General features: G+C 39.7%; 3 protein-coding genes and 1 pseudogene across 3 annotated transcripts in view; 3 read left to right on the forward strand and 1 right to left on the reverse strand.

Moving 5' to 3' along the window:
• Nucleotides 1-34, forward strand: part of LOC121315434 (glycoprotein hormones alpha chain-like) — a 2,850-nt gene extending 2,816 nt beyond the window's left edge. The window contains exon 4 of the mRNA XM_041249534.1: nucleotides 1-34. This exon is cut by the window's left edge and continues 102 nt beyond it. The gene's annotated coding sequence lies outside the window, so the exon portion shown is untranslated.
• A 9,960-nt stretch (nucleotides 35-9,994) lies between these two features.
• LOC121315435 (zinc finger protein 292-like) lies at nucleotides 9,995-32,715 on the forward strand. Its single transcript, XM_041249535.1, has 7 exons — nucleotides 9,995-10,193; nucleotides 28,593-28,747; nucleotides 29,000-29,078; nucleotides 30,691-30,826; nucleotides 31,422-31,624; nucleotides 31,803-31,939; nucleotides 32,678-32,715. Coding segments are annotated over exons 1-7 (873 nt in total). The 5' UTR covers nucleotides 9,995-10,031; the 3' UTR covers nucleotides 32,679-32,715.
• Nucleotides 32,716-34,984: 2,269 nt separating this feature from the next.
• On the forward strand, nucleotides 34,985-43,984 carry LOC121315352 (zinc finger protein 292-like). Its single transcript, XM_041249379.1, is given in 3 exon segments — nucleotides 34,985-35,383; nucleotides 35,518-35,541; nucleotides 35,543-43,984. Coding segments are annotated over 3 exon segments (8,172 nt in total). The 3' UTR covers nucleotides 43,292-43,984.
• A 5,642-nt stretch (nucleotides 43,985-49,626) lies between these two features.
• Nucleotides 49,627-52,204, reverse strand: LOC121315237 (annotated as a pseudogene).
• Between the last annotated feature and the right edge of the window lie 18,034 nt (nucleotides 52,205-70,238).

Below are 70,238 nucleotides of genomic sequence, written 5' to 3' on the forward strand. Positions count from 1 at the left end.
CGAATTATCAGAATCAAAAACCATAAAGAGCAATGTATACCGTTATATATATATCTTTTGTTTATCATCTGCAATATCTATTTACAGCCTGCACTTGAAACAAATCTATCTGTTGAATGTTTCTATTTTCTGAAAATGATACCCCAGAATAAATGTTTGGAGTGGAGCAATGCAAGCCTCTGTCTAAGGTGTGTGTGTAAAAAATGTATTTGCCAGTTGGGCACTCAACATGATTGACTGGGTTATTCTATTGTAATTTCATGCTGTGCCATATTTGTATGAATTATAAAAGCTTCACCCTAATCATGTCTGACTGAGCTGGCACCTATGCTGTGATCAACAACACCGTGATCCTTTACACTGTGATGCCTGCTTTGGAACTTCTGATTGGCTGTTCATACTTCCCTGTTAAAAGTGATAGGTGTGCTGTCCCCCGCAAATATAGCTGCTCGTTAATGCCTGATGTTTCACTTGTTGGCCTAAAATAATACCATAGAGTGCAGGTTCATTGTTTAGATTTCGTAAAAAGCCTGATGGGATATACTTGACGGTAAAATGGAGCTGGTCAGCACACACAGCAGCATTGTATTGTGTAGGTCGCTTATTCATAGGTTTGTGCATCTTTTAAAAAAAAAAAAAAAAAAAAAAAAAAAAAAAAAAAAACAGGTAGTCACTGCTAACATGAGATGCATACGTTTACGTTACCTTTAATCTCTTTCTTCACTATAACCAATATGAGACCATGCATACTTCGCAACACAGTACAAACTATTTATCACCATATCTGTGGTGACACTATGGGGGTCGAGTATAGGCGCAGTGCAAATAATTACGGATCCAAAATTCAAATTGCACTGTGCCTTATGTAAGTTTAAGAGCAATGCAAATTACTCAACAAATAATGATTCACAATCATGATAATGAGGGTCTCAATGAATGCATTGGTCTATTTATTGGCTGCATTTGCAGAGTTAGGAGTACAGAGCAGTAGGCACTGTATAACCTTTGTGGAGCACAAAAATTCAAACCAAAAAAAATGTCACAGTAGATTAAGGGAAGCAAAGTTCTCTTTGCGCAGTGAAAAGAAAAGTTTTCTGAGAAGGAGCTCCTTATAGCTGAGGTCACTCGGCACGTAACTGAGTTTATTGGAAAAGCCTCAGCCAACATCAGTTATGCTAGTAACCTTAGGAAATGATATGTATTGGTCTGCCCTTTTCAGTGTGACATCTAGAAATTTGCCAAGCACTCTGGAAAAGTGGAATTGAGCTATACCTTCAGGCATTCCAACTGTGGTCTGAAAGGAGCCACAGGCTAAATAGTGCAGAGAACACTTTCACATGTGCAGGGATGGTGGTCCCTAGATTGATTATGGGGTCCAGCTCACCCCTCAGTTGAGCTATTAGGTCTAGGATGACCTGCGGAGTGAGACGATAACGCTTCAGCACCACATCCTCCGGCTTCCCAAACAAAGTGACCCTGGGATTGAATAAGCAGGGTCGTCTTCATCTTGCCCTTCTCCTCCGAACATGTTCCTCTCCTTCTCAAACTGAACGCAGTAGGGATTCAAAGAAACACACGCACATGGATTAGGGAGTGGTTAACATGTAGAAAACAAAGTACTGATTTTAGAGTAAAAAACTCAGAATAACCAGTGGAGTACCATAGGGATTACCTGTTAGGTCCTCTGCTATTCCTAATCTTCATTAATGACTTAGATTCTGATACAGTAAGCAAATTTTGCAGACGACACAAAAATAGGAGGAGTGGCAAACGCCATTGCGGCAGCAAAGGTCTTTCAAAACAAGATTCAGTACTGGGCAGACATGTGGCAAATGACATTTAATAGAGAAAAGTGTAAGGTACTTCACACAAGCAAAACAAAGGTGCATTACAAATATCATATGGGAGATATTGAAATTGAAGAATCTATGAAAAAAACCTAGGAGTTTATGTTGACTCAGAAATGTCTTCATCTAGACAATGTGGGGAAGCTATAAAAAAGGCCAACAAGGTGCTCGGATATACAATGAAAAGTGTTGAATTTAAATCAAGGGAAGTAATGTTAAAACTTTACAATGCATTAGTAAGACCTCGCCTAGAATATTGTGTTCAATTCTGGTCACCTTGCTACAAAAAGGATATTTGTGCTCTAGAAAGAGTGCAAAGAACAGCGACAATAATTATTCCAGGTTTAAAAGGCATGTCATAAGCAGACAGGCTAAAATAATTAAATTTATTCAGTCTTGAACATAAATGAGTATGCAGCAAAATGATTCAAGCATTCAAAATTCTAAAAGGTACTGACAATGTCAACCCATGGGACTTTTTTGACCCGTAAAAAGAAACAAGGACACAAATGAAGATTAGATCATTCAGAACAGAAAAAAAGGAAGCACTTTTTTTTTTTTTTTTTTTTTTTTTTTTTTTACACAGAGAATTTGGAACCAACTCCCCAGTAATGTTGTTGAAGCTGACATCGTGGGATCCTTCAAGAAGTTGAGAATCTCTTCAAGAATCTCTTCAAGAATGCCCTCCTCTCGTTTGTACACTTTCTTATGTTCTTAACAAGAGCCAAGTGTCGCCACATGAGGAAGTGCACCACAGCAGGTGTGTGCTTTTATACAGCTCTTAGTTACTCACTTCTACAATGGCTTGGAGAGAGGCTTGAATCATGTAAAGTTTTTGGAGGGTCAGTTATTGCCCAAGTGCAAGACAAAATCTTTACATCACATTATAATGTTTGTGCCCGCTTGGTATCCAGATCCCGCCCAATTCCATGCTCTTCTTCATTTGAATTCATTTCAGTATAATTTTAATGGATTAACGACGGCAAAGTGCATATCCTTGTACCTACCCCTATGCCTCAATCACACACACACACAAAAAAAAAAAAACAATCCTACTTTTAAAGTTTCTCTATGCAGTTCACTACCAGAGTAAGTAGCGGGGTTCCTACAACTGCTTAAACAATGTACCTATTTTTATTTTCATTGTTAATATCCTGACATCTTTGTACACTTCTGTTTCAAAGCTGCAGGAAGAGCGATTTAATTAAGAATTGTTATTTTGATTTTTTATATATTGCTCTTTTATATGCTATACATTTGACAATGTGACTAATAATCCTTACACTCTCAGACCACTATAGCAGATATTTAAACAAGCTTTGAAACAGACGTTAAAAGTTGTGTAAGAAGATGTCACCCTGCTACTTACACTGGCACTATAGCAATTTATATGTTTTCTTTGAAGTGCAAAAGCGAACCAAATTCGGAGACGTACAAAATTATTTGAATAGTTTTAAAAGTAGCACAAAACTACTCAGAAAAATAACTGAACTGCTCCATCGTACAACGCGGTATTTACAATACTACTGTATCCACTGAGTTACCTGGACAGTGTCATTAACCTGCAGGAGTCAGCATGTACCTGGAGCAGACGCCGGTCACATCAGAACACACAAAACTCTTTACAGTCTCAGAGCATTAGAGATGCCTCATGGTTAGTCTAGTGTACAGATACTTTCACAGCAAAACAAATTACAAATTTAAAAATGTATGTGTGATGGGGTACGTCCCGCCCCAGTGTGCATTTTTGTATTATTATTTATATGTATTGTTCAGTGCGTAAAACACGTTTTGACATTGTTGTTTTATAGCATGGATGGGGTTAAAATTCCCCATCCATGCTAAACTCGTGCAGAACGTGACCGTCTCCAGATTGATTAATGTACTACTAATCTGGAGATGATCACAGGTATAAAAACCTGCACCTGTGGCTGCACAGGATTGGCATTCAGAGTGGAGAATGAGAGACATGAAGAGCGTAAGAATAAAAACAAACTGGTTTGTTTGTTTTGGCCACCGTGCTGTTTTTTGAAAGTGTTGTTTTTTTGTGCAACCTTTTTTTATTTCATTAATAAACGTGCGCATCAGAGCCTCACCCATAGTACTTGTCCATCTCATAGTGCTTGTCATCCCATAGCAGTGTCCCTCTCTTCCTGGTCTAATGTCAACCCCAAGCCACCCGGGTCACAGCGGGTGCGTTAAGTAAGTGAGCGGCTCAGTAAAAGAATCAACTTCACGACTTGCTCAGTTCCGCTCCTGCCGAGCCGCTCAGAGCGCTCCTGAGCATTTCTCATCAGTGATCAGAGGGAGCGAACGCAATGGCCACCTGCAGGAAACAAGTGGAGATCACAGACAGGACTGACAAATACGTTTGTCAAGAAATATTAACTGGTTTCGACTTATGAAGTTATGTATTAATTGGCTTAATAAGATGGTAAAAATTGTTGTTTTCGAATTTGTATCATTTAATTTCATAAAAAAAAACGTAGAGCTGTTTTACTCTTATTAATGTATTATTAGGCTTGTAGTATTAATATTATTCATAATTTGTATTATTAATGTCAGTATTAAACACAGCCAGATATGAGGTTCAGTCCAAACAGAGTGCCGAACTCAGTGAGGTACAGCAGGGGACAGTAACTTCACACAGGGCCATTTCATCTACCATCACCTCAGAAACACAAACAAGCAAAGAATTATTATTCTCCATTTTTAAATGTCGCTCAGCGCTCTCATGGAGCAGAGCGTTAAGTCATTTAAATGAGCTCAGCGTGCTTTCTGAGCACTCGCACTCCGAGCGGCTCACTTACTTAACGCGCCCAGTGTGTCTAACCTAATTTTTTGTTCAGGGGATTACTTATAGTAGACCTCCCCTATATCACAATTACAGTTTGCTTCCCGATTGAGAACTGGTGTAAATAATTACATGAATGTTCACTGAATACAGTGAATAGGCTTTAAAAGCAGCTTGTTTTATCAATTTGTCATAAACGTGAACAGGCTTTGAATGCTGCCTGCTCTTATGGTGGCAAGTTATCAATTTGTACGCTAACTGAAATGTTCTCCACACTTAAGGAGAATAACATTTCAATCGTCCCACTGAGGGTTAGGCTCCAGGTGAATGGTGTGTGAGTAAGGTGAACAATAATTTCTGCTAGAGAAATAGATTTGGGATTATGGGTGTGGAAAGGATTTAAAATGAATTTGTGTGACACTAATTCACTGTGTCATTCTACTTTCATTTAATTTCAAAGGAAAAATGTGTCTCCCAAAACCATTAGAGATTTAGAATCACATTTCACTGGATTAACTCATTACAATAAGTGTGAGGATAGTAACATAACCAAAACATTATTTTCTAAGTAACGCAAGTAGTATAATACAATCGGGAGTTTAGGGGGCATGAGGGTGTCACTGAGTGTCTTTAGTCCAAGACAGCAACTGTCTTAGTAGCCTGGTCAGCTCCAGGATCCCAGCTGTGCTCTCTCTCACAGGTGACTCTCCACCCAGCTTTACTCCACTCTTTCTTTCTCCTCTCTGGCTGCCTGTAGTCCGTATATCCACTCCTATTCTTGACTCTGCTCCTTACTCACTCAGTGAGCCCTTTTGTATAGGGCTCGTCATTAATCCAGTGGAGTGCTGGTTAACGCAATACACCTGGGGAGGGGGGGACCCGGTATAAACCTACTGTACCATTGTAGGTGGTGTTTATAGAGAACTAGACATCTGTACACATAACTGAACAACAAGAACAAAAAAGTCACCATATTCTCTCTGTCTCCCGCTCTCCCCAGACTTAGCTAAGTCGCATGGCCACTCAAACATCGCTGAACCAATACTCCAAACATTTCCCATAACAATTCTTACATTTACTTCTCCCTTTGTTTTTAGAAACGTCCTTGTTTCTTCTATAGATATAACTGAAACCCTAAAGGTTACCATTACACACTAAGAACAAACTCACTAAATGTGCAAATACCTGACAAACTTGCAGAAATTACACATCACACAGTGGACATCCAAGGATGTCACCTTCAAAACGTTAGAGTAAATTAGAACTGTAAGACAAAATGCAGCCCTTTTTCTATCATAACAAAAACAGTCAATCATTAAACAGGGCCACGATGGTGGAGTCTACTAGGGGAAACCCCGCTAGGCCCAGCATCCATGCCTTCTAGAGAAGCATGCGGTGCGGCCTGTTTTAGCACGCTCTTCCATGAAGTCCAGAAAAGCCGGGAACGTTTGAGGGCAAACAGCCATTGCCTGCGTCCGTAAAACCAACTGCCGCGGTTCTTCTGCTGGCATCCAGGGGACCTGCAGAAAGGTTGTAGCACATCCCATCAGTGCCACAGTGAGCTAGACAACGGTGTGGAGGGGGGGGGGGTCACTGGTTTCCAAAGCTACCTCGAAGCCAGGTTCTTCCTCGGCAAGGGATTCGAGCTCCCCTATTACCTGCTTGTCAGAGGAGCAGGAGGCCCTATCCCCAGTGCCCGCTATAGAAAGCGTGTCGTCTTGCACCAGCTGGGATGCCTCTTCCCATCCACCCTGCTCTCCCCTGGGGGGGGGTGGGTATGGCAATTGGGGCTGCAATGGAGCTGGGACTGCGGCCAGGGCCTCAGGTTCCTGTTTGGCCAAGAGCTCCAGGACCTGGGCCATGGGAGCTTTGAGGTCGATAATGTCCCTCGCCTGCCTGGAACACTTCACCTGTCTCGCCTTTGGAGATGGGGAGCAACTACGGGGGGGCCTACAAATCAGGGATGTCCAGCAAGAGGTCCTGTGGCAGGTCATGAAGGAAGGGCCCTGGGGCTCCAAGAGCCACCGAGGATGCGGAACTAGCCTTTGTGGCATTCTCCAACCTATTTTTCTTCACCTGAGGGCCAAAGTGGCATGTTGGATGCCCAAGCACCGCGCACAGAGGGTATGTTTATCCTCTAGTGGGATATTTGCATTGCAGGCCGAGTAGGGGTGGAACCCCGACTTGCCTGACATGGGTTTGGTGTTCTGCATTGGCTGAGCACCAAACACTGTTTGCACTGGTTGTAAAGGAGGGCACCATATGCCCATGCCCCGTGCAGCACAGTGCGCTCCTGCACTGACACTGTCACAGTCGGCTGATCACTCTTGCATTAGCTCTATAGCAGTGGGCACCAAGCACCATGTGCACCGAGTACTGTGCAGTACCATGCATTCGTGCACTAGCGCTGTAGCACCGTGCATGCCCACTACCAAGAGCAATGTATACCATGCAGCGCTCTGGCTCTGTCCACCATGTGCCATATGCAAGGAGCACCTTGCGCATCGAGATATCAAAGTGTCAAGGGCTATGTGTACGCCGCGGTACCGGATTCGTTGATTCTGGGAAAGTGGAGAGCCAGCTTTCAGCACGAATGTAAGTGAAATACAATTGACTCGAGGAGCTCTTTTCTATCAACACGCTCAGTTCAACACAGAGTCTTACCATACCATCTTGAGAAGGAAAAAGAGAAATGGCTTCCTCAGGATGACGGTTTTAATCCCTCAGTGGGCGGGACCAAGTGCATCACCCCAGGAAGGAGCCTATCGGCATAGAGAGCTCAGTGATGCCTAACCAATGGACAGGCATATCCCATACACAATGTGGTTGGTGGTCATCTTCAAATTGAAAGGAAACCAATTCCTCACAATTGCAGTAGCAAATCAGCAGGGCAGGCACTTCAACACGTAGACTAACAGTACTTCAGCGTTGTCTTGTGTACAGCTTTCTTATTAACAGATTTATCTCGTGACATTAAAATAGCTGACTCCTACCTTTTCTTCCAACCAGATCTCTCTCAATTTGTTGTCCACGTGAAGTATTTAACACCTTGCACCTCCCAACTACCAACGTGTGCAACTAATGTGTTTTAAAAAGTGTTCTTTGAAAATAACGTGCGAAAAATAAAACCACAAAAAAATTAAAATCAAACAGTTAATATATTACAAAACACAAACAAAACAACCAACAATCATCGGACAAATAATACAAAATAATAGATACAAACACCACCCCGCCCCGTATTGACTTTTTTTTCGTTGCAGCTGGATATGATCCATAGCACCGTATTAGCTGGTGCGCAATTTATGCAGCTCGGTACTAAATCTACAGCAGGTGGTAGTGATGGGGATGAAGCCTCAGCTGGTTCGACCCCACATGAACCAATTGAGGCAAACAGTGTTACGAAGCAAAGCTTCGTGTGGTTCATTGAACCACGGTCATGTGATCTGTGAACGGTGTTTGCAGGAGCTGATAGGACGGAAACTTTTTTTTTTTTTTTTTTTACCCAATACACACTGTCAGCAGTGCTTACTGTGTGGTGTTTCAGTCAAGCAGCTTGATATCGATTGGACAACAGCTTTATATTTCTAGTTTGATTATTTAAGAAGGTTTTATTGGTTAATCGCATGTGTGGTTGATATGTAAAATAAATATTCCTGGTAATTTCGAAAAAAAGTCGGCCAAGCTCTGTCTAGAAAAAGCACTGAAATGTTATTTGAAACGATTGTTTAAATTATACGTGCCCAATAAAAAAAAAAAAAAATGTTTCATACTGTATGTCGAAAGTGTATGAAATGGCACTATATAACACATTGCCTTCTCTGAGCATTAGTGCAATTGTCCACTTTGCTAAATGCCTTCTATCTGGAGGTAGGGGGCTGTCTTTACTCTCGATGTAGAGTTGTGCAGATTTACGAGAAATGGCACACAAGAGCATGAAGCGCTTAATGTGCTTCGGCTCAGTGAATCTTTTTGCGAACCAAATCAGAGCATTCGGTGGTTCAGGAGGCTTCACTTTTCCCATCGCTAGCAATTGGCTCGCTGGGAAGGGTTATTGTCAACAGTATGCTTGCTTTACCTTTTAGTAGCGCGGCGGCCCGAGTCAGACACCACCGACCAGCTCAGCCAGAGCAGAAGGACCTTGTAATTTTACCCTATATGATGCCGTGATAATAATCCACATCGGCAGCAGCTAATTGCTAGATTAGCGGCAAATCAGGATCGCTCTGACCCACCCGCTACTAAATACACATTTCCAACATGAACGTACCCAACATCAGTGTGTTAAATCGGGCAAACTGCTGTGATTAGGTATTGCATAGTCCAACTCCCTGAGGTAAAAGCCCATTACCGGGTTAATGTAAAACAATAAATTGATAACCAGAAAACAGACCTTGCAGCAGCCCTGTCTGTTTACACTATTCATCTGTGGATTGCGCGTAGGCATGGAAACCTTCAGTTTTAACGATGTATTGGCAAGTGCTAGCTTGTCATTTGTAAAGTTTCAAGGTGTTTCACATGAAGCGTTTTATGATGTCCCCAAAGTTGGCTTTTTAAAAAAGAGGTTTTAAAAAAGGTAAATCATTTCAGCCATGAATAACTTAATTTGCTCAGCTTATTACAACATACATAAGTTTGTTCCAATTTGTAAACGGTTTAACTATATTTCACTGTGACATCCTTAGGTAAAAGGGAAGCACGGTAAACTGATCACATAAGTGACCCATTCAGATTGGGTCCATTGCAGCTTACCAATACGAGTATAACATTAACATACTTTCGCCGAAAACCATTTTTAAAAGTTCTAATTGAGCAAATGATCAGTTCGACTATGGGTCTAGTTATGTAATTGAGAGCTCGGTTGGAAAGAAGATCAGCAGACACAGGGGGTCCCAAGGACCAGGGCAGGGAAACACTGCTCTAGAGGGCAATAGCAGTTACTTGCACTTCGTTGCAATTGACAAAATGTTTAATACGCAGCTGGGGACTATGTTTACCGTCCTCAGTTAGTACGCTCCTTTTAGTTCGTTGCATGTGACACAAAGCAAACAAACTGGGGCACTGTAAATGTCGTGTAGAGAAAGAAAAACGAGCCGCCGCCCACAACGGTATCTGTGTGTATAAATAAATATCACTGTGCACCATAACTGAAACAAAACTTGGATAAGGGCGTGTGTTAGGAAATAATAATAATAATAATAATAATAATAATAATAATAATAATAATAATGCAGCTGACTCGTCGCCAGTGTATCTCACGTGATTCACCGACTCGACAGAGATGATGTCACGTGATCGTGCGTAAGGTGTCCTCGTTTTGTGCGTGCCTGAGCGTGAGCAGCACCGATCACGTGACGCTGTGTGTGTACGCGGCGGAGTTGGGTGTGAAGATGGCGGACGAGGAGGCCGAGAAGGACCGCAGCACTGAGATCGGCAGCGCCGAAGCGATTGTGGCGCTCAGAGAACGGCTGCAAGAGCTGGCCACCGAACTGACGGACAGCAGGGAACCTGCCTTGCATTCCGCTTCCCAGTACTGCCAGAAATTCTGCCAGGTCAGACAAAATAAACGTTGCACGGCGCAGCTGTGCATGCAGTCGAACGCAAAATAAAGCGTGAGAAATGAGATCGTTATATTAATCAGTGCCATTGCTGAGGAGGGGGTAGCGAGAGCCAAAGGGGGGAGGTGCTCCTTTGTGTAGCTTACGTGCTGCTGCAAAAACACAGCATTTACCCTCTATTCATGTTATTAGCGATTGTCCACATCTGAGGTTTTCTTTATGATTTGACATACAGTGGACTGATTCTCGTGACAAGCGGTCTTAAGTGTGTTTATTTAATTAAATGTTTTATGGTTGCACAAAAAGTGGTGTTTTAGATGTTTTTTAAAACGTTTAAAATAGTTTGCATAAGGAATCGATATTTCGCACAGAGTGTATTGTAAATAAGACTGCGGCCTGTCTTCCGTTGATTTAACCTTTGTTTTTGCGTCACCGGGTAAGACAAGAAATAAAGCAATCCTTTGCCGTATATCATCATCATTTGGAACATAGCTTTGCAAGAGACCAGGGCCGAGTGTTGTATTATTAAAATATATTTCTGAAGAGATTCTGTTAATGTTTTTGGTGTGTGCAAATTGACTGGCGGTGGTAGTGAGTGGGAGAGGACGGACATGCCAGTTCTAACTAGCGGAGACACTGGGGTCATTTTATACGTGTTTTTATTTGAAAATTTTTAGAACTTCCATGAAAGAAACTCTGCTGTATAACACTGTCTAGATTTACGGCGTTACTCCTTATATATTCCAATAACGTCATTTTAAACAAGATGTCTAAATGGAGAAAGACTGTCGTGTAGCTGTGCACATGCCAACCAATACTGTGTTTCTGAAATGCAGTGTAAACATGTTCTCTTGCTCGAAATGCGTTGCTGAAAACGCGCGGATCAGTGTCGATGAAATCTGGCGCACGTTTAATACACATCCATGTTTGTCGATTACCATCTGCTGAGAAATTGGTTTTGAGGTGAAGCACGTAATGTATTTTTCATGGTACATATCGTCTCAGAATAGATTGTGACCTATACAGCATGTAGTACGGTATATTTATTTACAAGTCACATTTATGAAAATGGGCGTTAGAACTTAGACAATACTTGTGAAATAAACAGTTGATTCTAAATATGAAACAAATAGTAGATTTAATAAAATACATCCACACCAAACTTTAAAAATGTCTTTTTAAAATGCGTGACAGATGGATGAGAATGATATGCGGTCTCCTGTTGTCTAAAATGGTATATAATCAAAACTCATACATAACGCTCTTAGTAAATCAGGAGACCTGATACTTTTTTTAAATGTAGTTCTGCATTATCTTAAGCAGACCCTCTTGACTGATAAGCGCTGTCTTCAAACTTGTGAACTTTACTAAACAATAATGCCCTACGTGAAGAGACGCTGCTCTTATTTCTGTGGTAAAGCCTTTTTTTTTCCATAGCACAATTTCTGTATGTTTTATGTGCCTCTTTTCAACAATAGTCTTGACAGGTGCAAGATGCAAACTGGAAATTAGTTCTCTGTATGATGTGTAATATAATGGTCTCTATGGACCCTACTATGCAGTCGTTTTCGTCCGACTTCAAGAAACACGTGAAGATTGATGATGGAATCCCTCAACATTGAAAACTATTATAACAGTGTTACTTTTGTGTTTTGATTTGGATTGTTTTGCAACACTTCATTTAAGGAAAAACATTTTTAGGTCAGGTTGTATTGGTCACAGTTGTGTTTTCTGTTTACATGAGCATTTATTTGAAAGTTTATAGGTTTTCAGTTGGCAGGGATCGACATTAACCATGCCTCGGAGCCAGTGGAGATTGCAGTTTGGCCTGTAGTTACTGGGCCGGTTACATTTTTAAAATGTGTAAAATGTATACATGGCTTTTGTTTTCATGAACCCAGGAAAATGGGCAGGGTTGCCAAAAAGATGAGAGAACTAACTAATAAACCAATTTTTTCAATCATAACTACCGTACGCCCCCCCCCCCTCCGATAATGGCATATTTGAACTAATCTGACCCCCCCGCAAGTCATGATGTACATTCAGAATGTGAGACTGCCTTCCGAAGTGCTGTTGTACATTCAGAATGTGATTAAAAATTAACACAAAGATTTTTGAATGGAGTGGAAGAAAAAACTTCAGCTGGGTTCATTATGACCGTGAAAAAATATCATGTTGTGCCTTGTTTGCTGTCAGTTTCCCAGACTTGCAGATAATTATGTCCAGTTTTAGAGTAATGAAAGCTGGAGAACGGGGTCGAATTGTGAAGCTTGTTGATTTTGATACTATGCGTTCTGGTCAGAAATGCCATTCACAATCTTTCCAGGACTTGTTGGTATTGCAGTAAGATTGGTGCTGACTTGGGAGAGGCTACAAAAGCGACAATGCTCTGAGAAGGATTGTTTGTATTAGTGTTTATTATCAGGATTGTTATAATTCAGTAAATCTTTTAGCCTTGTTGTGGCCATATGGTAACATCTGAATTGTGGTTTTGCTTCTGAGAAAATGAGTATCATTTGTATACATACATTTTCATATCTTGAATACAGTATTTTCATTTTCTAACAAGCACACCAATGTGTATATGTTAAATGGCTGAAATAATGCAAGAACGTATATTGAAAGGCTTCACTTAGCCACTGTTGAGAGACGTGGGCTCTCTTCAGTTACCGTACACAAATATATGGAATAAAAAATGAATTGGGCCAGATAAACTTGTATCTGGGCCAGTAAAAGCACTAGCTCAGTGGCCCCAAGGGCCAGTAAAAGCACTAGCTCAGTGGCCCCAAGGGCCAGTAGTTAAACATCTAAACATAGAGCTCTGGCTGGGTAATACAATTTCATGTGCTGTAGCTTATTGAAGGTTTTGAAACTGAACAGCGTACGGCCTGCTGCTAATACTGTAATATAATGCAGGGATAAAACTTAAAAATTGTCAATATTTCAATTAGATCCTCCTTCTCACAACCAGTGAAAACCTCTGTTCATACAATAATTCTGTTATTGTGCCTATAAATACTAGTAATTATCCCCCTGGTGGGATGAATACTTGTTTATAAAGTAGTGTCTCACTTGACATGTTCACATATAATGAGACTAGAAGAAATATAGTTCCACCCCTGCAGGTTTGTTTTAACCCACTCAGACTGCTTGCATTAGAAATGTCTGGCTATCCCTGTGTAGATCTGATCAGAATGGGCATTTAACTTTTCAAAATACTGATTGCTCTCATTTTGCATTGGAGCTATCAGGAGATGACTAGCACGTGTTGTTTTGCTGAGTGAGGGTATCAGACCTGCACTGCAGTGAATAGCCGTGCTTGTGAACCACCTGTCTGAAGCACCTGCCCTGAAGTAACGGTTTTCATTCCTAAGAGGATTTGTCTCTCTTGTTCTGTGGTCTGGTCTGTTGGTAATGAGGTTTCTCTACACAAACAGTCAAACCGCTGGTGCGTACCACTGGTACTGGGGTTGTAATGGGGGCGTCTGTATGGAAATCACACATCTGAATATATCTAGAGAAGTTGTGATAACCCCTGGTAAATGGCATATTAGCCATGTGAGTATTCTTTTCTGTTGATGTAAGAATTAACCTGTCTGTACGTGTCCTTTTTTCACATCCTTTAGAGAGCCAGCATCAGTCTGTGTTTTATGAGATGATCCTTTATGAAAAGGGACCAATATCTTCGGAACTGCTTGTCTTCATTTGCTGAGAAAATATTGTAAATTGTGGCTAAGTTACATATGAGACAGGAGAAACCACTTTACTGGCTTCACTCCTTCCTTCTTCTTCAGTGAAGTATTGTAAATGCCCATCAGGGGGCAGCAGAAAGTTCTGTATCTTAAGGCCAAGCTAAATATTTAAACATTATTATCAATGATATGCATTTGTTGTTTTAGGTACTACCGTGAGTCTGCCATATTTAATACAGAAAAATGGGTACTTGTTTGTTTTCTGGCTTTGTACCTTGAATGTAGTAACACAGACCTGCAACATGTGCCTTTTTGTTTACAAATGTTGTGTGGTGTTGATCTGAGAATGAACTCTACAGTATTGGACACGAGGAAGCAGCGGCGCTAGGAACTTGTTACTGGAGCTACACAAGCTACGGCAATGTAAAACAGTTAATCATTAAACATTTTGATAGTGTGATGCATTTTTTAAATTCTGTAATCTGTTACTGTGAACTGTGACATGAGCACTATGTTCTGCAATTTTGAATACTGACTTTGGGTACTGTTTTCATTCTGGAAACTGTTTCGTTGTGTTTTTTGTAATCTTTTTTAAAGCACATTCCTTTCAGCTATGGATTTTTGACTTTGTAACTTTTTTGTGTTCCCGCAAAACGGTCAAGGGTTGGAACGGGCCAAAATGAAATAATCAGATATGCATCACATGCGTTTAACCGTCGCTGAAGTCAGTTTTATAGGGTGGATGTGTGAGTGCTGAGTATGTGTGTGTGTATATGTATATATGGTGGCAGAGCAGGAGCCCTGCAGGTGTAAAAATATTTGTTTTGTGGCAGGGACAGGGTTAAAAGCCTCTCTGCAAAGGTAATTGTTTTTGTTTAATTTAATTGTTTTCTTTTTTGGCAGTTGGCCTCAATTTACAATAACGAGGCCAACTGCCAAAAAAATAAGGTATAAAAGAAGAGCAGCCAGTCTGCTGCTGTGTAAAGAGCCCGACTGTGTGTCGTCTACTGTGAAAAGGGTACTGTGTATAAGTTAATCCTACGTTTGGTATATAACTACATACAGTAGCTAAGTTGTTAAATGAACAAATATACACAGGCGTCTTTTTTTCTTTGCACTTATTTTAAAACAATAAATTCAAAGTCATTCAAACGTACAGTAGGAACTGTTCAGCTTCAGCAGCTTTAACTGTTGTGCTGCTTTTGGAAAACGATACTTCCCCTTGAGGCTCAGCTGCAAACAGAAATAAAAGTGTGACTCACTCGTCCACCTGGGAAGGGAAAGGACCAGAAGCTAGCTGGAGCTAATGCAGTTCATTCATTGACACACTCTGCATCAACCAGGAATGCTGCTGCTAATTGCAGTGTTTCAGAAAGAAACAGTCTAACACTTAACCCCTGTGACCTTGAGCTTGATTGCATAAAACTGTCTTCGAAATGTTTTTTATATATAACACACATAGTCTCCAGCTATGGGAACACCAGTCAGGAAGCAAGCAAAGTGTTCTCTAAGACGGAGTTAACCACCAGACACAATATGAATTAATAAATAAATACATACGTATTACTTGTCATGACGCACAAGCATCAACATATGAAAATAACTTAAGTAAAAGCAAAACAATAGGCATGGATATTTTAATAAACTATAATAATAAAGTAACAGACAAACTAACGTTAATAAAAAAATAAAGCAAAACAACACGGTCTAAAAGCTTAACTTGCTATGTACTATGACATTTTCTGGCCGGTGTGTTTCGGTCTGTCACAGCGGCAGAGGCAAAAATAGTGGGCGTCACTTAGGGTTAACTTAACATTAATAAACTAACTGTCAAGCTAATTTAACACAACACTCCTACACACTTTACAAAGTGCAGCAGCAATATACATGACGTGCACATTATTTAACAGAATGGTGAAGCAACTCGCCAGAACAGAAAACACCAAATTCCTCTGCAACTTGTGTCTAATTCAGGTTTTTTTCAAGAGCTCGAACAATTTCCACCTTGGCAAGAGAAACAGCGGCGGATTTTTCTGTTTGATTGCATGCCATTTTGTAGTGATGAGGTGCACTCGTGGAAAACAAAATACAAAACGAGTCAATGATATGATGGCTGTTGTACATTCAGAATGTGATTAAAAATTAACACAAAGATTTTTGAATGGAGTGGAAGAAAAAACTTCAGCTGGGTTCATTATGACCGTGAAAAAATATCATGTTGTGCCTTGTTTGCTGTCAGTTTCCCAGACTTGCAGATAATTATGTCCAGTTTTAGAGTAATGAAAGCTGGAGAACGGGGTCGAATTGTGAAGCTTGTTGATTTTGATACTATGCGTTCTGGTCAGAAATGCCATTCACAATCTTTCCAGGACTCGTTGGTATCAGCAGTAAGATTGGTGCTGACTTGGGAGAGGCTACAAAAGCGACAATGCTCTGAGAAGGATTGTTTGTATTAGTGTTTATTATCAGGATTGTTATAATTCAGTAAATCTTTTAGCCTTGTTGTGGCCATATGGTAACATCTGAATTGTGGTTTTGCTTCTGAGAAAATGAGTATCATTTGTATACATACATTTTCAAATCTTGAATACAGTATTTTCATTTTCTGACAAGCACACAAATGTGTATATGTTAAATGGCTGAAATAATGCAAGAACGTATATTGAAAGGCTTCACTTAGCCACTGTTGAGAGACGTGGGCTCTCTTCAGTTACCGTACACAAATATATGGAATAAAAAATGAATTGGGCCAGATAAACTTGTATCTGGGCCAGTAAAAGCACTAGCTCAGTGGCCCCAAGGGCCAGTAAAAGCACTAGCTCAGTGGCCCCAAGGGCCAGTAGTTAAACATCTAAACATAGAGCTCTGGCTGGGTAATACAATTTCATGTGCTGTAGCTTATTGAAGGTTTTGAAACTGAACAGCGTACGGCCTGCTGCTAATACTGTAATATAATGCAGGGATAAAACTTAAAAATTGTCAATATTTCAATTAGATCCTCCTTCTCACAACCAGTGAAAACCTCTGTTCATACAATAATTCTGTTATTGTGCCTATAAATACTAGTAATTATCCCCCTGGTGGGATGAATACTTGTTTATAAAGTAGTGTCTCACTTGACATGTTCACATATAATGAGACTAGAAGAAATATAGTTCCACCCCTGCAGGTTTGTTTTAACCCACTCAGACTGCTTGCATTAGAAATGTCTGGCTATCCCTGTGTAGATCTGATCAGAATGGGCATTTAACTTTTCAAAATACTGATTGCTCTCATTTTGCATTGGAGCTATCAGGAGATGACTAGCACGTGTTGTTTTGCTGAGTGAGGGTATCAGACCTGCACTGCAGTGAATAGCCGTGCTTGTGAACCACCTGTCTGAAGCACCTGCCCTGAAGTAACGGTTTTCATTCCTAAGAGGATTTGTCTCTCTTGTTCTGTGGTCTGGTCTGTTGGTAATGAGGTTTCTCTACACAAACAGTCAAACCGCTGGTGCGTACCACTGGTACTGGGGTTGTAATGGGGGCGTCTGTATGGAAATCACACATCTGAATATATCTAGAGAAGTTGTGATAACCCCTGGTAAATGGCATATTAGCCATGTGAGTATTCTTTTCTGTTGATGTAAGAATTAACCTGTCTGTACGTGTCCTTTTTTCACATCCTTTAGAGAGCCAGCATCAGTCTGTGTTTTATGAGATGATCCTTTATGAAAAGGGACCAATATCTTCGGAACTGCTTGTCTTCATTTGCTGAGAAAATATTGTAAATTGTGGCTAAGTTACATATGAGACAGGAGAAACCACTTTACTGGCTTCACTCCTTCCTTCTTCTTCAGTGAAGTATTGTAAATGCCCATCAGGGGGCAGCAGAAAGTTCTGTATCTTAAGGCCAAGCTAAATATTTAAACATTATTATCAATGATATGCATTTGTTGTTTTAGGTACTACCGTGAGTCTGCCATATTTAATACAGAAAAATGGGTACTTGTTTGTTTTCTGGCTTTGTACCTTGAATGTAGTAACACAGACCTGCAACATGTGCCTTTTTGTTTACAAATGTTGTGTGGTGTTGATCTGAGAATGAACTCTACAGTATTGGACACGAGGAAGCAGCGGCGCTAGGAACTTGTTACTGGAGCTACACAAGCTACGGCAATGTAAAACAGTTAATCATTAAACATTTTGATAGTGTGATGCATTTTTTAAATTCTGTAATCTGTTACTGTGAACTGTGACATGAGCACTATGTTCTGCAATTTTGAATACTGACTTTGGGTACTGTTTTCATTCTGGAAACTGTTTCGTTGTGTTTTTTGTAATCTTTTTTAAAGCACATTCCTTTCAGCTATGGATTTTTGACTTTGTAACTTTTTTGTGTTCCCGCAAAACGGTCAAGGGTTGGAACGGGCCAAAATGAAATAATCAGATATGCATCACATGCGTTTAACCGTCGCTGAAGTCAGTTTTATAGGGTGGATGTGTGAGTGCTGAGTATGTGTGTGTGTATATGTATATATGGTGGCAGAGCAGGAGCCCTGCAGGTGTAAAAATATTTGTTTTGTGGCAGGGACAGGGTTAAAAGCCTCTCTGCAAAGGTAATTGTTTTTGTTTAATTTAATTGTTTTCTTTTTTGGCAGTTGGCCTCAATTTACAATAACGAGGCCAACTGCCAAAAAAATAAGGTATAAAAGAAGAGCAGCCAGTCTGCTGCTGTGTAAAGAGCCCGACTGTGTGTCGTCTACTGTGAAAAGGGTACTGTGTATAAGTTAATCCTACGTTTGGTATATAACTACATACAGTAGCTAAGTTGTTAAATGAACAAATATACACAGGCGTCTTTTTTTCTTTGCACTTATTTTAAAACAATAAATTCAAAGTCATTCAAACGTACAGTAGGAACTGTTCAGCTTCAGCAGCTTTAACTGTTGTGCTGCTTTTGGAAAACGATACTTCCCCTTGAGGCTCAGCTGCAAACAGAAATAAAAGTGTGACTCACTCGTCCACCTGGGAAGGGAAAGGACCAGAAGCTAGCTGGAGCTAATGCAGTTCATTCATTGACACACTCTGCATCAACCAGGAATGCTGCTGCTAATTGCAGTGTTTCAGAAAAAAACAGTCTAACACTTAACCCCTGTGACCTTGAGCTTGATTGCATAAAACTGTCTTCGAAATGTTTTTTATATATAACACACATAGTCTCCAGCTATGGGAACACCAGTCAGGAAGCAAGCAAAGTGTTCTCTAAGACGGAGTTAACCACCAGACACAATATGAATTAATAAATAAATACATACGTATTACTTGTCATGACGCACAAGCATCAACATATGAAAATAACTTAAGTAAAAGCAAAACAATAGGCATGGATATTTTAATAAACTATAATAATAAAGTAACAGACAAACTAACGTTAATAAAAAAATAAAGCAAAACAACACGGTCTAAAAGCTTAACTTGCTATGTACTATGACATTTTCTGGCCGGTGTGTTTCGGTCTGTCACAGCGGCAGAGGCAAAAATAGTGGGCGTCACTTAGGGTTAACTTAACATTAATAAACTAACTGTCAAACTAAATTAACACAGCACTCCTACACACTTTACAAAATGCAGCAGCAATATACAAGACATGCACATTATTTAACAGAATGGTGAAGCAACTCGCCAGAACAGAAAACACCAAATTCCTCTGCAACTTGTGTCTAATTCAGGTTTTTTTCAAGAGCTCGAACAATTTCCAACTTTTTGTAGCAAGAGAAACAGCGGCGCATTTTTCTGTTTGTTTACATGCCATTTTGTAGTGATGAGGTGCACTCGTGGAAAACAAAATACAAAACGAGTCAATGATATGATGGCGGGTCTGTAAAGATTTAATAAACCAATCTGTGTCCCTCAAGACACTCGCGTGATGTAGCTTTTTTACAAATATACATATGTTAAACTAATCTCTGTCGATGCAAGGAAGGTGTTCTTTTAAGCGAAGTTCTTGTTCCTTTAGCCAGAGCATTTACAATGGGAAAAATCTGTTTCACCACAAGCATGTTCTCTTAGGAGGTGTTCCTATCAGGTGCTTTACTATATATATATATATAGAGAGAGAGAGAGAGAGAGAGAGAAATTACACACACACACAGTACCAGTCAAGCATTTGATTACACTTGCTGGAAACTAGGTTTTTTTCATAATTGACAATGTTTTACGTCGTATACGTTTCTGTAAATACTTGAAAATGAAAACAAATGTTGCAATGTACAAAACAAAACATGAGGAGTATCAAAGCAATGTTCAAGAAAATTGTCTCTAAATCTTGGATTCCTCAAAATAATAACAGCCTCACAAACACGAGGCATTCAGTTAACAAGTTTCAGCAGGAAATCACCCGACATGTCTTCCCAGCTCTTCTGCAGCAATTCCCAGAGATGTAGGGCACTTGTGGGTAGCTTTGCTTTGACTCTTCTGTCCAGTTCGTCCCATACAAGTTTTATGGGATTGAGGTCTGGAGACTGGGCAGGCCAGGCCATTGGATTGAGTTGTCCTTCACTTTCCTTCTTTGCCAAATAGTTCTTGCACAACTTTGAGGTGTGTTTCAGGTCATTATCTTGCTGAAGAATGAATAACTGCCCAACTAGCCATAATCCTGATGGAATGGCGTGCCTCTGAAGTATGCTATGATAGCCATGCTGGTTGAGCTTGCCATGGACTTGGTAAAGATCACCAACTCCGTCATGCAGAAGTCATGCGCTCACCCTCTCTGCGTCTTACAAATACTCAGTGGTTGGACCTAAATATTTCAAATTTTGTCTTATCAGTCCAGAAAACCGACTTCCACTCCTCAAACATCCAGTTTCTGTGTTTTTTGGCCCAGGCAAGTCTCTTCCTCTTATTCTGCACACTTAACAATGGCCTTGGCCACAGCAGTTACAGACACTTGCAAAGTTCTTGCGATTTGTCTTAAGGGTTGACCTTCATTTCTTAAAGTAATTACAGACTTTTTTTTTTCTTTGCTTAATTGAGCATATTTTGCCATTTTCTGCTCCTTTACATTCAGGAATGACAAATGTGTGCCTATGCTACCTATATTTGTAGTAATCATGGACCGTTGCCTGTTAACAATAATTGGTGACAAAAGGTTAATTAGGTAATATGCTAGTTAACTCAGAGAACATCTAACAAAGACACTTTTATACTTAGGCCAGTGTTCTAACACCGTGTTATACACATTTCAGACTTTTAACTGACTTGGGCTTCAGACTGAAATACTCTTGCTTTGGGTGACCATTTCATTGAAATCGACAAGATTTACATTTTCATTTAAAAATTTAATTTTTGAAAGCAATTCACTTATGATTATCAGCTTATATAAGTACATGTATCATATAATGAAATATTAAGTGTTTATAGACAAGTTTATACAGTTAAAAGCATAGATAATCATGAAAAACCTGGTTTCAATCAGGTGTACTCAAACTTTTGACTGGTACTAATTTTTATGTATATATATAAAATGACACACACAGCATTCTGTCCAAGTCTAAAATGCACGCATTTTTTACAGTAATTGGCATCCACCGTCACACTTAGTTTATTAACTTTCGCATGTTAGGGTTATAAATATCAACCTCAATCGAGACTCCAGCATCTTGAGGTAAAGCTATTATTTTGAGACCGTCCTTACAAAGCATTAACACGCATATTTGTGTCTGTCTTGCAGCTGATTCTCTGATTTCTCTGTATAAAAATGGACGTCACATTAGTGCAGAACTCGCTTGGGCATCAGCGAATCTGCTGGTACAGGGTGGGCGAGGCGTCTGCCGATTCTGTCTCTATAGAGGGTGCTGCTCATGAACTTCACAGCTTTTAACTCCTCGTATAATTGAATACTAAAATCAGTGAAGCACAATCTTCCTGCATTATTTAGATATAAATATTCTGGTAAACATAAATAAAAATCACAACACTCACACTTTGACGGTTTTTGTTTTATTTCCCTTTCAAAAAGCGACCATTTCAGAACCTTTTGAAACTGGTAAAAATGTAATCAGCACATTCGTCAAATACACATTTAAGTGTATAGTAATTGAAGAAGACATAACAGATCCATTTTTTTTTTTTGGCAGCTGCACCAACAAAGGAAAAAAGAAAGCAATGTTTCAGTAAGACAGAGCTAAAAAAATCGGATTATCTGTATGAGTCGTGTGATAGTATTCTTAGTTTTGCTGTAATTCGCGTGATCATGTACGAGTCAATGCCATTAACTAGTGCCAGTTGTAAACGTAGAGAAAAAGAAAGCAAATAAGACAATAATGGCAAACCAGTTCATTCTTCTGTTCTGAAAAACGAAGACCTAAGGTAGAGTAAAGGCAGAGCTTTCTTGAAGTAAACTGAATCGAGTATTTATTTATTGTTCAGTTTATTTCTTTCCATGGCACCTGCTTGTAATGAAGCTATAATTAGCAATTTTAAACAATGTCTGTTTCTTAATTTAATTATATTTTCTGACGATGAAGAAATGATCTCCAAACTAGTTTTCTAGCTGTACAATCCTAAAGTAAATCTCTCACTTTACTGTGTAAAGGATGCAGTCACTACACTACACACAGTTTGTTTCATAAAGACATTCTGTCTGGAGGCACACCTCTTGTTAAAGTGTTAGGAAAGAAACAATTGAGAGGATTAATTATGTGTTTTCATTTAAATTACAATCTGGTAATACACAGCAGTGAACCTGTTTTAGAGCAACGAGTCAGTCAACATGCCTTTATCAGTGTTTCATATTTTATCCTGGTTATTATGATAATGCCAGTAAAACGACAAACTTAATTTGTGGAGTACTGTGCATAGGATTACTCTCACATGACATTGCTGGACTGTTTTGCTAAACTCTTTCATATTTGTTATTGTTTTTGCAAATGCCAACAGTAAGCTAAACACGTCTTTTCAAAACACCTTTATTTGTACACTGAACTACTGTGTTAGTGGAAGACTAAATATGATTCTCACAACTGTGCTGGACATTTGGTTTTCTGAACTGTTGTAATATAAGTCTTTGATTTCCCTGCTTATTTTTATTTTTATTTTTAAGCTTGGCCAGTGATGTCTGTAAGCATAGTGACAGGTTTGAAGTGTCTTCAGGTGCTTTACTTACTATTACAACTACAAGAGTCTGATTTGAAAAAAAAAATAATAATTGTGGTACTATTTATTAAATGTACTTTATTTTAACTATCAACATTATTTATATATATATAATACAATTACACTCACATACACGTGTGCAGTGTTTGAAAGAAACTTGTTGTCCACGGGACAAAATGCTAGAAGAATCTACTTGCCCCCTCATCGTCACACAAAACACACACACACATACACACACACACACAAAGGTAGAATATAACATGTAGGATATGGGATTTGTTTAACAGTGAACACAATCAATCAATACCTCCTGTTTGAAACTGATTCCAAGTAATGATTCGCTGTCTGGTTGAATTCATATGCAACTAGCTAGCCAGAACGCAGAATGCTATGTGATAGAGTGTGTAAATGTTTTCGTTTGTACAATTGCACAGTATTGATAACAAATGTAAACATTTGTCATTGCTTAATATGACGCAGTGTAGGAGATTGCTTTGGAATACGTGTGGCACGCTTCTGTTCTCCAGTATGAAGTCAGTGGGCTAATGGAATATAATAAAGAGCAGCTCTAACGCTTGCTTCATTTCAATTCAGTCTTCACTCCACTGGAGCAGCGGTTTGAAACGGGGGTTAGTGATTCACAGGGGTGAATCTAGCCTTGTGGCTTGACTGGTTCACTAAATTCATGATACAAGAGGTCCCCTGTGACCTCCGCTCACCTCAACACATTTGTGACATACTTTAAAGAAATGTTCCCTTGAGTGCAGTTTGGAACACATTTGCTTATAAATTTAAGTAACATACCAAAAGTATAAGCAATACTTGCAGTTATTCCAATATAAAAAAATAACTTCTGCCTGTTGTTTTTTTTCCACTTTTTCTCTATAAGCTGAATTCAACTCCTGATGTTCAGGTGTGTTTGTTGCATCACAGATACAAAATCATTGCCAACTATTACTGCTGCTGTGTGGAATTCTGATTTTTCTTGACATTCTTCGTTTTGTAACTGTTGAACCCCAGAAGGACTTGTGTATAACCTGTCAAGTTTCTCTGCATTTTTTTTACCGTTTTCCGACCAGAATGCACACAATATTTACAGTAGGCTCCATGAAATTCTGCAAAGACCAAATATGTAACAATCTTTTGTAGCAAAAGTTTTAAGGCTGGGGCGATGCCTAATTTTTCACTATCGATTATATCGTTCTCCAAAAAAGCTGATTCATCAACATTACGAAAGTTTTAAAAAAACGCAGTAATACATATGAAGCTGTGGATTACTGTAACATTGCTAGAAAAAGCTTTAAAAACTAGTGTCGTTCATACATTGATTACATCAGTTTATGCGTATACAGTAATAATTATATTAAATGATGATATTTTACAACTTTACCTTATTTGTATTGATTTGTACCAGTTGGGGGTCAAAGCAAAATCAGAAGAAAAAGTTGTTTAAATCCATAACCAGTCAGAGTAATAGCCAATCAAAGTAATAACCAAAGTAATAACCAATCAAAAGAAAAACTATGCAGGACATTTTAATAAAACACAAAACAATAACAGCAGTGCATTTTAAAACGCAGATGTTAAAGACAACAGACCCCCTTTTCATCCCTATCCAGTCTCAGTCTCCGTATCCCATACAGCACTGTGCACGTCCCTGGGAGCGAGTTGATTCACTAATTGATATCAGAGTGTTTTACCTGTTGAAATCTCAGCCAAGAATTTGGACAAGTAAACCACATGCTCACAAATCATGGTTTTAAGACCATGGCTGAGACATGTAGGGTTTTTCATCAATTATAATACCTGTATCTAGTGTACCAGCAGAACAGGGTTTTAGCTGAACAAAGTGCAGACCAGCAAACACTTGTTTACGAGAGGATCATATAAAACATGACATTTTCAATGGAAGCTCCTCAGAATTAAGACTCTGATTTGGAAAGAGCACAAGTCATTTTTGATTTGGGTGCTAAAAGGAAAATGTAAAGAACTTTTAAACAGCAAAACTGTAAATAGTTATGATGTTGGCAGCTACCCGCAGGGACGTTGGTACATGTTCTACAACACTGACTTATGTCGTGAACGAGGGATTTTCAAAAGAAAATGTTTCGTGGTAGCTTGTCTTTGTCTATTTCTACTACCATTGTTTATACTGTGTACTGTTTTGCATGTTAACTTCATTAATCTGAAATAGTTACACTGGGAAATATAACTGTAAAAACACAGGTGTTATGGTTGAAAACGCAGATTTTGAGATGATGTGCTTTTTATAGATGCACATTTTTAAAGGCTAGCGCGACCTCTGCATCTCATTAAATGGTTACGCAATTTTGTTATGTTGCCCAAACATTACTTTCTTTACTTTTTCTCGCCAGCTTGCTTTTGAAAATTGTCAAACGTTGAAAAGGCATGTAGCTCAGTCGATACAGTATTTGAAACCCTAGCACAGCACTCTTAACTTGCTCTTAACTCGCGCTTAAGTTACTTTGTAGACTCCTGCACAGATTCAATCCACTCAGTAAACAGTCCAGGGAGAGGGGTGGGGCAGGGTGGAGAATAAATATATATATATATATATATAAAAAGGCTGATGCGATGCATCGTTTGTTTGACAACTATCGATAGCCAAGCCTGTGCATCTTGGGTATAAGGTTTAAAAAAAGGAAAGTTTGTATTAAATTTGGAGTCTTCTCTGCTCCCCTCTGGTCTGACTCTCTGAATCTGCATGTGATTGAGCTCACCTTCTCTCCCCTGCCCTGCTCCCTGGGAGTGTGTGCTGATGGGATTGCATCTGTGCAGGAGTCTTCAAAGTAACACAGCAAGTTAAAAGTATCGACCGAGCTACAATGCCTTCCGATGCTTGACAGTTATTTTCTAAAGTAAGACAGCAAAAAAGAAGTGTTTGGGATACTCCAGTAACACAAATTTGCACGATCATTTAATGAGATGGCACCCTACAAAACTTCAAACAAAATCCACATTTATTCATTCATCTGGACTACCCCAGAGTAAAAATAATAAATTAAAAAAAAAATAAAAACCAAGATCTTTCTGAAAGTTGTGTCTTTGGTCAGAAGTATTAAGCATCCCTGCAACGTCCGTCCCCAGTGAGCAGGTATTCAGTAATGCTGGGCAGATTGTAAACAAGTGCCAGTCATCACTTAAATTAAAAGTAAATGTGGACAGTATCATGTTCTTAAACACAATTCAAGTGTAAGCCATAGAAAACACTGTTACTAAACTGTTGTGGACAGTGGTAACTTTTTTTAAAATGAGTTGTTACTTTGACTTGTTATGGATTTAAACAACTTTTTTAGGGACTTTACTTTGACCCTCAACTGGTACAATACTAATAACATAAAAAAAAAAAAAAAAGTTTAAAAATTAGTGGAAGAAAAGGAGAATCTGAGTAAATGGAGGCTGAGACCATCCAGCCATGGCGAGGAATGTGCACTGCTGGCATTTTTATTTAATTATTTGTTTGTTTATTCTCTATCAACGTTCTGCACTTGGCGACTGTCGGATGTCAGCTGCAGTGCTGCCACCTGGCCGTTTGTTCCGTAAAATGTGGCTGTTTTTAATTACATTTTGAGGGAGAATCGCTTTAATTTATGGGGTTTTAATGTGAAACAACTAAATAGGCTTTTAAGTTATCCAAGTCTTTACTTTCTCATTAAACACAGAATAAAGAACTCTAAAACGAGTGCACAACATTTTAATGAATGACTAGCCTGTAATGTTAATACAGTTACGAGTAGTGGTTCTAATATTGTGTCCTGCATTTATTATTTTTTAAATTGTAGATTAATCGCTTATTAAAATGTTGCACCCTCGTTTGCGTGCAGTTCCTTCGTTCTGCACGCACCAAAACACGTACATTGAACCAATTTCACTACTAAATGGCTAGCAGGGATCAATCGAATTCTTAAAGGGGAAGAAAACGACAATCCTAAATATAATAATATTCAAATGATATTTACTAACGCCTAAAAAGTAAATATTTAATATATTAGAAAGCTACTTGTTCACAGTTAATAAAAAAAAAAACCAAAACACTAAAACTAGCGTTTCTAGTGGTAAATCACACACCATTTCCACTGTGTATTATTGTCTGAGATAATCAAAGACACTGTAAATGACACACGCTGCACCGATCTCAGACATCCAGCTGCACAGAATTTAGTGCACAGCAGTGATAAATTCATTCTTGGGGCCATGCTTTTTCATTTTTTTAATTATGATTTCTCTTGGGAAGATGTAGGCAGGTTTTTGTAGAAGTAGTTGTTCTTCATTACAAATGCTATTGCAGATATGCACGGATGAAAGGTCGCCGCTATCTACAGGGTATTTGTGTCCCCTAACAAGCAATATTTATTGAAAACACGCCATAATACAGGAAGAAACGCTCACTGCACAATATCTGGAAATAGCCGTTCTCCTTCCTTGTTTACAACACTCTGTATATAAGCTACTTTCACACATTAAACTGTAGTTTTGTCGCACACTCGATATGCACATTCATTCCCATTCGTGTCAGTACACTCCATAACCTAACAGGGAATATTTTTTTACAGTTTTATTATTAGTATTTCACTTCAAATAATGACTGCTCTCCTTTAGCTTCTGTCTTTCCTTGAGGTTGCTGTTTAAATGCTTTAGTATACACTCTAAAGAAGTGGTCAAAAGTTTAATATGCTAGACGAATAACCGGTCATGTGACAAATGTCAAACACATTCTCTTTAATACTGTTGATGTGGTGTTACTGGAAATCCTCCAACAGTACCCGTTCTGATCTTGCTGTTACTCTTTTAACATTTGTACCATCTAGAGTCCTACTCTGTGCTACTTTAAAAATGCCAGTTCTTGGTTTCAAAACATCCTGAATGAAGTTGTTATCAGGAGGCAGGAGTTTGAGCAATCAGCTGCTGATTAAATACATTGTTCATTTCAGAGCAGATTTAGCAGTGCCCTGCATGGACAAGTTCCTGACCCCTGTTCATTTCTAAGGATGTGAGTTATTAATTTGTATACTGAGCTGCAGCTTTTTTAGTTTTTCTGGGCTATCCTATTTCTATCTCGTCAGTCTGCAGTACCAGATGCACTGCTGTATACAGACATAGTGTTAGTTTTGTTAACTCTTGGTAATTTATGTTGTTTGTCTGCGTCTGTAAATCTGGAGAGTCTTGTGTATAAAAAATAATGATGCAAGCAATTTCCTAACCTTGCTCTGCGGAACACAGCAAGACCTGAATATAAGTTGCATCAGCAGTCTGTCCCATATTGTGCATCCCTGTATATGCAACTCTGTCTGCTTACATAATCCTGTTTCACTGGAGAACCGGATGTTCACAGCGCAACCAAGGTTATCTGAGCAGGCTTGTTCAAGTGAAAGTCTATGCGAGGCATTCCGGAACTCGCTAACGTCAATGAAGGCAAATATAAAAATCATTCATTTATCGACAGTGCTTGTAGTTTGGCAATGGCTCTGTAGATTGTGCCCCGGGATGCATTTCTGCTTTTTATTCAAACGAAGGCATTTCAGTGATTTACTTCTATTTGTCCACAGACTCTTGTAGAATATGCAGGCAGATGGAAGATCTCGGAGGCCCCTCTGCCGCTAGTCCAGATTTACATGGTAGCCATATTAAGTTATGCTCAAGCTCGACACCAGCTTTCCTCTGAGTGTGACAATGTAAGCCTTGTGCTTGAACGATTAGCACTGTAAGTATTCTATTCTGTATTTCTTGCGTTTTTGTAAAATCGTTAAATAGAGCTTAAAGTACCCACTACTATTAATATCAATATAGGATTTTCTCTGTGATCTAGAAACAGATTTAATACTCAGCCTTATTCATTTTCAGCAACCTGTGACTTAACATTGTTGTGAACACACAAGTAAGACTGGAAGCAATGATAAAAGAAAATAAAATAAATGTTTGTATGTATAATGTGGGTATCGGTTTTCTTTTTCAGGAGCTGTGTTGAGCTTTTGCTGTCACTACCAGAAGAAACCCCAAGTCATTTCTGGAAGGAGTTCCAGACTTCAGTTCTGGTAGGGTGGACCCTTCTTTCCATGTAAAAGAGCAGTTTTTGTTTACTTGTATTTTTTTCTGTGTTGATTTTTGATAATTTTTTTTTTTTTAATGATTCTATTTGTTTGTGCTTGAGTGTGTCTGTGGCACTAGTACCCCTGCTTTCAAGTACTGTGCCATTTTATGTGGTGGTTTTCAATTTGCCTGGTATTTGGTAAGCAGCAGGAGGCCTCTTAGTATGTGAATACAGAACATGTTTTACATGGAGACATACATTTGAACAAAGCGTTGCATATTGCTGTTTTTTTTTGGTTTGTTTTTTCCTCAGTTTTGTAATGTTCTTATGAATCTTCCGTTAATATATGGTAGAGGATGTTTTTATTTATTTATTTTTTACTGGGAGTGTGGGTTTAAATTGTCCAGTGTTTTTAATTTATACATTATACAATGGGAAGAGAAATTCCTGAGCTCTGATTGGTCAGACTTGCACTAGACCCATGATGTTATGCCAGCATAACATGACGGATGTAGTACCAGCAACCTTCTCACTGAAAACCTAGACAGACATATCAATCCGCCACAACTGTCAATAACACAGAATAAATTGCACAATTCCTGAAGTGAAGTACGTTAAAGAACATAACAGCTGTGGAAACCTTGTTTGGCAAAGATCCTTTAAACAGAGCAGCCAGGAGACCAGACAGCACCTCTCAATTAGACAAAAAAAATATTGGAAAAAGACACCTAAGCGGGCTCCTTAGTGGCGCATCCGGTAAAGGCAGTCCGTGTGGAGTGCCGGATGCGCCCAATAGCCTGGAGATCACCGGTTCAAGTCCAGGCTATTCCACTGCCGACTGTGGATGGGTGTTCCCAGGAGGCACAATTGGCCGAGCGCCGCCCAGGTGGGGAGGTTCTTAGGTCGGCCAGGGTGTCCTCGGCTCACCGAGCAAGTCTGAGGGACTAGACAAGATAGAATCTGATAGAAATGAAGCATCCACGAAATGACAAACCAACTGGGCAGTCAAAGTTTTTTTATGACTGGGTGAGTGAGTAACATAAATATAGACTTGAAAACTGTCCCAATAGAACACCTTAATACAGTTCTACCACAATTGTATGTCTCTGTCAGAAATAGCTCCGGAGAGCTGTATGGCATAATCAGTTACGCGGGGCTCAGAGCAGGCTTAAACAGACACTTAAATGAACCATCCCTGAGCCGTAACATCCATATACTGTCCAATGTAACTCTGCCAACAGTATGTTCATGGCATATGTAAAGACTTGAAGTCCAATTGTTGTCAACTCATTTTAAACAGAAATAACACATTAGAACGTCATAGTTAATACTCTACAGTTGAAAATGGTAAACAGGAACTATTTTATGAGGCTGAATGTTATTTCCACATTTGTCTAATTTAAAATCACTTTTAAACATATGAAATGAGTCTGTCTTTGTTTTAATTTTTTTACAGTGTGAGCCATTGTATAATAGGAGTAATGCATCCAGGTTTTGTGTTGTGCTGGCATGACATCACTTCTGGGGGTTGGACCCTCCGAGGCGTGATGTCATCCCAGCACAACACACTCTCTGCCGTGCATTATTCATTTATTTTTGTATTTCTTTTGCTACAGACAGCCCATAATCTACTACTGGAGAATGGAAACTCTGAACTTCAGATGCTCTGTGCCATTGCTCAGGAGAATGGTGTGTGGACAAACTCGGCGCTGCAGTGCATTCTCTCGAAGGAAGCACCACAAGTGGAAACAGGTTGGTTAGAATGGTCAGATGATGGATCTTATAAATCAGATGCCTCTGTTTCTGCTACATAGACAGTTGGCTTTTAGTTTTTGTCTTTTTTTCTTAAGGTGGTTGTAGCTAATAAAGTAATTTCATAAATCTTACCTGTTGTGCAGTTTTGAAAGAAGCACATGCTGTAGTAAACATTTTATAACATGATATCAGGATAAATGGACTCCTGAATAAATGGAATGGAAAGGGTTAAAGAAGGTTCTTAGTTTGCTTGCCTTCACGGAAATAAATTCCTGCTTTACTTCCTAGGTCATTTCACCTCAGCAGTGTCTTAGTTTCTTTTAGGGGCAGCAGCTGGTTGGTTAAACCCTGAAGGGGTGGGGGCAGTTTCACTCGCTAGTGGAAATGACTCAGGAAGTGCAAGACCATCTGAAAGCAAGAAAATACGGGTTTGCTAAGGCATATTTCACACTTGCATTTATGTTAGTGTCTGAAAAGAAAACACTCATAAAGCAATGGCATGTTGACTAGCAGGAAATTGCTTTGGTAGAACTGTACAATTGCTAATATTTGCATGCCTCTCTTTTTCTCTTTTATTTATTTATTTTTTCAGTAAATGAGTTTCTTAGGTTGGAGGGTCCTGTTCTACTAGAGATGCGCATCAAGCACCTTATCAAAGAGAAGCACATAGAAAAGGCAGCATCACTAGCAAAGGCCTGCTCCGATCATCCTGAGCTCAGGGCAAAGAGCAGTTTCAAACAGACCTACCTGGTGTGTCTTACTGCTGTGGCTCAACAGGAACAGCTTATGCAGGAGGTGGGTGGCAGTGTTCTTGCATTAAGGCAACCTTACCTTTCTGATGTATGCTCATGGCTGGCACTAATTTTGTTATAGGGCACTGTGGAAGACTGCTAACTATTCAGCAACATTTATTTTTATGTTTCTTTAAAAAAAAGTTATGCATGTAGATTTATTTCTTTTTCCTTTAATCCAGATTTCAGAAATTGACTGTAAGGATGCGCTAGAGATGATCTGTAACCTTGAGTCGGACGGGGATGAAAAAGCTGCTCTCAACTTGTGCACAGCATTTCTAACTCGACAGCTGCTGCAAGGAGATATGTATTGTGCCTGGTGAGTTGCGCTTATTTTAAGAACATGCTGGTTAGAGATTCCAGTCAGCTTAGTGTCTGCTGATAGCGTTTAAAATATCCACGATATGGATTGTTTCCAGTCGGCTAGTTCTGCATCATCCCTTCAAGGTACACCTTAGTTTGACATGCTTAGAAATCTCCATAGTGTGGTATGTAGCAAGACATTTTGACAGTATCCATATTCAGGGTATTTTTTCTAAACTCGGTCACACACCTCTGACTAGAGGCTTAGATTACAGTCTTAGTGATACAACAGCACAACCAAGCGATGTCAGTGAAGGGAAAGTTAAAGATAGATTTTCAGGCAAACTGGCTGAAGATTTACCCATGGCTGAAGTTTAATAACATTAGTGGTCAAATTAATTGTTGGGTCTACAGTGTCTGCGGAACTGTAGTTTGCTGACTGCTGTTACAAAACCTGTGCATACAACGTGGCTTTGAAAAAAAAAAAAAAATCAAAATAGAAACTGTCAGGCAATGGAGAGTGCTCTGAATCACAGTGAACAGCTGAATGTACATAATGTTAGATGTATACATTTGAGACACTATATAGTTTCACAGTTCTTGAAATTCAGTTTTGTTGTGGTGCATTGCTGGACGCTCTATTCAGTGGGGGGGGGGGTTTATGTACACAATTTATATACACTGAAGACATAAAAGGAGTTAATATGTGTTGCACCGTTGCATTTTAAAGTATTGCAATTTTAACCCTTTGCAGACCCTGTCCAACATCATCAAAAAGACGTCAAGCACAGGTCTCATCTTTTTTTTTTCTCCGGAAAAAGCAGAGAAAACCTTTCAATGGCCGAGTGAGACAGGTAGAAGCTGAAAAAAAGAAAAAGGGGGCGTATCTGAGCAATACACATAGTCCCTTCACCACAGACATAACATGGACATAAACAAACAAGATAGCTACTTCCGCATCCAGCCCTCAAAGAATATCACAGACATTTGCCAAGCTTATTGAGATGTTATAGTAATAAAATAATGACTTGGATAGCATTATTGAGGAGTTTAGTTATAAAACGAGTGATCAGGAGAGGATTTATCAGTATGCGCGTCTATAAATACAGTGAACAAGGGGTGAGGCAGGGCTGGAGATGCAGTACTGAGTGTCCTGTTGATATGTAATGCCTTTTAAACCTGTTTTACTGTGAATAAAATTACTTTAACAGTGCATGTAAAATAAACAGCGTGTGTAAAAATAAATTGGACCTGACGCGCCTGATAGCGCTGAATAAATGGACCACAAAGGGTTAAGCCTGTTTTGTCACAATTCAGTTTCTTTCTATCTAATCACATCCTTTCTGCAATACTGTACTTGACAGCTGTAAGTTCACTTATTATTATTATTATTGTAAGGGACGAATTGTTGTGCACCCATTACTTAGCTGAACATTAAACAAATCCTAGAGCGCTTTGCTGCCGCTTGAGACAACTCTAAATGTCTTTGAGTTGGCATTGGGCTTACAGACAGAAAATTCACACAGTGCCAGTGAGCATGTGTGATTCAAAATTGCTGGAAGAGTGGTGTAACATATCAAATGATTCTTGGGGTTAGATCTCCCACCTGACCTGCGAGGCAGCTGCATAAAGGGAACAGAATACCCTGCACTAAATGGCACAACAGTTTATTTCCAGGATTAGGTGGAAGTCGGCTATCTAGAAAGGAGGCAAAGCTACGGTATACAAACTCAATGACCCGGACGGAAAACAGCATGCCATCCGCGAATTGGAGGAGCAGATGCGCTCGTTGACCAAGGGGTCATAGGTGACATTATACAAAATACGTAGTGATATGATCTCTTCCTTTGTGAATGGTTAAATTAAAGTACCAGAAGGAGAACCTGTATTGTGAAATGCGACTGTTTTGTTTGTTTTTGTATGTAGTTAATAATACTGTTTGTAATTATTTGGACGGCTGACACGATATGGAGTTGTAGCCAAAGGTCAGCATTAAACCTCGATCAACAACACTGCACTTTTGTTTAACACTGAAGAACTGTATTCACCACGAGCACTAGAGTACACCCTGTGGACTGGTGTTTGTATGAGGTACATGTGGATGAATTAACAGGACTGTTGTTGTTTTGGGGCCAACCCGCGGATTACAAATAAGCAATACATGCCGCTGTATTGCTTCCTTACCATTGTTATTATTTACTGTTGCATTGTCATCAGGCCATTGGATTTAAAAAACCATGAAACAACATTGCATCTGGATTATAACTGTATAAACTGTCTGTTTATTACTCACTTGCACCTGCACAGTGCTAACCACTTTGCCATACGCGGTCATATCAAATTGAATTGTGACAGCTGATGTTGAGCAAGTTTGTGATGGGCTGGTGCTGAGGGACACCGGCAGCAATGACAGACGGGCTTACAGGCAACTTTTGCCATAATTTTTTGTTTGTTTGTTTTTTTTTTTTTAAATGTATTTATTTGAGAGGCATTGACGCTGGCGTCATCAGTTATTTTGCACCCTGTCTTTCTTTATGTATATCCCTCTTCCATGTTTGCCTGTAAGTCATGGTGGTAATTTGTTTTCATCATACGGATGGCTCTGATTTTGCACTAGTAGTCGTGGGAGGGGATGCATGTTTCTGACAGTTTTGTGTTTTTTCTTTGCAGGGAGCTTACACTGTTTTGGAGTAAACTGCAGCAAAGGACGGAACCCTCTACGCAAGTGTTTCTTGACCATTGTCGTCAGCTATCCCAACTTTCGAAAACCGTGTTTCATATTTTCTTTCTGATCAAGGTCATTCAATCAGAGGTAAGATTCTGTTTTCAGACATGAGTTACTGCCTTGCCTTCATAGAACTCTTGCCCTCTAGAAAGTGATAGCTTTTGAAGAAAATGTAATTGGTTCACAAAAACGAAGCATCTAGCTTACTATATAATATGTTGCCTTGTATTGTTCAAATTCACAATCGTGCTATACAGTAAAGTCTGATTTCTGATCTTTCAGGTGGAAGATGTGGGACTTGCAGTTTGTATAGAGCTCTGTATTCAAGCACTACGAATGGAGTCCAGTGAAAATTCGAATATCAAAGCCACCATTTGTAAAACCATCTCCTGTTTGTTGCCCGATGACTTGGAAGTGAAGCGAGCTTGCCAGCTTACTGAATTCCTCCTGGAGCCGACAGTTGAGTCCTATTATGCTGTAGAGACTCTGTACAATGAGCCAGACCAGAAGTTTGAGGTAGACAGTCTTCCAGTGCCCAATTCACTACGCTGTGAACTTCTGCTAGTGTTTAAAACGCAATGGCCCTTCGACCCTGAATTCTGGGACTGGAAGACTCTGAAACGTCACTGCCTAGAGCTGATGGGGGAGGAAGCCTCCATTGTATCTTCAATAGATGAGCTCAATGACAGTGAGGCTTTTGAGCAGCTCGAGGACGAAAATGGTGGCAAAGTTCAGGTAGAAGAGTTTGATGGACTTGCAGATTGTTTTTATGATACAACAAATGTGCTTAATGAAATGGCTGATGAAAAACAGAAAAAGAGGGAAATCAAGAAGTTGAGAGAGAAAGGGTTTATATCGGCTAGGTTTAGAAACTGGCAGGCTTACATGCAGTACTGTGTATTGTGTGATAAAGAGTTTCTTGGTCACAGGATAGTACGGCATGCACAAAAGCATGTCAAGGATGGGGTTTATAGTTGTCCAATATGTGGGGAGAATTTTGATCAAAAAGAACTATTTGTCCCACATGTAACGTCTCATGTAAAACAATCCTGCAAAGAAAGACTTGCTGCAATGAAACAGAGTAGGATGTTGGGTAAACCTACCAAATTGCCCAATTCGAATACTGCTCATCAGAAAGTTAAAGCTGCTAACAAACCGGACAACAAGCCAAAGAAGAAAAATGGCCCCCATTCTGATGATAGTGTGGTCTTTAATGACAAGGATGCATCTGAGAGTGATGGAAAAGATCAACATTCTAAACCTGACCTCTCTGTACATAGGGTGGACTACAGAGAGGAATACACATGCCCTGTTACAAACTGTCGAAAGGGATTCAAGTACTTCAAAAACCTGATAGCCCATGTAAGAGGCCATAAAAACAGCGAAGAGGCTAAACGTTTTCTTGAAATGCAAAGCAAAAAGGTGGTTTGCCAGTATTGTCGTCGGCAGTTTGTCAGCGTCGCCCATCTCAATGATCATTTACAAATGCATTGTGGCGTAAAACCGTACATCTGCATACAGCTACATTGTAAATCAAGATTCCTCACTAATCCAGAACTGTTGGTACATAGGAAAGAGCATGTTGTGTTTAAAGCAAAATGCATGTTTCCAGACTGTGGAAGAATATTTTATGAAGCCTACATGCTGTATGATCACGAAGCTCAGCACTACAATACGTTCACTTGTAAATTTCCTGCTTGTGGTAAAATATTTCATTCCCAATCCAAGTTGGATTTGCACCAGGAAGATCACTTTGCGCAGCAAAAGACTGCTTTACAGGACCCAGACCTGACTGAATTACCAGATAAAAATCCTGCGCAGTTACTAGATCTGGGTCCATGCCATACTCCTTTACCAGAACTCAATTTGGCAAAATTAATAGATCCAAACCAGATTAAATTGGAATTACCAGATACAGCCCAACCTTTACAAGATCCAACCCAACCTAAATTGGAATTGCCAAATCCAAGCCAGTTACAGTTACCGCATTCAAACCAGATTACGTTCCCAGATCCAACCCAAACTCAAAGTGAATTAGAAATACCATGTTCACACCTGACTCCTTTACAGGATCCAACTCCAGTAATGAATAATTGCCCACAAGGTGTCCAAGTAAATGTTGAACAGAAAGGAGCAGTAGATATAATCAATTGTAAAGACAGCATCCACGTCTGTGGAAGATCTCAAAACATTCTGCCTGTTATGGGAGTCACCAGTGTTGTATGCGATCCAGCTTCATCTGAACATCTAGAACCGCAGCCTGTGCAACATCCACCACTGCATCGAAGTGGTCTCCCAGCAGAGTTGAAGGAAAGCCAGCTACCTGGCATGCTCACTGGTGCGCTGGAGGAAAAGCCAACTAAACTGCATCATGTAAAAATAGAAACTCCAAGCAATGAGGAGATCATGCCAGAGCAGCCACCAAAACCGGCAGGTGATGTTGTACCCAACTGTAATGCTTTATCAGTAAGGATGCCTGATGGCAATAACATACTTTCTCCATCAGTCCATCCTCAAGCTGTAACTGAGAAACAAGTGAAAGTGGGGGAGAGATTTAACTGCACGTTTGCAACCTGTACTCGGAACTACAGTTCATCAAGGAGCGTCAGTAAACACATGAAGGCGGTACACCCCGAATACCATGCTGCACTGAAGTTGGCTCGGAAAAGCAAATCGCTCCAAAAAAACAACAGAAAAAGTGCTCTCCAAACACAAAAAGACAAAACACAAGGGATGAAGACTCAAACCCCACTGTTTCCTTACCAAACTGGAAATGTTGCAGCTACTGTATCAACCCCAGCCTTTTCTTCTCATTCTGGAACCCTGACCACTGCAGTTTTGCCCACCCAAATAGAAAGCGTTGTAAATCCAATCCTATTGTCACAAATGGCAGAGGTCTCAAATCAAATGTTACCCTTGCAAACACAATGTGGAGTTAACCCTCTTCTGTCTTTACAAATGGGCAGTGGTCAGAACCTGTCTCTGCTGTCACATAAAAGACATTCAGCAGAGCTACCAATACATTTACAAGCACTCGCCAGTCAAGTTTCGTCTTCACAAATCACTGCAGCAAATCCAGTCCCTGCTCCACAGATACCTCAAGGCAATACAAAAAATCTAGTTGTAAATTCACAAGCAGGTGTCATAAGTCCAGCTTTGTTTTCAGAGATGCAAAGTAGTGCAAACCTTATTTTGCCTTCACAAGCTGAAAATAATTGCCTTCAGGTTTTGCCTTCTCATTTGGAAACTAGTACAGATCCCATTCTAACCTCTCGGTTAACTGATGATACAAATTCAGTGATGCCTTGTCACATTGACAATAATAGAGTACAAAGAAGTGCAGATTCACTTTTGCCTTTACAGATAGATTGTGGCTCACATATAATAGGGGCACCACCTACACAAGAAGGAAGTTCCCATATGGCTTTTTCAACTATGGGAAGTCATAATAACACACATGTACCATCACAAGTTGACAGTGTAACAAATATTATGTTGTCCCAAGTGGATCCCTCCAATCCTAATTTGCCTTCCAATATGGAAGATCTAAGTAATGCCTTGTTGCCTTCACTTATGGAGAGGGCGACACATCCGCTGTTACCTTCAAATCTGGAAAGCTTCAAAAATTCAGGTCGACTGGAAACTGCCGTGAATCCTCTCTTCCTTCCACAGATAGATGCCCATTCATTCTCTGATTTCTCCTCAAAAGGAAAAAGAGGGGCTAATTCCCAAATGGAAAATGTCATGAAGTCAGTTTTTATTTCCCAGCCAGAACCTGCACAGACTGCCACTGCTGTCCAGCCACTCCCTGTGAGTCCACCTAAACTTGAAGTTAAAAAGACCAGCAAGAGAACAAAGTGGCCAGCTATTGTTAGGGATGGTAAATTCATCTGCAGTAGATGTTATAGGGAATTTACTAGCCCCAATTCACTTGGTGGTCATCTATCAAAGCGTTCAAATTGTAAACTATTTGATGAAATGGAAACCTCTGGTGCACTTCAGCAGGATGGCTCATCCTCATTCATTGCTAATCCAATTAATTCATCCAGTGTGCTGAATGTGCAGCAGCAACAGCTGTCTGCAAATTTCAATCCAACTGTATCTTTCAAAGGCCAAGCTGATCAGTCATTAGCAATTGAAAACCGTCCTGCAAGATTTTTGCCTAGTGCTGTTTTCCCACAAGTTAATGGAGCTGTTTGTAATCCAAACGAGGGTGAACAAAGTAGTCCAATCATTAAGCAAGCCCTGGAAACAGCAGGACTTCCAGACCTGTTTGAGACCTCTGGAATCCTGCAGCAGACATTCCAAAGTCCATGTGGCCCCTATCAAACAAGTGCACATATGCCAGAAAGCACAGTCATACAGCATACAGGAAAAGTTATTAAAATGGAGTCGGAGGATGCAGAAGTTCCATTGATTCATGAAACAAGGAATGAATTAACGACCTGTGCTGCAAATCATTTTGTAAAGGGAGGAGAGCCTGAATTTTGTGCTGATATCTTCTCCGACTCTGTTCTGTCACAGATGTTGGCAGAACATAATTCACAGATATCCTTGAATAATCTTGGAGCAGCTCATTTAAATCAGATAATGAGAACTGATTGTCAGTCAATGAAGGTAGAAGGAAATGGAGAGCCTCAAATAAATGCAAATGACAATTTACTGGCTGCTATGGCCAATCTTACACAACACTTTATGGCTAATCAGGTGTTGCAAATACCAGTGGCTGATCCCCAGCATTTAGTAACAAACCAGGGCAACCCACAGGATTCTGCTCCAAAGATAAAGAATGTAAAGAAAAAATTACGTGCTCAGTTATTGGAAAAACCTCATGATTTTTCACGAAAATCATCAGGTCCAGCACAAGATATCAGTTTACAGGGAAATGGACACCTGCAAAAATTATCAAACTTCCCACAAACTTCAGAGGCCAAGCACGGTTCAGCATTTTCAGAGATACAGGGAGTGACAGGATCTGACAATAGAGATGACGCAAACGGCTTGCTGAGTGATACTACACAGACAGAGAAATTAAACAGTGCGTTAAATGTATCCTTATCGGGACAGAGTTCGTCTAATGCCCCAGAGACAGCCTTCAGTAATTCTTGTGATTCTCAAAAAGAAGATGAAAAAATAATGGAAATTCTAACAGCTTTACAGAGATTAAACCTAGAAAAGGAAAATCCCACTCCCAGTCCTGCTGTGAATAGCTGCTCTGTCACAAGTATGCTTGATTGTAATGCTGTTGTGTTAAATGAACGCCCAGAAGCTCAGTGTCGTGATTCTACAGTAGCAAATGAAGCTCGGCCTTTGGAAAGCACTAGTAAACCATTTGTGTGTGAGAATGAAGGCTGTCCTTATAGTGCTATGACAAAAGATGCATTGTATAAACACTATTATAAAGTGCATAATTACACTGAAGAGATGATGAATGAAATCAGGCAAATCCAACTCAAGTTTGCTCCCTTTCGGTGTCACATTTGCAAGAAGACATTTACACGAAACTCAAACCTCAGGGCACATTTTCAGACTGTGCATCGCTTGACGCAGAACAAAATGGTCCAGTTGAAAATTAAACGACCATACACCAAAAAATCTCGACCTGAAAAAACTGCTACTGACAAACAGCCATGCATGGTGGATGGTCAACGAGAAGAACTTGGTTCAGAATCTGCAGAAAGCACTCTAGCCCTTGAGAAGTTGAAGCCCATTGAAGGCAATTCAGAACAGGGTATGCATCCAGCAGTTAAAGAGTCATTTAAAGTTGCTGCTACCCAAGTTTCATGCTCTTTGCAAGATGCACCAAATGGACAAACTTCAGAAAATATTTCTAGTTCTGTATTGGAGCAACCTACATCAGGACAGCCTACAATGGGCCTGTCTGCAGCTCAGCAACCTTCAACAGAGTATCCTACAGTAGGTCTACTGTCAGCTGGGCAACCTGCTGCACAACCCCCTACTATGGGCCAGTCTGAAGCAGGACAGGCCCCAGTGGGATTGCCTGGAACTGCTCAGTCTGAAGCAGGACAGGCCCCAGTGGGATTGCCTGGAACTGCTCAGTCTGAAGCAGGACAGGCCCCAGTGGGATTGCCTGGAACTGCTCAGTCTGAAGCAGGACAGGCCCCAGTGGGATTGCCTGGAACTGCTCAGTCTGAAGCAGGACAGGCCCCAGTGGGATTGCCTGGAACTGCTCAGTCTGAAGCAGGACAGGCCCCAGTGGGATTGCCTGGAACTGCTCAGTCTGAAGCAGGACAGCCCCCAGTGGGATTGCCTGGAACTGCTCAGTCTGAAGCAGGACAGCCCCCAGTGGGATTGCTTGGAACTGCTCAGTCTGAAGCAGGACAGGCCCCAGTGGGATTGCCTGGAACTGCTCAGTCTGAAGCAGGACAGGCGCCAGTGGGATTGCTTGGAACTGCTCAGTCTGAAGCAGGACAGGCCCCAGTGGGATTGCTTGGAACTGCTCAGTCTGAAGCAGGACAGGCCCCAGTGGGATTGCCTGGAACTGCTCAGTCTGAAGCAGGACAGGCCCCAGTGGGATTGCCTGGAACTGCTCAATCACTAGCTGAAGCACCTGAAACAACTCAGTCTCTAGCTTGCCTATCTATAGTGGGACAGCCCACAGTGGAATTGCCGACTGTAGCAGGACCACCACCGATGGAGATGCCTGTTTCAGGACACACTGCTACAGGATTTCGTCTCCCTGGACCACCTTTACCAGGAGAGCCTGCAACAGGGAAAGTTAAAAAGCCTAAAGGTCCAAAACCTAAGGTATCAAAGCCTAAGGTTGAAAAACCTAAAGTGGAGAAGCCTAAAAAGCAACCAAAACCAGAAGTAAAAAAGCAAAAGAAGCCAGCTGCAAATACAAGCGAGTCATCTCACAGCTACAGTCCATACAGGCCATACCGTTGCGTTCACCAGGGCTGCTTTGCAGCGTTTACAATACAGCAAAACCTGATTCTGCATTACAGGGCTGTGCATCAGTCAGACCTGCCTACGTTTGAACAGGATAATGAAGAAGAATCAGCCGAGATCAAAGACGACTTGGTGGAGGAGATGGACCAGATCACAGAGTTCAGATGCCAAGTTAAAGATTGCTCTAGAATATTCCAAGAAGTACCTAGCCTTTTGCAGCATTATACACAGCTTCATGAGTTTAGTCTGGAAAAAGCTGGGAGCCTACTGTCGGATATGAACTTGGGAAGATTTCGGTGTGACCAGCCAGAGTGCAAGGCTTCATTTACAGCATTTTGGAAGTATATTGGTCATCTTGAAGTGGATCATGAACCAGAGAAACTCTTTAATAATGACGGGGAGGAAGGTGTCTTCAGGTGTGAATGTGAGGGCTGTGATTGTGTTTATGCCACTAGGTCCAACCTCTTACGCCACCTGTTTAGAAAACACAAAGACATCCACAAGTCCCATTTAATTAGACCTAGAAAAAAAATGGACAGCCAGGAAAGTTGTTCAGTAAGTGGTGACCCCTCCAAAAAGTCAAAATCTGCTGGAGGTAAAGGAGACAATGAAAAAGAGAACTGGCAAAATAATAAGAAATCAAAAATCAGTAGCACAGAGGAGCGAAAGAGTAAGAAGAAAAAAAATGATGCAAATAAAACCGTCTGGATAAAAAGCAAAAAAACGCCTTCTTTAAAAACAAATGATGAAGCGCTGGCAATGTGTACCAAAAAATTCTCTCTGCAATACCCATGTATGATAAAAGGTTGTCTGTCTGTTGTCCGCAGTGAACGCAATATGTTTAGACACTACAAAACTCACAGGCTGACTGATGCATTCCTACTGCAGCAAGGCAGTGACTTTATCATTTGCAAGCAGCGTTCACTTCCCTTAAAAAAATCAAAGTCTACTGGAGATGATGGAGAGAAATCTCAGGAAGATCAGTCTGAGAATTCAGAGCAAGACTTGGCAGACACCTACCCTGAATTAAGTGAAACAGAAAGTTCACGTTTAACATCTGAAAAGGATGAAGTTGCAGAACACTCGAAACCTTTCAAGAAAAAACGTTCAGCTGATGAATGTTCTGAACCCAAGCCAGTGTGGAGAAGAAAGCGGAAGATTAGACAAGCCTTTCCTGATTCTGTTCCCCTGATCAAGCGCAAGAGAGGGAGACCTCCGCTGAAGAGAAAGCGCAAAGAAGCCATGCAGATCAGAATACAAAACAGACGGGTGAGAAAATTGAAACCAGAATTATATAATCAAAGCAATCTGTGCAGTGGCTCTGAATCAGCAGCTTCTTCCTGCACAGTTCCAGTTCAAAAGGAGCAGCAGCACAACAATATTGACTTGAGTACATTTAAGCCAATGGGATTTGAAGTGTCTTTTCTCAAATTCTTGGAAGAATCTGCAGATCAGCCAAAGAGGAAGGCAAAGAAAAATCCTCTCTTCGAAATTGCCTCAAAAAGAAAGAAAGCCTTTCCCCCAAAATCTGGAAGTCTGGATTGTAGTAAGTCCGATTTGCACATCAGGACTAGCGGTTATCATAACCTTATTGACTTTCGAAACCCTTTGAATCTCCAGTGTGTAAAGAATGTAAAGATTGTTGTGGACAGGACCTTTTCTGAAGGGGCTGAGCTTTTGCTTAAGCAGCTTCAGGAAATGCGACCAGCAGTTGTGCTTGAAAAATGGTAGTACTGTTGAGGGTAAGATAATAGCAAAAAATGGTTCAATTAACAAATAAAGCATAGTACTCAGGATTGCTCTCTATTTTAGTGCAAGGAACAGTTAGGCTGCAGACCGGGACTTTTTTAAAATTATTGTATGCATAACTAAACAATGAATATATAGCGCCTGTCAATTATATCCCAAATTAGTCTTTCAAACATCACAAAAAACAAAAGCTGTAATTTAAATGGCATATAAAATGATTTTAAGATTTTGTAAGCTCACAAAACTTCTAAGGGTTTAGGTGATGCCTTTTAATTGGCTCTTTTAACAGATGTGCTGTAAACCAGAACTATGCTAATCTATTGTGTAGAAAATTCAAACTGAACAGTAGAGCATGTTTGTACCATGAAGCTTTTCTTATGTCACATTAAGTTGCCTTTGCAAAAAAATATATATAATAAAATTCATGATACCAGTCATGTAAACGTCAATATATCCCCATGGGACATTTTGCTGCAAAACCTTTATGTAAAAATTAGACAGTTTTTTTTTTTCTTCCATCACTGAAAGTGTTGTGTAATAGTCTGTGATATTTGGTTGATCTCTCTCTCTCTCGTTCACTTACCATGTAAATTGTAAGTTGTAGATATCTTTTGTGTATATATTTGTTCTTTGAAAACTGGTAGTCGAAACTATTAAATTCAGTTTTATAACGTTCTTCTGTATTTAGTTTGTGAACTGTGGTGATTGTCTTATAAAATACAGAATTTTAAAAACTTTTTTTTTTCAATAGTGCACATTTTATTACATGTAAGATGGGAATTGTTTTAAAGGTGGGGTGTCATGTGCTGAAAGTTTCATTCACATCCGTTGCTTATAAGGTGAAAAAAAGGCTCGTTTGTGGTTAGACCATTTTCAAAAACTTTCGGTTCCTCTCCCCGAAAGAGCGAACTTGTGTGACATCATACCAGGACATTCACTGATGTAAACACATGCAGTAGATGGCAGATGAAGGCGATGAATGATTCTGAATGGTTAGTAGTAGACCTAAGTTTAATGTGCATGTAGGTTTATGCAGTCAACATATTGAATATACTATTAATTTGTTAAATTAGCTCAATATCATTAGTATTTTATCCGACACATCAGCCTGGCCTGGCATAGGCAAATATGATCTAAGAATTTATAAATGTAAAAATCACAAACTACAAGCTTCGGCTGCCTCATTCCCACTATAAAGTTATTTCGCTATTTCAAAAAATACGTTTGTTTACCTTTTCTGCACTTGCGTCTTTCTTCATGGTTTGTGTTTTGTGTCATGTTTTCGACGGTAGAGTAGCATAGCGCTTTTTTTTTTTTTTGTTGTCCGTTTCAGGTTTTGAATTTGAATTTCTTGGCAGTATGTTTATGCCTCAAATCTTATTGCTTTTAGTGAAGTCTGCCAAGCGTATGTATTCAGATGGTGAATTTAGAAGAATATAGCTTAATTGCACCTGCGTACCTGCAACTTAGAAAAACACGAGATCAGGAGGACTCCTTTTTTTCGTACTTACTGCACAACTTACTCAGAGTTATTGCACAAATCAATATAATAATTACATATACAGTAAATAATGTAAGGTAGCCTTGCTTCAAAATATAAAGGTAGTAAATTCAACACAGCAATAATGTTTCAAAGCAGGAATTGTTAAACTAATCTTAAAACAGAATGTACCGTCTAATGTAATTCAACAGTACCATCTTAAACATGATCTTATGATCTACGGCAAGTAAAATAATGAGTAGGCTATGTTTTATAAAAATACTGTCAGTGTGAAGTTACAAAATGAGCCAAGCCATGAAGAGGAGATCTCAAAAACACAAGTGCTGTAAGGAACATGTGTGGGGCAAACATGGTCCGTATCAAACAGACACAATTATAAAAGCGGGTGGTGGGGCACTTCAAGTGGCACTCTGCAGCGCTTTAATAATAATAATAATAAAGATAAAGTTTATATTAAGAGTGATGATCTAAATAATCTGCAGTGATTGGGAGGCACAAAATCAAGTTCTTATGCCGGAGTCGAGACAAGAGGCAGCAGGAATGCACAGAGAATGATCATTACACCTCATTAGAAACCTTTTGTTCTTTGTAAATCTCCAGTGTTTGGAAACCCATGAAGATATGCCAATGGCCCTGGTGTATTGGAGTAACTGTACACTACACATTTATTTACCATGGTGTCTCCCCTCAGCGTTTGTGTGTGACTGACAAGGGTTTTGGTGAGCAGTAATGCAGGAAAGCAGCTGGCAGGTCTGCAAGCTTGTCATGGTGTGACATCACACATAAATTAGCCGCAGCTTCCAGTGAGCTGGACTTTCAATAGAGGTGTCAACTTGAGAGTTGTTTTTTTATACATTTAGTGTTAAAACCTACACACAACTATACAGATACTTTTATTGACCTACCAACAGTACTACACAAATTAATTCTGAAAAAAAAAATTTAAGGTGACAGTGAAATGATTGTAGAGTGCCTTTTATTTAAAACATGAACAGATGCACAGACACTTCAATAGACTCCCGATGCCATTGTACAGTGTTGTTTAATGTCTGGTAATACTGCCAAGCTGAGACAGTACTTGGACTTTGCTAGCATTTCCTGTACATGTCCTGCCTCACTGAGTGAGAGTGCCACTTGAACTTGCTTGGCAGTGCAATACATGATCTAGCTACCTGATGTAGCTGCTGCTGTTTTAGAACTAACTGTGCTTTTTTGGATAGAAAATAGTGGAATTACAGGAAAGTATTTTGGAATGTCAGTTGTCTTAATTTGAAAACAGGGAGTGATTATGAAATGGCCCTCCTGATTTCACAGTCCCCGATCAGCACCAGCGCTGGACTAACTTACCTAGAGTTACATTAACTAGCTGTCTCTATTCTACTGGATCTCCACTATCTGCCTAAAAAGTAACATTTAACCTAAATACCTTCATTTAGCTCTACATTCTGATACGAATGTGTTTTTAAATAGAATAATGGCAATGGCTTCAAGAATTAGAAGTACTGGAATTGTTTAAAGAATATCTCTGCAGTGAAGGTCAGATATAGTAATGGTACACTATAGTTTACCTGCTTTGTATAATCCAAATATATTTTCTGGTAATACCAAAGATTCCCAGGTTTATGGTTTTACCTTTTGTAAGTTTAGCTGCTTTTAATCTGTTTGTTCTTAGGTTGAGTGAACAATTGTTGCCGCAGATAAACACCAATTCTTATATTCATAGAAAAAATGGGAATATGTTTTTTTTTTTGTTTTTTTTTTTTTTACAAATCTATGCGTTTCTCTTAATATTAGAGTGCAAAAAACACAAACTGGAAACAGTGAGTTTTCAAAACACAGTCTCTGTGCCCCTAATAAACCGAGATCAGCCTTACAGTGGCATAAACATAGTATTTATAAATAACAGAAAGCAGAAACTATCCAAAATGACAGGCAACTAATAATACATATTATCTTCTATTGGAAGTCTTTTTTTTTTTTTTTTTTTTTTTTCAAATATCGCCGCAGGAGGGCTGCTTTCTTAGTTAGATGCTGTCGTGAGAATTGAGTTGTAATGCTATTACTGAAAACAACAGTTCCCTTGTAACGTAACTCCATTCAAACGTTAGTCACTCAAAAATGTATGCAAATTGAAACAGAAACTGTTTTGATGGCATAACCTACAAAACTTCATTATTGTAACCACCTACTGATCATTTAAAAACTTGACTGTTAGTTTCTAAGGAGCCCTAGACATCTTTAATCACTTATGTCTGGATGTTTCTTTTAGGATTGTTCTCATTTACAGTGGAGTGTTTTGTAGGTCTTACATTTGCAGTGATGGAAAGTGTGAGCCAGCAAACAGAACCCCATTGTTACCACCAGGAAAATAAAATGCAAATTTAAAAGAAAGCAATCTGTATAATGGTAGAGTAGTGGTGGTGTAAGTACTAACACTAACAGGAGCTAATGGATTGTCATTATTTAAACATACTGGTATCTGAATACACATTTGCACAATCTTTCAGCACTACAGAGCAGTCTAGTAGTCTACTAATGGAAACTCTGTTTAACTTCTATTAATGACTTGGTATTCATGGCATGTTTTATGTAACCAAATATTGATTGTGCCTGTTTGGAGCTAGCAGCTGGTCTCACCGTTCCATTGCTCTCACCTGGTGCACTGTGGCAGATACACAGTACCTTTCCAGGTATTCCAAAGTGGATTTTAAAGCCATAATGTACACTGAACAAAAATATAAATGCAGCATGTAAAGTGTTGGTCCCATGTTTCATGAGCTGAAATAAAATAACCCAGTAATTTTCCATACGCACAAAAAGCTTATTTCTCTCAAATTTTGTGCACAAATTTGTTTACATCCCTGTTAGTGAGCATTTTTCCTTTGCCAAGATAATCCATCCTCCTGACAGGTGTGGCATATCAAGAAGCTGATTAAGCAGCATGATCATCACACAGGTGCACCTTGTGCTGGGGACAATAAAAGGCCACTCTAAAATGTGCAGTTTTGTCACACAACACAATGCCACAGATGTCTCAGGTTTTCAGGGAGTTTGCAATTGGCATGCTGACTGCACGAATGTCCACCAGAGCTGTTGCCAGAGAATTGAATGTTCATTACTCTACCATAAGCCGCCTCCAACATAGTTTTAGAGAATTTAGCAGTACATCCAACCGTCCTCACAACTGCAGACCAAGTGTAACCACGCCAGACCAGGACCTCCACATCCGGCTGCTTCACCTGCGGGATCGTCTGACACCAGCCACTCGGACAACTGAAGAAACTGGATTTGCACAACCGAAGAATTTCTGCATGAAGTAACTTACAAAAAATGATGGTGATTAAGTAGATTCAAAAAAATGCACAGAGTCCTTTTCTTCAATCAGTTGCCAGGTTTATTGAAATATGCAGGGAGTCTGGTCCCAGGTACAGGACAAACAGAATACTCATCATTACAATGTTTGCATGACATTAAATACCCTTCTGTATAGATGGTCCACCTCCCCTTTCTCTGACATTTAACCAATGGTCAAGGTAATTTAATTTATTGTGTGAGTGTGTGTAGTCTAGTGTGACAACCTCTGAACTCCGTGCATTCTTCACACTCCTGGAGACAAAAGGTCCATACATCTGCCTTTTGTTATCTTCTTGCGACCCCTTTTGATCCTAGTGGCATTATCTCTTTCGATCTCTCTGAAGTCTTTAGAGCCTGTCCCCTTCTAGTCCACAGCATTGTTATCTCGTTAGCTTGCAGTCAATGTTGGGCAAGAGCTTGTAGACGCAACGTCTCTATCAATGGTTAGCAGTACATGCAATTTGAACCAAGCAGTCTGCTATCTGCAATATTAGTCTCTTTTCAGAAAAGAACACCAGTATAGCTCTGCCAGTCCACATGCGTAGCAAACTGCTAATCAATTCTCAATCCATGTTTTCCAACACTGCACAAACTGTCAGAAACCATCTCAGGGAAGCTCATCTGCGTGCTCGTTGTCCTCACCAGGGTCTTGACCTGACTGCAGTTCGGCATCGTAACCGACCACTGGCACGCTGGAGAAATGTGCTCTTCACGGATGAATCCCAGTTTCAGATGTACTGGGAAGGTGGCAGACAGCGTGTATGGTGTCGTGTGGGCGAGCGGTTTGCTGATGTCATCGTTGTGAACAGACTGCCCCATGGTGGCGGTGGGGTTATGGTATGGGCAGGCATAAGCTACGGACAACGAACACAATTGCATTTTATTGATGGCAATTTGAATGCATAGAGATGCCGTGATGAGATCCCGAGGCCCATTGTCGTGCCATTCATCCACCGCCATCACTTCATGTTTCAGCATGATAATGCACGGCCACATGTCGCAAGGATCTGTACACAATTCCTGGAAGCTGAAAATGTCCCAGTTCTTCCATGGCCTGCATAAAATCTCCAGACATGTCACCCACTGAGCATGTTTGGGATGCTCTGGATCGACGTGTACAACAGCGTGTTCCAGTTCCATCCAATATCCAGCAACTTTGCACAGCCATTGAAGAGGAGTGGGACAACATTCCACAGGTCACAATCAACAGCCTGATCAACTTTATCACGCTGCATGAGGCAAATGGTGGTCACACCAGATACTGACTGGTTTTCTGATCCACCCCCCTGCTTTTTTTTTTTTTTTTTTTTTTTTTAAGATATCTGTGACCAACAGATGCATAGCTGTATTCCCAGTCATGTGAAATCCATAGATTAGAGCCTAATGGATTTATTTCAGTTGACTGATTTTCTTATATGAACTGTAACTCAGTAAAATCTTTGAAATTGTGGCATGTTGCGTTTATATTTTATGTTCAGTGTACATAATAACCCTATTTTCTATACTAATTTCAGATTTGGATTAAACTTTTTGCACTTGGATCTAATCCCTTACTGCCTTAAATGGTTTAGCAGTGTCCTTTTTGGAGCAATAAGAATCTAGAGATAAGGCTGAACATCTGGAACCAGGTGTACTTTCTGATCATTTGATGCTTATCTCTAATACCATTGTGTAAAGTTATCAGGTTAGTCATAGTCAAATTAAAAGTCTTTTACTGTACCATACCCCATGATCAGTTCAGAAATTTTCCTGCTTGTTTGACACCGTCTTTGGTAATGGAAACAGAAGAGTTTGTATGTACTTTTTTAGAACAAAACCCAGACTTCATTGAACAATCCTACCTAGTTTATACCTTTTTTCTTTAAATTTATTGAATGACATCCAAAAAATGTATATTGCATTTCTTTAAACTGTTTATGCCCCCCAAGTTCAGGAAGCTGCAGACAGAAACATATTCTGAAACCAATCTTAATGCATTCTTAGTTCCATAGAGCTCTCATTGGGTTTGTACATGCTGCTGCTGGGGTCCCACAGAGCTCTCATTGGGTTTGTACACGCTGCTGCTGGGGTCCCATAGAGCTCTCATTGGGTTTGTACACGCTGCTGCTGGGGTCCCACAGAGCTCTCATTGGGTTTGTACACGCTGCTGCTGGGGTCCCACAGAGCTCTCATTGGGTTTGTACGTGCTGCTGCTGGGGTCCCATAGAGCTCTCATTGGGTTTGTACGTGCTGCTGCTGGGGTCCCATAGAGCTCTCATTGGGTTTGTACGTGCTGCTGCTGGGGTCCCATAGAGCTCTCATTGGGTTTGTACGTGCTGCTGCTGGGGTCCCATAGAGCTCTCATTGGGTTTGTACATGCTGCTGCTGGGTGAGGTAACACTTACATTTCTTAACATTACATTTGCCATGTTTTAACACAGTTCTGTATGCAGCATAAATCCTGTTGGTTTTCCTGAGCCACTGCATATGAGTCAGCCACTCCCACCAGCTTTGTGTCAATTGCAAATTTTACAATCTTGCTGATTTATCCCCTTTTCTAAGTCATTTATTATGCAGATTGGAAAGAGCACGGTTGCAGCTCCAATCCCTGTGGCACCCCACTGAACACGTGCTGTGATCTAGCAGTTACTCCCCTTACAAGTGCTACCTGTGTTTTACCAGCTATATATCCACGTGCATGTATTACCTTGGATTCCCACTGCTTTGTATATGTTGGCAAATGGTCTGTTTGTATCCATCCTTGAAGTAACTTCTTCAAAGAAGTGGTGGAGGGTAGTCAGACAAGACTATGACTACATTAGACAATATTTATATAGCTGTCAGGAAATCATTCCATACCGAGGAAATATATGTATAATTGAAGCCCTAAATGACAGAGAAAAAAAAACAATTTAAACATATTGTGGTCTTGCAGGTTAATGCTGCCCTGTCTTTACAGAAGAAAAGTATTTCAATATTGGGAGTTTCCACTGTTGTGTGGTTTAGTAATTAGCATAGAGGACAGTAAATTGCTTATGTCAAATTCAAATTTTAAAGATGCAAACCCATTAGAAGAGGACTAAAACACCAGCAAGATTTACTCTATAATGTATGAAAGCTTGAGTTTGTGGAGTCTACCTTCAGGGGCACAGGGATTGCAGCTGCAGTGCTGTTTAAAGGCCTTGGCTGTGAACAGTGGCACTGGTGTTCCTCCATGACCGGGCCGTACCTCTTAAAATAACATTTCCAGCACTGCTGGAGTAGAAGGTAGGCCATCTCACACACATTCAGCACGATGCACAAGATGGAAGTGGAGACCATGATGTAAAGGAAGATCTTTTTTCGGTTGCCCTGGAAACGTAGCAGTCGACTGTGTTAGGGCAAGGGCTCATGGTACACTGGAGCAGCTGAGGCACAGTAAAGCCACTGTAGAGATAGTAAAATGCCAGCAGGGAGCCCACCTCAAAGAACGTCTTGAACAGGAGGCTGATGAGATAGGTACACCAAAGCCCCCCATCCATCGTCCCTGTATCCACATACAGCTTCTTCCTGTGCGTGTGCTCCCAGTGGTGACGGTATGCCACGTGAAGCACAACCAAGAGAAATGGGGTGGAAACCATGACGAGCTGCAAGGCCCACAGCCTGATTTGGGAGATGGGAAAGAAGTAGTCGAAGCACACGTTCTCGCAGCCCGGCTGTTTGATGTTGCACACAAAGTCGATCTGCTCGTCCTTCCACACGGCTCTGTCGCGGCCACGTAGATCAGGATGCGGAATATGAAGACCACGGACAGCCAGATCCTCCCGATTACCGTGGAGTACTTGTTCACTCCACTCAGGATATCTTGAGAAAGCCCCAGTTCATTGTTCCGCTCATTTGGGAGGAGTGCCTGTGCAAGGAGGGGTATGATTATACAACTGAGGCAGCAGGTAACTGCACACAGCAACTTTGCTATTTTCTGGATTTGTCCTGATATATATACATATATAACTATTAAATAATTACAGTCCATAATCATACCACTTTAACTGTTAGTTATTTAAAGATGTTTTTATACATAAATACACAATATATTTATTATTCATGATAGATGTTCCACGCTGGTATTAGCTTCTAACAGTGTAGAATGTAAAACATAAACACTTCTATTAAGTTTCTTATAGTATGCCTAGAATATACAGTAGAACAATTTTATTCAGAATAACATACTTTGAAAAAACATTCTTTTAATAACTCATAGGTTAAAGCTTTGTGAATAATTAATAATTTCATAAACTGTTCTAATGTATTTTTTACCTGCTGGTACCTCGGATAAATGCCAAGGTAAACAAATATACCTGTTATACCTTTTATCAAGTAAAATAAATATCTACATTATAGAAATCTGGTAATGATGTGATTGTTACAGTATCAGCAGTAAAGAAAGTTGTAGTCAATGGGTCAAACATCAACCACTTCAGGAATGCCTGATGTTTATGGAAACTTCCAGCTTCCTTTGTGTGGTTAATTGCTGTTTGCAAATTAGGGATTAGCAAGCAAATACACAGCATGTTGCGAGAGATTCACTGCAGGATATTTCATGCTGACATCTAATTAGAGCCTTGAGAAGAACACCTGATGAATGCTTGATTACTTGTTGAACTAAAGTGATGTGTTTTTTTTTTTTTTAACTGTTTGATACCATGCTTAGTTGTGTTTCATTTGATCATCTGCTAGTTCTTGTGTAACACTTTGAACAATGACGCATGCATTCACGATTACCTGGTATTGATTCTGCCCTGCACGAAGTCTATTCTGTTCATTGTTCATGTTTGATTTTGGATTGATTTTTTTTTTTTTAAGCAGAGAGCTAACCAGTAGTGTATGGGTGATAAAGGGTCAGGTTCCTTTTATTTAAATTTTTGGGGGTAGGGAAGTGCTCCACCTCATCACTGCTGCTAGGGTGTCCTGTATGCTGTAAAATCAACAGCTACAACTAAACATCCCAAAGGACTGAACTGAAAGCGAAACATACTATACTAGATCAAGCCAATTTTGAATAAAATATACAAATACTTTTGCATAAAACAAACATTAATTTAATGGACTTTATTATGGGAAGAATCCATGTTCAGGTATTTATTTCTGATGGTGATGACCTTTTACTAGCAACAAATCCTGCAATACCTGATCAGGGGTTCCCAAACTGGGGCCTGGAAACTCTAAACGGGGGGCGGGGGCGGGGGGGGGGGGGGGGGGGGGGAGGGAAATAGGACACTTAGAAGGCTACTCTACCAATAAAACCAACTACAATACATCTAAATGGAAGCCTACTTATTTTAAAACACAGTTCAGCCATGCATTTTTGACATTGTATCATTTGTGTTCCCTGAAAAACAGACAAGGGTTGGAACGGGCCAAAATGAAATAATCAGATATGCGTCACGCTTTTAACCATCACCGCTGTCACAATTCTGTGGGATCCAATATGTGAGTGTTGACTATCTGTTTTTACGATTCACAATCGGCAGTTTTTTGTTTTTTTTAATCTTCTAATGTATAACCATCTATTCTATAATGCATTAATATCAGCCTTAAATAAAATACTATTTAACATGTCCTGCCATTTATTGTACTCCACTAATACCATTGCGGTAAAGCTTTTACTGCAGTTTACTGCACACAACAGGGGTTGAAACATTACTGATGTTCCAATGTAATAGTTTTTTTGCACTATTGATTTTGATTTCAATATATTCTGTCTGATTTGAAATGTTTAATTATTATCAAGAGGCCGTTTCCTTTTAGTTTTAAAACAAAAGGTTTTAATCCAAATGAAATTGTACAAAACATAATAATTTGTATTCACTGTAGAAGTGTGTGTGATTATGTATTTATATACAAAATATATAATTTCACAACAATTTCATATTGATATAGTATGAATCGTTTACGTGACGACATAACTACTTGCTATGTCATAACATTTTATGCAGTATTGTAACCCAACGATAAGAAAACTTTGGAACCTTATAACGATGCGAAAAGAATAGATAAACATCTATTATGTTAAAACTACAACTTCTCTTTAATTTTTTAAACAAGCAAAACACGACTTACCTATATATATATATATATATATATATATATATATATATATATATATATATATATATATATATATATATATATATCGTATGGTATTTCTCTGCTAAAATGCTCTGGAAATACAACAGTGTACATTATATGTAGTCTCCACGGCTTGGTGTCGCAGGTGGGAAGTAACGAGTTTCCCTTTTTAATGTAAATTTCACCTGGGAATAAAATCCACACCCATCTCATTCTTAAAAGTGCACTATCCATATTTAATAGATACTGTCAAGGATATTCCTATTAGCAGGACAGTGAGCGACTCAATGTATACACCGCACTATTTATGCTGGTTAAAGTCTAGTTTATTAATTGTCTATTCGAAGAGGATTATTTCTTCTTGTGAAACCCAACCAGGGCATTACTAAGTCCTGGGATTTTTAAAGTCTATGAACTGGTTTCTACAGCCCAGAGCCTCGTAACACCTAGCAGATGTTTGACAAGGTGAAACACTGACCATTGCAGAACACTCTGTGGTTAATTATTAAAATGATCTGTTTGTACTAATATGACAGCCTGCATTTCTATACTACAAATAAAGATAAAAAAGAGAAATGTTACAAGGGAGGCTGTGATATAGAATGTATCATGAAAGACATTTCCTGTATCAATTAGATCTGCTTTCATATGGAGACAAGGGCTGTTATTTGAATACGGATGTGCACCTGCCAGCGACAAACCCCAATGTTTGCTTTCAAATGATGAAACTTGAGGACTCTTATAAAAGTTTATCAAGACTGCTTTTTGGTTATAATAAACACTCAGGTTAAACTGTGCATTGAAAAAAAACTAATAAACTCGCTCTGAAACCGTTTAAGAACTGCACGTTTGCTTAATTTAATCAAATGGGTTTAAAAAAAAAGAAAAAAAAAAGAAAAAAAACAGTCCTCAACAAAACTTTCTTTAAATGAGTCCTTGGAGTTTTGTACAGTAAATCGGGTGAGGCGTTTCTCAGCCCAGGCATTACTCCACTCTTTGGACAGCAGCAGTAGCAGCAGCCATTTCGAGGGTATTTTAAAACATTCACGAGAAGAGCCGGCAGTGTTATAGATCCTTTTCTTTACTTCATAATGAACAGCGTGCAGCCCTGCAACAGATCCAGCTGCTATAGAAAACAAAACTTTGTTACAATAAATATGGACCTGATTATTGGTCTTCCACACCCGTGTAAAGTGTGCAAGTTCTTTATTGTGAAAGAAAATAAAAGGCAGAACAGTGTTATGAAAACTAGCATGACACTTCTAGTAGGTATGAACTGGAGCATTATGATTATGAAACAAATATATTGTCTGCAATTCAAGAAAAAAGGACATTTTAATCAAAACCCTATTCAACATTCCTGTATTAACAGTGCAGTCTCCACTATAAACTCCAAGCTGCTATTAATTAACCACAGTACTAGCAGTGGCAGATCATGTGATCTGTGCACAGGTTATGATGATGATGATGATGATGATGATATTTATTTATTTATCTATTTATTTATTTATTAGCAGGCGCCCTTATCCAGGGCGAGTTAGTTATTACAAAATATCACAATACAAATTATCACATTGCAACATATTACATTATAGGATGTGCTTGATTTTCTGACTGCCTTCCTCCTGCCTTAACAACTTTGTTTAGAAAATATGTTAGTGTGGGCTTGAAATCTAAATGCTATATTCCTCTTGTATACAGCATTTTTAAACATATGCTGCAGTGTGTAACAGTTAAGTATATTAGAATAAGTTATGATGGGCTACTGTTTTTTTTTTTCTCGGTTGGCTGGTGGAGAAAAATGCATTTAACAGCCGAATTGGGGTAAACCTGTTTAGACTACATTTGTGCACTAGACTTACCTGACCTAAGCACAATGTTACTGGATCCTCAGCTGATGCACTATTGCAGGACAGATATGTCATTGTAATCCTAACTTGTTGCATCCTGGTTCATCTTCTCCTCCTGCCTTTGCACCTCGTTGACTACCAGCTTCCTCCATTGAGCTGGGGCTGCTTTGTGCCACGTAGGAGGAGCTGAACTGAGACCGTGGCCTCCTCTCCCGTGATATCACCGATACGAAGGGCAGCCTTTGCATCTTCCACAGCTTCCTTTGCCACCTATTTTCTTCCAGTTTACAACACATGTGCTGCCTCCCTTACACATTTGTTGTGTGACTCTAACAATGTAAGTTCCAATCGAACCTTGACACACTTAAACTCCTCAGTTAGAGCTGAGACTGGCAGCTGCAGTATCCCTTTACTGTACAGTCCCACTCTACTGAGGCAGCGTGGAATTCCCAACCATTTCCTGCCGCATGAACTGATTAACACTTCCAGCTTCTCTACTGTTGAGTTTCAGTTTGCCCTGTAAAAACGCTGCTGTCTATACTCTTCAACCCCTGCACTGCTTCTTGTATCACTTCTCCCACACAAACTGTGATGTTTAGGTCCCCATCATACCATCTCCCAAGACTTTTCAAAGGCTTCTCAGACACTGTTGGTATTGCCTCACCATTAATGTAGAACCTCTTATCCACTACCTTACCTTTAAGTATAGAGGCGTTCCTTGACTTAGTGGGCTTGAATTGCATTCACCACCTTTCATTGAGGCACAGTCTTTATCTTTCATATTAAACTGCTGCACATGTGCCCTTATGGTGTAAGAGTGAAACAATACAATTCACATTTCCATAGCACCTTTCATCTCGAGAATCTCAAATCACTTCACACACAAACACATTAAGTTAAAAACAGTCTAATGCAAAATGTAATTACATTTTAAATTAAAAGACCAAAAATGTGGTCTTAATTGTAAAATTAAAAAAAAGCTAGTTTGTAATTAAAAACAATATAATACTATATATATATATATATATATATATATATATATATATATATATATATATATATATATATACAGCTCTGGAAAAAATTAAGAGACCACTGCAGTTTCTCTGGTTTTACTATTTATAGGTAAGCGTTTGGGTAAAATGAACATTTTTGTTTTATTCTATAAACTACGGACAACATTTCTCCCAAATTCCAAATAAAAATATTGTCATTTAGAGCATTTATTTGCCGAAAATGACAACTGGTCAAAATAATAAAAAAGATGCAGTGTTGTCAGACCTCGAATAATGCAAAGAAAATTCATATTCATTTTTAAACAACACAGTAGTAATGTTTTAACTTAGGAAGAGTTCAGAAATCAATATTTGGTGGAATAACCCTGATTTTCAAGTACAGCTTTCATGCGTCTTGGCATGCTCTCCACCAGTCTTTCACATTGATGTTGGGTGACTTTATGCCACTCCTGGCGCAAAAATTCAAGCAGCTTGGCTTTGTTTGATGGCTTGTGACCATCCATCTTCCTCTTGATCACATTCCAGAGGTTTTCAATGGGGTTCAGGTCTGGAGATTGGGCTGGCCATGACAGGGTCTTGATCTGGTGGTCCTCCATCCACACCTTGATTGACCTGGCTGTGTGGCATGGAGCATTGTCCTGCTGGAAAAACCAATTCTCAGAGTTGGGGAACATTGTCAGAGCAGAAGGAAGCAAGTTTTCTTCCAGGACAACCTTGTTTTTGTTTTGTTGATTTAAACTGCACTAGAAGTGATTTATTTAGTTTGTATAATCTTTGTTAGTGAAACACTTTGGTAATATATTCACTTTGAATGTATCTTGGCTGTTGTCTTTCTTGCACTAAATATGTTATTGGTGGAACTTGCTTGTATGAAATCATCCATCTTATTATTGCAAAGTACTGCCTAGATCCATTACTAATAGGATACTTAACATAGTAGTCTTATGGAACTAAGTAATTATCATGTGGTGGGTGTAAGGTACAGCTGATAATTTAGTTATTCTGATTATATTGTAAATAACTGTTTACATATCCATTCTCTCTTGATTTTGAAGTGTTTCCATGACTTTGATCTCCAGGTGTCTCTTTTTTCTCTCTAATTGAGAGGTGCTGTCTGCTTTGTGTTTGAAGGCTCTTTGCCAAATAAGGTTTCCACAGTTGTCATGTTATTTAAGGTAAATTAAGGAACTGTGTAATGTATTCTGTGTTATTGACAGTTGTGGCAGATTGATATGTGTAGGTTTTCAGTGAGGAAGCTGCCGGTACTAGATCCGTGATGTTATGTTGGGATACCTCCTACTTTATTTGATAAAATTGAGGCTGGAATGTTCTAATTTTGCAGAATACTAAACTTGGCCCCGTAGTATTTAGTAATACTACTAGGTACTGCAGTGCATAGTACGTTGACACTTTCAGTTATTATTACAGTATACCCATGATATTTATGCGGTAATGTTCAATTGACGCTGTCACCCCATACAGTAGTGTCTGCCTTTATCAAACACACTTTAGAAATGCACCTGTGTTAATATGATAATACACGTTCCTGGAAATGGGCTGGCTGAACTACCGGGAGGATTTATTTGTTATGCAAATTTCAACCCTGACAGTCTGGAATGTTAAAAGCCGTATTTTCATAATGTAAATCAGGTTCCACCAGTGAAGTGCTGGGCAGAGTTCCACTCAGCGGATCAGTCAGTTGGCCTCATGTGCTGTCACATGATAACCATAAACTATAGGTTTTACAGACGTAGTAAAATTATACAGAACATGAACACCACAGAGACTTCGACTGAATCTACTGAGCAAATGTAAAAGATTAATACAGTTAGGACTCTAGCTGAAGATGCTGAATTGGATGGAGAGCATATGCTTGTGTGTTCACAGTGCAAGTACAGGCACCTATTGTACTGGAATTAGAAGTCTTTTCTGCAATATCTCGGTGCCTGTTGATTTTCTTGATACAGATTCACAGCTCCAGTCTGATGTTTTCTCAGTCAGCAGAGCCAGGGGGTTGGAAGGCAGAACTCCTGAAAGAGAAGGACTTCAAGACTGCTGGGCTGAGGGGCATACAGACCACTGCCACCTTCACAGCGTTTCATCAAACCTGTAAGTGCCCCTGGCATTGGAAAATACAGTGCGTGTAAAACAGGGTTCAAATCCTTCCAGCTCAGCTCCTGGCCTCTTTGTGGCCCTGTGAGCCTTGTTCACAAAGTATTAATAAAGCATGTGTTGATGGATAAGATCAAGGTTCACATTTGTATAGTGTTTTTTTTTTTTTTTTTTTTTTTTAAATAAGCAATATCAAAGTATATTTAATTCCATCCATTGAAGCAGACTTTAAAAAAAACATTCTTTAAACCTCTACGTTAGAGGGTGTTTAAAAACCAAACCAGAACAAACTCATTAAAAAAAGTTGATAAAAGTTATATAATATTAAAGCTAATTTAATTGATCAAAGTAGGCTCGTTTTCATATTTGAAATAAAGCTTTAGTTAACGGTTCCGGACTGAAACTTATTTTGAGAACTGAACTGAGGGACTGTCGGGCATCCTGACCTCCAGTGAAGTGGCTAGTTAGACTCACAGTATTATGAACCAGTAAATTGGACTGTATTTATTCTTGCCTCTGTAATGTTTCCTGTTCTCATTCTCTCCACTGTACCCTTTTTGCATTAATTGTTGTTTGTGTTTCTGTGGCATTACAGAACAAACCAATGATGGCATTTGGACTCCTGGCTATCTCCTTGTGTGTGGGACACCTGGGGTGTCTTCATGCTGCAACAGAAAACACACGGGACTTGTATGAAGTGGTTTACAGCGAAATTTTCTTTTTTCGACTGCCAGTAATGCAAAGGATTCCACAGAGTCAGGACCACGGACAGCTCAGTGGAAACTTCCAGACTGCAGCGAAACAGCCACACCTGTCTCCAGGTGTAATCAAGACAAATCTGCAGACAGGTGATACCAAACAGTCTGCTCTATTTAACCGCACCCTGGGCTTTCTTTTGTTCTTTTTTTATCCTGGTAGGTGAAGGGATATGAGGGCATTGGAGAGAGAACACTGTGGAGAGGAGTTTTGGAGAAAGAAAAAAAAAAGAAATTATACCAAGGATTGAGTCCCGACCATGAACTAGGACTGGACAGGAGAACTCGAATGCACCTGGACAACAATTCTGTACGAAAACTACCCCCAGTAACGAACCCTGGCTTGAAATGACAAAGAGACTGAAAGACCTCCGCCTGTTGGCTGATTGATTATTGTTTGTTTCGTTTACATTTATAAAGAACACTCCCAGAATACCTCATTCTCTATACAAAGCCTGTTAAAATAAACAGGTTTTTAAACCTTACTTGTTCTTGTTTTGTATATAATCCTCACCTTACGAAGAACCTGCCCCAGGAAACGTTACGTAAAGCACATATGGAGTTCGCGAGAAAGCATATAGGTGATACTGCAGACATGTGGAAAAAGGTTTTGTGGTCAGATGAGACAAATTGAACTTTTTGGTCTAAATTACAAGTGTTATGTCTGGCACAAGCCCAACACTGCACATCACCCAGTCAACACCATGCCAACTGTCAAGCATGGTGGTGGCAGCAGCATGTTATGGGGATGCTTAAAAGTTCTGAAATGTTACCTGTAGTTTAATATAAGCTTCATAAATGTTAATGCAATTCATTGAGACATGTTTTCATATGACATGAGAGAAAACTAAATAAAACCTATGTGCAGGTCGTCTTACAATGGAAGCAGAACAAAGATGAAGGTGGTTATGTTAAAAGCAACTTTTCATGTCATGCGGGGGAATCTGTCAACTGAAAATAAACGACCAACCTTGATTTTTTCATTTTCTATTTTGAATTGTTTGATCAGGGTTTCTCTCTTGGCTCCAGCCTGTTGCAGCGCTTTCCGCACCTCGTGCTCTTTTCAGTCTGTGAGAATAGAGTGACTGTGAGTAAACCAGGATGAGGTCACGTTACAAAAGACGTTGTGAACATCAGTCAATGTAAATGAAAATTCAATCAGCAGCTATTTTTTTACAAGGTTATAGGTTTGGTCACTTTTTCAGTAAGTCTTTGCTAAAAACACTCAGGAACTAAAAACATACAATCACATTTTCTGCACATTTAATTCAACAACATCGAACTTACAATAGCTGAGAAAAACAACACATATATATTTAAAATAAAATAAGCAAAACCATTTTTTTACGCAGCAGGTTCATTACACAAGTGTGAACCTGATGAAGACACGGTAGTGTCGAAACGCATTGTTTGTTTTTCTAGCCATGTTTTAACTAATAAGAGATTTTTTTGAAGAAAATAAACGAGATTAATTGTAAATGATCCGTTTAAAGCAAAATAACAAGAGTGCGACCATGAATGTCTTTACGGAGACTCTTTTGGTAGGCCAATCTAAATTGAAAGTTTGGCTTAAAGAAATTTGACCTTTTGCATTGTCGTAGAGACTCTACTTTTACTATATGTAATTACCTTATACTGGTCAGCACCTCGTTAATATCAAGCATTGGTGTGCACAAATGACCTTTCTTGTTTTTATATATATATATATATATATATATATATATATATATATATATATATATATATATATATATATATATATATATATATACACATACAGCTCTGGAAAAAATTAAGAGACCACTGCAAAATTATCAGTTTCTCTGGTTTTACTATTTATAGGTAAGTGTTTGGGTAAAATGAACATTTTTGTTTTATTCTATAAACTACTGACAACATTTCTCCCAAATTCCAATTAAAAATATTGTCATTTAGAGCATTTATTTGCAGAAAATGACAACTGGTCAAAATAACAAAAAAGATGCAGTGTTGTCAGACCTCGAATAATGCAAAGAAATGTGCTTGGTCTTTCCTTAGTTGTCTGATCATCAGAAAGCTGTTGACCTCTCGTGGATCAGTTTCATTGAATGATTTACACCGAGCGCTTCAGTGGCAGGAAGAATTTCTGAGTAGTGCTGAATCTGATGGGATTCAGCAAGAACCTTGTAAGTCAGCGCAGCCTGATGGCATCAGAGCACCTAAAAAGAAATCTGTTGAAAAAAGATGTTTTTTATCCAATGGATGTAACAACAATGGCAGCAATGGGGCCAAATTAGGCTTGGCATCCAATGTAAATTTTTTCGCTGATCTCCAAGGGGAAGGACTACTTCCAACATGGGAGTCTCCTCGCCCCATGCTGTCTAATCTCATCCTTGAAGGTACAGTTCCATGCAGTCTGGCAGCGACAGGAAAGCCCTCTTTGAGTTCCTTTGACTCTGGTATTGACGGAGTTGGGAGCTGCCGCTTGGACCACAGGATTGTAAAAGAAGCCTGGGAAATTCCCAACAGGCCCCTCTTGGCTCCGGAGATTCCCAGACCGGCTGCCCTGGAGCCTTGTGTTCACAAGGAGATCATGTGCAGTGTGTCCAGCTCGGAGTGTCTAGAGGAATTTAAATTTCACTCAGAGGTGTGGGTCGAGTGCAAGGATCCAAATCATTCCAAAGATTAGCTCCGGCTCTTTGAATTTCAAGGTCACAGTCTGCCAGCCTACCAAAAAGCCTTGGCTGAGCCTGCCTCTGGAAGACCTGGAGAAGTTGTACAGTGTCATCACCCTAACAATACCTTCAGCCAATTATGGGTTGCAGAGGGACTTTCTCAGAAGCCCTAATGCATTGCTGGAAACTGCCCGCCTTTCAGGTTATTGCAGAGACTCCTGTGATGGGAGAGAGCGCTTTGGGGAGACCCAGGCTTGAAAAGGGTGCTGTCATAGGTTTGGCTTTCACTGAGGGCAGACACGGGTGCAGGATGTTTTGGAGAACTCCTCCGAGCTAGGTCCCATTTGGAATGTCCTGTCCAGCACCCTGAATGACACCTGGGACAAAGAGAGTCTGTCCTTTGGGATAGCCCACACACTGCTCTGGGATAGCTGTGACCTGCATGCTTCCAGGAAACACCACGAAGGCACAAGGGAAAGGTACCAGACTGTCCCCTTTTTCTTTTTTTAAATATGATTTTGCTGAGGTATTATGTTTGTTTGCATTTAGTCTCTCCCCTTGATAATTCTATTGTGATCCAGGTACTAACACATTTGTTTGATAACTTCCATGTGGAATTCATATTTTTGGTGCCCTATTGTAAGCTGTGTTTTTTTTGTTTGTTTTGTTATTTATTTATTTATTTTTTTTAATCATGACAAATGTTAAGTTGCATTTACAATACCTGCTACTGCACTAGCTATTACTAATCTGTTTTGGGTACTGGTGTCTTGTCGAGAGCTAATTGTGCTGTATCCCTAAACAGGACGGAAAATTCATCTGGAATGGAGTCCTTGCTTAATGACTGGGCCCTGAAAGAACAGGAGGATCTCCGCATTGTTGAGAAACTTCTAGTCTGAGCCGCAGAAATTCTGAAGGTACGCCAACAAATTGGGATGTATGAGCTACTATTTACATGTGTTGCTATGACGAATTCTCCCCTGCTGAGAGCAGGTTATCAATGTAGAGACATTGCACCCAATACCAGTGTATAGGATTTGTACTGCTACAGAAAGGAACATGCTTATGTGTAGCTCATTAGACCTAATACAAGTCATAAGCTGAATTCCCTGAAGTACTTTGCAGCCTCTTGTGAAACCTGCAGCCGAACCTCCTCGTTGATGGACGACCTCCAAGGACCCCTCACAGAGACCCCTGAGTGGTGATTTATCGAGTCGGGAGTTATTTGGCACAGCCTGCCTTAACTTTTGTAGTCAAATCAAATCCAGACAAGCTCTGTAACCCTAAATGAAATCTTTAATAGCTCAACCCTATACCAGCACAGTAAAGGTTTTAATGAGTTAACATTCACCAAGACCTAGTCCACCAAATATTATGAACGCTGCTAAACATCTATACCGCCAAGATCCGCCTGTTTCTGGTCATTGGGTTTTATCAGCCAGCATACCCGATCATGTAAAATTTGAACTGCTTTTTAAAAAATGTATTTAATCTGGTTTTCCAGCAAGAGGAGTGTATGTTAAAACAAGAGGAAGTGCTAGATCTCCTTGTGAAGACAGACAGTAACAACAAGCATTTGGAAATGTGGAGTATTGATTCAGACTGTAATAGAGACCAAATGCATGTGGTAAGTATGGCATGTTTTCAAAGTTAAGACTTTTTTTTTCCCTTCTTGGTTGGAAATAAATATTAAGGTAATGTTCGCTTTTATAGCTCTGATTTTTATTCAAACTCTTCTGACAGTTTGAATAGACAGTAATCTGTTGCATATCGGACTGTGGTGGGACCAGAGTAAGGGTGGATATGTAAAAAGCCAGATAAATGAATCCTGTTTTAAATACCATTTATACACAGCTGCAACAATTACTATATTCACTCAGTTATTATTTTGAATTTCAGCTTTTATTAGGGAGCTCCACTAAATTCCTTGTTGAGAAAGATCAAGTCTTAATGTTTGACAGTAGCCGTGTGGGTGTGTGCATTCACTGCTGAGTGACAGGCAGGAGATCGAGGTTGAGGTTGATACACCCCACCGGCGAACTGGAACTATTTGCATATCAACACACTGAACAGCTCACGTGACACTACCAGCTGAGGCAGCGCACAGAGCACATACAACCAATCTGTGGTAGGATCTACAATCTCTGAACTAATCTTCTCTATTCAATAATAAACTCACGTTGCTGAAGAGGATGATCATGGCAGACAGATGGTTAACGGATATGAGACGCATTGCTCTATTGTTGTAAGGGGGAAAATTTAAAATATAGGTACCTTACAACACTTACCAGTAGGTACACAATTCTGCAACTTTATAATTAAACCGTTGGTAAACAGCTTGCTTGCCATCATAAAAATGGCTTTAAAGCAAGCTTTTAAACAGTCCTGTTGCTTTTATTAAGACTTGGCAGATGGACACCAGGAGCTGTTTTAACACAATAAAACTTGGTGTGTAAGATGCTGCTGTCTTTCCCTATGCAGGTTCCCATGTCTTCCAGTGAATTGGTGGAATCTGGTGTTTTTGGTTTTGAGAACTACGCTGGGACAAGCAGCAGTGACCATGAATCTGGGTATTGCCACACAAATTCAGCCACAACTATTCTGTGACAACCATTGATTTCAATAAAACAGCAGCGGCCAGTTTGAATGGGAGCAGGGCGCTGGGCGGTAGTTCCCGTTTGCTCCAGGAACTGAAATTGCTGCATGCTATAACCCAGCAGATTGTGGAAGAGAACATGCAGTTACACGCGCTACAGTGATTTGAGGAAGCAGACAGAGCAGCCCCAGAGGAACAAGCCAGAGGGAACCTTGCTGAATCCAAGCAAGGAAAGGGAGATGTTTCTGAGGGAGGTGGAAAAGGAGAGAACAGAGGTAGAGAGGATGGAAAAGAGTCTGGCCAGAGAGAATACAAAAATAAGAAACCATCTGCACAGTGGTTCCAGGAAAGCAGACTGCAGTAACCATCGCCAGTCCTCGGATCCTGCAGCATGATCCAGAGCCAAGACGAGGCTTGCAGTGACTTCAGCTCTAATGAATTGGAAGGCAGGTGTGAATGCAGACAAGGACACACCTCTGACAATGCCAGAACAACATGGGTCATCCAACAAACCAGCCCAGAGAACTGCTGCAGAAGTGACAACGCAGATTCTGGGAAAGGGATTTCAAGCCTCAGCAATCTTGTTTGCACTAGTAAGCAAATCTCTCTCTCGAAGCAACAACCATCACCATAAATAGATGTCCATGGACCCCTGAAAGAAATGGATCTTTCTGCCTAGATGAAAAGTCTCGTCAAACTAACGGACAGTTGGAAGGTTCTTCTTCGATCCATGCAGTTGCCACTGGAGGTTTGCAGCGTGTGTTCCAGAGTGTAGATTCTTCTAGTAGGAGCTACATCCCTGAGGAAAGTGGAGGAATGACCTGTTCCACTCCTGCTTCTGACCCAGCCAGTGCATGAGATCCCAGGTGAAGATACCCAGGAAACAGTGGATTAGGTGCTGGAAAGCTGTGAGCTTAGTGCTGCTGAATCTGAGAGCATGCCTTATCTCACTGTGGTGAGGAATGAGATACCAGTACCAGCTGCAAGGAGGAGAGGCTGTAGAAAAGAGGAGCCTCCAGGACTTGTGAGTGATCCGTTTGACTCCGGGGAAACTCCTGCTGCTGTTGTAGCCCCAATACCAAAGCCAAGGAAAGCATCACTGATCTAAAAACCTTGGAGGAAAGACAAGTGCATAAATTCAAGCAGGTAACCATGACGGCGTCAGATCCAGCCTCCTTGAAAGGTTGCACATTTGAGCCTGTAATAAAGGAGATTCAAAAAAACAAGCGCACTCTTAAACCCAGAGAGAGGACGAAGAATGTTGTCCAGCCACAGAAAGCAGGCGAGGGAGATGCAATGCCAGACTGCATTCTGTCTGAGAAGCAGCCTTGCTGTGAGGCAGCCGCATCTGTGATTGCAGTGCCTGTCAGTGGTTCGGTAGGAATGCATGCTGCACAGTGCCCCCCAGTGCATGACGGTCTTCGTTCTGGGACTCTAATAGAGGCAGTCAGCATTGCCAGGCTTTTTGCACTTCTTTTAATGTATTTGTTGATCTGAACAATTTGTAGAAATTACAAAAAAAAAAGCAAAAAAACAGATGCATCTCACTTTAACAAAAGGTATTCATTGTTTTAAAATGGGTTTGGGTATAAGATTTAAATTCTTTCAGCTAATGTGGGTGTGGAGCTCTATGAATCCAGACCTGAGGTTTGTGAATAGGGTTGTATGTTCTTAAAGGTTGATTTTTTTTTCTTGGAAGGCAAGTGATTATAGAACATCTATTGTTCTGGATTTTGGATCTGCTGTCATCAAAGCTGGCTTTGCTGATCAAGATCTACCAACCGCCATATTCCCCACTGTAATTGGGTGGCCTAAATACGAGGTAACTCCTGTGTGATTTTCCTTCTGGAGGAACTTCTATTACATTTACCATATTTTAATTCTTCTCTCCATTTCCTGGAAATGCATGTAAATATAAAAGGAACATCACTTCATCTTTTAATGAAAATCTCTTGCAGAGGTAACTTACTAAACATCCAGATCTGTAAAGGTTGAAGTATATGATTTATTGTTAGTTCAGTATATGTTCAATCATGTTTTGCACCCTGATATAAAACATCTTTAATTAGTCTTTCCTCTCTCATTAGGAAACCACAGTGGCTCAGTGCACAGAGTCAATTCTGCTTACTGCAGAATTCACATGCAGTGATCACATGGGAACCTTTGGCTTTGCAACTTTATCCCCTCAGTGTTTGTGGGAAATTAAAATGAGAATTAAGTGTAAAATATATTGTCCAATTGTTGTATTTATATCTAGCTAGCTAACCTCATTTTAAACTACTTGATGCATTTAAACCATTCCAAATTACCCATAGCATATCATTTTAACAAAATTCCACATTAATACATTGTGTAGTTTAGTAATGTGCCCCAGTGTTAGGTACAATAGTGTGTACATAATTTTTTTTTTTTTTTGTAGTACTAGTATACTGATATTTTATGTAAGGGATAATTTAAAGAGCTAGTATGGCCTTTAGTGTTGTTAGTGTTGTACATGCATTCTTTTTTGTATTTGCTAATTTTCCACATATTGGGGATTTAGCCCCTCCTGCAGGGCTACTGGCCTATGATTTCATAGTTGTGTGTGTGTGTGTGTGTGTGTGTGTGTGTGTGTGTGTGTGTGTGTGGTGTGGTGGGGTTTTTTTTGTTTGTTTTTTTAAACCAAAAGTTCAAGTTAAGATCAAACTATGTCTGTGAGTATTGGTGTAATAATAATAATAAACCTTTATTTATATAATTAATATAAATTAATTATATAAATAATGTACAATACAATTCAAAGTGCTTTACATACAGAAAACAATACACAAATTCAATAATAAACAGTCAGAAAAGAGTACAGTTATTAAAAACAGAAGTAACAATAAAACATAAAAATGTTATGGAAAAGCTAAATTAAAAATGTTTCTAATGGAGATTTGAAGATTGCAATTGAAGGTGAATCTCTGATAAAAGGGGTTGAGGAGTTCCAGAGTGTGGAGGCATTAAAACAGAAAGCAGCCTCTCCCATCACTTTACCATTCACCCTCGGAATACATAAAAGGCCAGCATTTGCAGATCTCAGAGTGCGTTCAGGCTAATAAGAAATTAGCATATCATTTAGATATTGTGGAGATAGTCCATTCAGTGCTTTAAAAACTAATGATAGAATTTTAAAATCAATTCTGTAATGCACAGGAAGCCAATGCAATGATGCCAACACAGGCGTAATGTGAGTCATTTTTTTGTTCTAGTTAGCAGTCTAACAGCAGCATTTTGCACTAGCTATAGCTAGCTGCATGGCTTGCGAGGACCTGAGAGATGTATTACACACTACCTGATAGGCAGGTCATTAACATGTGCAACGAGAGGATGAGGTAACCACATACCATGCTGTTTCAACCTCTTGGGTTGTTTGGAAGCATTTGGTGCATACTAGAGCCAAATTAAACCAGCCCTTCCTGAAGCCTCTTTGCTTACTCAATTAAAATATAAAATAAAGGGAGACCATTTTCATGACTAATTGTTAAGGTAGTGTGTGGGTTTTGTGGCTTTAGAAGAGCAGTGCCAGCACCTTGCATTTACCACGTCTTTTATTCACAGGGCCCCTGAGATCTTCTTATTCAAGCCAAAGCTGGTTGGAAGAGACCACTATGAGATGCATGGAAGTGTTCGCTGCTCCACCCTTCACTGCGACATGGACCTCTGAAAAACTTTCATGGGAAATATCATTATATCAGATAAAACATTTGCTCAAACAAGTCACTACTGAGTTCTGCAGCAAAAACTCTTGAACATTCAATCTGGCTCAGTAAAGAAATATTTAAACAAAAAAAACAAATCAAGTTAACTTATTTCCAAGTTATTTGGAGTTCTAAGTTCACAAAGCAGCATGTGCAACTTATGACCTAGTGCCATCCAGTGGCCAAGGGTAATTGTGCACAACCCTAATGCGTGGGTTTGTTTGTAAAGGTGGAAACACTGCTGTCTGGTTTGCCTTTGCGACTTCAGGAGGAAATCTGATCCATGGTGGCTGTGGATTTGTCAGACTGTGCGAGTGACTAGCCCCAAGGATCGGGACTTCTCAGTGTGGCGTGGAGGGGCTGTGCTCGCCAGCTTGCTTTCCTTCAGCCTGCCTTCCTTCAGCCAGGGAGAGTATGAGGAGTTTGGACCCGACATTGTCTTCAGGAAGTGCTTTTGATCAAAGACTTTAAATGGATAACCAGATTCTAATCAAGTGCAATATTTAACTTCCTATCCTATGTACATTTTTATATGGAGTATTTCTATACATTTTTATGAAGCTATTTATTTCCGTATATGTTTTACATTCCCTTTTTCTCATCATGGCATAATAAGCTGGGGATAGTATAGTGTATATTAAATTGATATAAATGCTGCTGCTGATTTTTTTTTTTTAAACTGCTGTTTTGGTTAACTGGAGTAAACTCTGAAAATATGGCCCATAACCCAGATTTTTATTCTTGTGCTTTATAGCCCCCAGACTGTTTTCTAAACCTGTTGCTAACAATACAGCACACTCTTTCACTGTCCCTGCAGGTGATTTGTAGTATTTTGTCTTTTGGAATGGATTTTATTTGTGTATCTGTGTTACATTAGATTTAAGGGTTGTCTTGTTGCTGCAGCTACACTAATCCCTTGCAAACAGGTCACCTAAACATGTTGTAATTTTTTTGTGTATCTGTGTATATGTAAGTTTTAAGAGATGTGGATACATCCATATTCCATAAAGGGCTAAACGTGCCAGATAGATAGAGGGTTAAGTTTGATTAATCATGAATGAATTTACTAGAATGCATCTTCACGTGACAAAGGAGCACTAGACCCTGTTGTGCTTTTTTTTTTTTTTTTTTTTTTTTGAGGCAATATGTAAATGTGGCAGTAGGAGGAGCTGTTGTGTTGCAGCGCTCTACTCTTGGCATGCAAGGATGGGGTTCTATACAGAATGCTATGACTGCAGGGGTTTGGGCTGAGATGGAAGCTCAGAGTCTAAACATGTATATT

Source organism: Polyodon spathula, chromosome 5, assembly GCF_017654505.1.
Source record: "Polyodon spathula isolate WHYD16114869_AA chromosome 5, ASM1765450v1, whole genome shotgun sequence".
NCBI lineage: Eukaryota > Metazoa > Chordata > Actinopteri > Acipenseriformes > Polyodontidae > Polyodon > Polyodon spathula.

What these genes read in the sequence shown, in the direction of transcription:
- LOC121315435 (XM_041249535.1), top strand. Translation starts at nt 10,032, where the DNA reads ATGGCGGACGAGGAGGCCGAGAAGGACCGCAGCACTGAGATCGGCAGC. An exon ending in ACTGCCAGAAATTCTGCCAG is followed by an intron (nt 10,194 to 28,592) that starts GTCAGACAAAAT and finishes ATTTGTCCACAG; the next exon opens with ACTCTTGTAGAATATGCAGG. An exon ending in GTGCTTGAACGATTAGCACT is followed by an intron (nt 28,748 to 28,999) that starts GTAAGTATTCTA and finishes TTTCTTTTTCAG; the next exon opens with GAGCTGTGTTGAGCTTTTGC.